The sequence below is a fragment of the Cucumis melo genome, chromosome 5 (assembly GCF_025177605.1).
Source record: "Cucumis melo cultivar AY chromosome 5, USDA_Cmelo_AY_1.0, whole genome shotgun sequence".
Classification (NCBI taxonomy): domain Eukaryota; kingdom Viridiplantae; phylum Streptophyta; class Magnoliopsida; order Cucurbitales; family Cucurbitaceae; genus Cucumis; species Cucumis melo.
Window position 1 is genome coordinate 7,106,398 of NC_066861.1, and position 72,089 is coordinate 7,178,486.

The following is a 72,089-nucleotide window of genomic DNA, read 5'->3' on the forward strand; positions in this document are numbered from 1 at the left end:
CTCTTCTCTTCTCCAACCCTAATTTCTTCGGAACTTCTTCTTCCTCTCTCAACTTCTTCTCCTTGAAAACCCTCCAACAAATTGGTGAAGAATGGTAAAGAAATGGTCTAGGTGGTGGACTTAAGTACAATACAAAAAAAAAATTAAACAAATAATTAACTCCACTTTCTCTTTTATTCCCTTTTTTTTACTTTTCATTTTCCTTTGTTTTTCTCTCTTTCTTTATTTTCTTAGTCATTTTTCTTTACGATAATTAAACAATAACAACTTTAACCCAATGATTAAATGAACAAAAGATCAAGGAAAAGTCTAGGATTTATAGTGGTACTTTTTACAACCTCTGCACAAAGGTTCGTTACAGTACTTGCATTAGACTCTTAACCTAATCATAATATTGTGGTAGACTTAGCTTGCTAGCTGTTAACTTTTTGCCTTTGTCTCAAATATGCACTTCTTGAACTCATTCCCCTCGAATTCTATCCACTAGAGTGTGTCTTGAAATCTCTCCTCCTAGATACCTCAGAAGTACAACACCCCTAGTCTCACCTCTTCTGACCACTAATAGAAAAAGCTTGTCTCCACTCTTTATCTGGCTTATTCTCCTCTAGGCTTTGCTCAACTCGTTGGGTTGCCTCAACTAGTTGGAAAAAGTTAGTCCATTTTACTATAGCTATCACAGGAGGGAGGATCTTCCTGAACAAACCCCTGTCAAACCTTCTACACCTATCACTTTCAGAGGCCACAATCGTATTAGGATACTTCGTAACTCGATACACTTTCTCTCATATTCTACTATTGTTATAATACCCTGTACCAACTTTAGGAAGTCGTCTCTTTTTGCCACAAAGTACTAAGGTAGTTCTTGTCTTCAAAGAACTGTCTAAAAGTTCCTCAATTTAATGTACGTGTATCACTTCATCGACTTTAATAGATTTCCACCAACCCTCTGTCTCTTTCTACAATAAAAATGTCATAAGTGTCACCTTCATTTCTTCAAGACAGTTCATAACTTTGAATCATTTCTCTATCAAGGTTAACCATGCTTTTGCCTCACAGTAAGTACTAGGAGTTGTGGATTAATGCTTGAGGACAAGCATTATTCTAAATATGGGGTGTAATCAATTGTAGAAATACAAGTTACTATAGTCTTTTAAGTAGAATAATGAAGACTTAATGCATAAAATTTGAAGAAAACATTAAGGAAATTAAGGAAATTGACTCAGTGGTGCAGTACGGATTACAAAAGAGTTGTATGCCTATTATCGCATTTTAGTGTTTTATTATAGCCTTTTAGATACGATGAAGAACAGCCCGATAATATAATGTTAGGTGAGAATGATATATGCAAACCAACCTAGCTATCATTGTGGATGTATGCAAACCAACCTAGTCGTCACTGTGGCTAGACTAGGAGAGATAAAGCACTTGCAAACAAAAGTGGTCAGCATGAAAACGTGCCACATGCGTGAATATTTGCAAATCTGATAAATAATCTCTGTGGCGCCGACTCAACTTTATCATAATTAATTAAAGCTTATACGGCCTGCTCCAATACCATCCTGTCACATCACTTTCTGCCTATAAATAAGAGGTTTTTTCTTCATTAGACGTATGCGAATTTTGGCAAAGTTTGTTGCAGAGAGCAAGAACACTTTTTCCCTCCATTTTAGTCTCTGTTTTAGGTGAGATTCCTAAAGAAAGAGGGAGATTCACCCTTCCATTTCTCCTCCGTGTAAAGGCAAAAACCTAGTGCGAAAAGACTATGAACACTCATTCTTTGTGACTTGCTTCACTTTTCTGTGTTCCAATTTTGTATTTTATAACATCGGTTTGTAATATGGACTCCATGACCGAGAGGCCTAAAGCTCTATTTATGATATTGATGTTGTCTTTCTATCATTCTCCGATATTTTTGTATCTCTCCAATCATTGCATGTTAAGTTAATCATTTGCATAATGTAGGTTTCTTTAACATTAGAGATTCTACTTGAATGCATTATAACTCGTGCTTAGCCACATACAACCTTCAATATCTTGTCTTCTTCGAGAGAAAAGATAATGTATCACTTGACGCGTGATGACAAGTATTTTGCTAACCATACGGCAAGGAGACTAAAGCAATATAATCTTGTCACCAAATTTGTTTCTTGCATATATCTTAGGGATGAACGATATGTGTGGCAAAAGAATCGAGAGGTTGCTTACCTTAATAAGAGAAAATTACTTATAATACAAACAAACGGAAAAGATACAAATCATAGGTTAACTTCAAGTATTTGGATCTGGAGAGGTGAGCAAGTATAGTGAAAGCATCAAGAGGTTGCTCGCCATAATTCTGAAGTTAATAGATGCTTTGTATCATCGTAAAATGTTAACTCTAAGGTTTTGCATACGATTAGATAAAAATTTCCTTCATTTCAATGCCAAATCACTAAGTTCATGTTTCATCACATTTCACCACCATATTCGCCTTGTTGCTCTTATTCGCACCATTAGTGTAAATAGCTAGAAAAACACACTTTGTACATTTGATACAATATACTTATCGCATAAGACTGTGACGCGAGATAAATTCATTTTAGAAAACTAATTCCCTATGTTTGATCCTAAATTACTAAGAAACCTCTTTCGTCACTTGCACTTGAGAGAGAAAGAGAAAAACTTGTGATAACTTTCAACATCATGCATGTAGCAATGAAGAGGTAGGATGAGCACCTTTTATATTATAGTACTAGCCTAGACACCATGATAAGTTGCATTATTAGATCTTTGCATGACATATTCATGAATGATTCTTTTATAATGCAGATCAAAACTACAATGAAGTAGCCAGGTTTTGGCGCTGTTGTCGGAGAATTAGTAATTTTTTCCTTTTTAGATTTAATTGGTGCGCTCAATCTTTTTTTTTTTTAATGAAGAGGTATGGACATTTCTCATATTTTGGTTGACTCAAAGATGAATAATGAAGACTTACGTTTGGCAGATAGTGCAACTACGTACACAATACTTAAAAGTAAAAATTATTTTTCTACATTGACAATGCTTGAAGCAAATGTCAATACAATATCAGGTTCTACAAACTTGATTGAAGGTTTCGGTAAAGCAAACCTTATTTTTCCTAGAGGAACAAAATGCAAATTAGTAATGTTTTATTCTCTAGTAAGTCAAAAAGAAACTTATTGAGTTTCAAAGATATACGTCAAAATGGTTATCATGTTGAAACTAACAATAAAAATAATACAGAATATCTTTATATTACATTTATTGTTTCACATGAGAAGTGTATATTGGAAACATTGTCTGCCTTTTCTTCTAGATATACGAGTATTGAAACATATTCAACCATGAACCCAAAGTTCATTTAAATATGTTTACTATTTAGCATGATCAATTGGGTCATCCTAAGTCAATAATAATGAGAAGAATTATTAAAAAAAAATTATAGACATCCACTAAAGAACCAGAAGATTCTTCAATCCAATTAATTATCATGTATTGCTTGCTCTCAAGGAAAATTAATTATTAGGCCATCACCAGCCAGAGTGGGAGTTGAGTCACTTACATTTTTTGAACGAACTCATGGTGACATATGTGGACCCATCAATTCACCAACTGGACCATTTAGATACTTCATGGTTTTAATTGACGCATCAAGTAGATGGTCACATGTGTCTTTATTATCAAGTCGAAACCTTGCATTTACAAGATTACTTGCTCAAATAATCAAATTAAGAGCACAGTTTCCTGATTACACAATAAAAAATAGTCAACTTGATAATGCTGGTGAATTTACATCCCAAGCATTTAATAATTATTGCATGTCAATTGGGATAAATATTGAACATCAACTCATGTTTATACACAAAATGGTTTAGCAGAATCATTTATCAAGCGTTTACAATTGATTGCCAGACCATTACTTATGAGAGCAAAACTTCCATTATCTACATAGGGTCATGCTATTATGCATGCAACGTCGCTTATACGCATAAGACCGACATCTCTAATACAATTAGCAATGGCCAGGAGCCAAATATTTCTCATTTGCGAATTTTTGGTTGTGTAGTATATATTTCAATTTCCTCACCACAACATACTAAAATGGGACCTCATAAAAGGTTAAGAATATATGTCGGATTTGAATCCTCATCCATTATTATATATCTTGAACCCCTGACAGGGCATGTATTTATTGCACGTTCGCTCATTCACATTTTAATAAGACAATTTTTCCAACATTAGGGGGAGGAATTAAGAAAATGGAAAATGAAATTGCTTGAAATGTATTGTTATTGTCTCATTTAGATCCTCGTACAAAGCAATGTGAACTAGAAGTTTAAAAGATAATTCATTTACAAAGTGTAGCAAACCAAATGTCAGATGCATTTACAGATACTAAGAAAGTGACCACACTACTAGAAAAAGAGTCTTTCTTGACAGTTGTATTTTTAATTTCTTGATGGTTTTTGAAAAAAAAACGTCAAGAAAGGGGAGATTTAAAAGAAACACCATCAAGAATTTTTATGAAAAGGTGAAGGATAGTCAATTTTCAGCTTTTTGGCGATTTTAAACCGTCAAGTAATATGCACTTTTCCCTAAAATCGTCAAGTATTATCTATTAAATTCTTGACGTTTTTAAAATGTCAAGAATTTTTATAAAGTCGACATTCTTGACGTTTTTTAAAACGTCAAGTAAGATAGTTTTCCTTGACGTTTAAAAAACGTCAAGAATTACTAAATAAGGGGAAAAAATAAAAACATAATTTCTTTTTTTAAAAAACCTAATTTCTTTTTACTTTTTAAATAAAATCCTAATTTCCTTTTTAAAAAAACCCTAAACCCCCAATTTTCCATCTCACAACCCATGACGATCGTAGCCACCACACTCCCATCCGATCGTCGTAGAACGCAACTCACCCATCCAACCGCCGAGGAATGTCAAAGAACGTCAAAGAACATTGAAAAACGCCGAAGAACGCCATCGAACACCGCCAAACGCCGTCGAATCTGTTACCTTTGGAAAGCCGACGAACGTGTTGCCATTAGAACGCCGCTGAATGCCATTTGAAACACCGCCAAACGCTTGCGAATGTTGTAGCTACCTCCCGAACATCGTCGGATTCTGGTAATTTATCATTGAAACTTCTTGTTGATTGTTTAGGATTGATTATTTAAGATCGAATCGAGAACTAAATATTTGTAAGATTATTGAGATTCTTGAATTTAAAATTAGAGAGTTTGAAATACAAAAGTTAAAATTGAATATTGTACTTTGTATTTTATTTGATGTAGTCTTGTATTTTTTAATTATCTAATTCTAGTTTTGTACTTTCAACAAATTCTAAGGTTAATCTTATAATGAAATTTGTCAGTAACAATATTTACATATATATTAAAATTTGAGAAAGATGGGTCCTTGAGCTGTGAATCGAAGCATCACAACTCACATGTAAGCTTTTCATTTATTTGATAATGAAAACACTAATTAACCTTGCCCTTTGTTCTTCTGCCCTTAAAGGCTCATCTGTCACTTCCTATTGAGATTGATACTTTGATGTGTTGTTTAATTTTTCAAATGTTGTGGATGGGGCATGGCCGAGAAATTTTTCCATCAACAATTGAAGTCTAATTTAGGGAAAGAATATATACTAGTGCTTAACCATTGCGTTTGGTAATAATCTCTTGTGCTTTCTATGGATGTTCTTTTGAGACAATTTTTGTTAAATGAATAAATTTTTGTTACCACAATTATGTATATAGATTATTTACATAGGAAAAACAAATTACAAAGTAATAGTTAGAGAACATAATTTATAAATTGACACGATAGTTTAGGGACATAGGAGTAGAGCAAAGTATGAGGTGGCCCCTAAAGACACTGTAATCTTATTTATAAATAGTTTTAAGTTCATTATTTGGTTAGTTGGGTGGAAATTTAGTCTTATTAAGCGAATGTTTGTTCAATCTTCATATTTCTTTTCTCTTTTAATTATCTCAACAAGACTTTTAAAACTAATTTAATTTACTTTATTTGTCAATAGATTTACAATTATGGATAAATCATGGATGCACAAAAGTATATTATCCAAAGAATATGAGTTGGGTGTGGAAAATTTCATCAAATTTGGATTTTGAATACAAGTACCTCTTACATTCGTTGTCCTTGTTTGAAATGTGGGAATTGTGAAAAGCATAGTAGAAAGGGTGTTAGAGATCATTTATATGTTAATGGTATTGATGAAAGTTATAAAATTTGGTTTTGGCATGGTGAAGAACTTCCTAACTCATCTTTCTATAGAGAATCTTGAAAGTGTGACACATACATGTAAAGAGAATGATGTTGGAAGTGTAAAAGAAATGATTGAAGTTGCTCACGAGGAGTATTCAAAAGACCCAAATGGATTTGAGAAGTTGCTTATTGATGCTGAAAAACCATTGTACGAAGGATGCAAAAAGTATATCAAGTTAAATTGTATAATTTAAAAGTTAGATATGGATGGAACCAGTTTTTCAGAATTACTTAAAACTTTGAAGGAAATTCTGTCAACTACCAATGAACTCCCAAATTCATTGTACGAAGCAAAGAAAACACTAGGTGCATTAGGAATGGAATATGAAAAGATTCATGCATGTCCTAATAATTGTTGTCTCTATAGTAAAGAATTTGCTAATGCAACTAAATGTCCTGAATGTGGTCAATTGAGGTGGAAAAATGTTGAGAGTAGAAATAAAGAGAGAGAAAATTCCCTCAAAAGTGATATGGTACTTCCCACCCATTCCACGATTCAAAAGACTATTTAGAAGTATTGAATGTGTTGAAAACCTGACTTGGCATGCTAGTGAAAGAATTGAGGACGAGAAGTTACGACATCCAGCTGACTCTCGAGCATGGAAGTTAGTAGACTTTAAATGACAAGACTTTGGTTCTGAACCTAGAAATCTTCGTTTAGCATTGTCAACCGATGGAGTAAATCCTCATGGTGACATGAGTTCTAAATACAGTTGTTGGCTGATAGTGATGGTTATTTATAATCTTCCACCATGGTTGTGTATGAAAAGAAAGTACATGATGCTATCAATGGTAATTTTAGGACCAAAACAACCGGGGGATGATATAGCCACATACTTAGCACCACTAATTGAAGACTTAAAACGTTTATGGGAAAATGGTGTTGAATGTTATGATGCTTATCGAGAAGAAGTATTCAAATTAAGGTCGATTTTGTTATGGACAATTAATGATTTTCCTGCATATGGTAACCTCAGTGGATGTTGTGTTAAACGGTATAAGGCATGCCCAATTTGTGGAGATAATAAAAATTCTACAAGGTTACGACATAGCAAGAAAATAGCATACCTAGGACATCGAAGATTTCTAGCACGCGATCATTCGTACCGATGATAAAAAAAGTCATTCAACGGTAAAAAAGAACTTGGTACAATTCCAGAACCACTTTCTAGGGAGGATGTGTACTTAAAATTGAAAGATCTTGAATTTTCTAAAGGAAAGAAGATCCATAAGAACCTATCGATGAACAGAAGTGAATAGATTTATTGGAATAGGTTATCTTCCTTTTTTGAGTTGTCATACTGGAAAGATCTTCATGTTAGACATTATTTAAATGTGATGCATATCGAAAAAAATGTTTGCATGAATATCTTAGGTACGCTTCTTGATATTCCTGGTAAAAGTATGGATGAGTTGAATGCTAGACGTGATTTAGTTTATCTAAAACTTCGACTGGAGCTTGCCCCTATTAGTAGTGAGAAGAAAATATTCATTCCTCCTGCGTGTTATACTCTTACAAAGGAAGAAAAACGATGTATTTTGAAGAATTTGTCAAGAATAAAGGTTTTCGAAGGTTGCTCTTCCAATATTAGAAACCTTGTGTCAATGACAGATTTAAAACTTAATAGTTTAAAATCTCATGATTGTCATGTGCTCATACAACAGTTGTTTCCCATTGCGATAAGATCGATGCTACCGAAACATGTTCCTTATGCTATAACTAGGTTGTGCATCTTTTTCAATTCTGTATGCAACAAGGTGTTAGATGTGCAACAATTAGACAAGTTGGAAGAAGATATTGTGGTAACATTGTGTTTATTTGAAAAGTATTTTTCTCCTTCATTCTTCACAATCATGATTCATCTCACAGTACACAAAGTTAGGGAAGTCAAACTTTGTGGTCCTATATATCTTCGATGGATGTATCCCTTTGAAAGATTCATGAAAGTCATCAAAAACTCTGTGAGGAATAGATATCGTCCAGAAGGTTGTATTGCTGAAAGTTATTTAATAGAAGAAGCTATTGAATTTTGTTTTGATTTATTATATGGAGTAGATCACATTGGGCTTGAGACTCTCAAGTCACAAGACCATTTAGACACTTCAAACATTGGTAGGCCGTTGTCCATGGGCGTTCCATTCAGACCTGAACAAGAACTTCTACGTCAAGCTCATCGATATGTCTTAAAAAATACAATTGATATTCAACCATATATGGAGTAAGTTTATTCATTGTTTTCTTCATTATTTCATTGACTTTTATATAATTAATCTAACTATATTACAATGTTTTAATGATGACTACAAAGAAAACATATGAAGGCTTTGCAACTACAATATCAGAATAAGTCTAAAAATCAGAAATGGCTTCAAGAGGAACATAATAAAACTTTTATACATTGGCTACAAGAAGAGGTATAGTGTTGAAGCTTGTAATTTAGTTATACATGTTATGTGTTTAACTTGAAATAAGAATTCTTGTGGTAGGTAACAACTGAGCTTGAAGTTGGAAATAGTGGAGTTTCAGATAACTTAAGGTGGATTGCTCATGGCCCTCATCCTTTTGTTATTACATATAGTGGTTATGCAATAAACAGATGTCGCTATCACACAAAATCTTGTGAGAAGGATCGAAGTGTACAAAACAGTGGAGTTAGCTTAGTTGCAAAAACAATGCAAGTGTCTAGTTGTAAAGATAAAAAGTCCGTCATTGGAGACATGTCATTCTATGGGGTGATACAAGAGATATGAGAACTCAATTATAATAGTTTAATGTTTCGGTGTTTAAATGCGATTGGGTTCAGAATAGTGGTGGTGTTGGGATCGATGCCTTGGTTATATTTTAGTTGATTTAAATAGAGTAGGACACAAGTCATACTCATTTATACTAGCAAGCCAAGCAAAGCAAGTGTTTTATGTTGAGGACCAAGGGATGTTAGATGATCAGTTGTACTCACTCCACGACAAAGAGACTTTGAAGATAGATATAATAACGACGAACTTGGTGATACAATATTTCGTGTGAAGGAATACCCAATGATATGCTAGATGTCGATTTAAACAATGACTTGGATGACAATATCTCAACGTACGTAAGATCAGATTGTGAAGGCACATGGATACCTACATAATATTATAATAGTGTGCTTTCACAATTTCAAACAACGAGACCATAAGTTTATTATGTTCATTTATCTCATTTTATTATTTATTGTTTAACATTTGTATATCATGCTAATTGTTTCTTCATTTTGATTGACAGCCTTTGCATAATATAATATGGACGATCTTAATGAAGAACTTGGTGTCGGTGAGTTGAATGCAACAGTTGAAGAGATTGATACTGAAATCCCAAAAGAGTTGAAGCGACGACGAGGACCTACTATTATGTTTGATATAACTCGCATTAGAATTTTGGGAGACAAGAAAGTGGTGACGTACAATGAAGATGGAGCACCTACTAGTGATAATGGAGCCAAGTTAAAGTCTTTCATAAGGTCTGCAACCCATTATCATGTCCCTATCACATATACGTCTTGGAAAAGTGTGCCTACAGAACTAAAAGATAAGATATTTACTATAGTTGAGGTATATATAACTTTAATGTGCTTATTATATTGATAATGTTCTTGCTGTATGGACACTTGATTAAGTACTTTTAATTATTTAGGCTGCATTCATCATTGATCCAAGATATAGGAAAAATGTTCTTCAAACTGTAGGTATTTCATTTCGTCAGTTTAAGAACTGGCTAACAACGAAATACATCATGCCGCATAAAGATGAACCACAACTGCTTCAAGTTCCACCTGAAAAGTATTCCATCATTGAGCAAAATCACTAGGAAGAGTTTGTAAGGTCAAGGTTATCCGAGACCTTTCAGCTATGAATAACTTTTATACATGAAAATCATTCAGAAGAATATTTGCTACTTTCTTATTAACAAATACATTTGGATATAGGAAAAAAGACAATTACAACAAGATAGACGATCGAAGAACAAATACAATCATAGAATCTCAAGGAAAGGGTATGCCAATCTTAAGGAGAAAATGGTAAGATGTTTAGATGTTTAAGGAGGAAACTCTCATTTTTGTAGTTTGTTCTTTCTTTGTTGCCGAAGAAACCTTATAGAATTTGTTTTAGACCATATCATAAGGGATTAGATTTTTGGGATATCTATTTAAAATTATTTCCTTCTTCTTCGGTTTGATATCTTGTGTAATGCTCCTATTTGCTTGCGTGGTGGTGGGGGGGAGGGGGGGTTGTTTGTTTGTTATAAGGCTTTGCCATTTAGGGTAAGTTCAGTTAGGGTATCGGTTGCATTGACAATAAAATGGTACTTACATTTTTGTATAATTAGGGGTCATTGGGCACTGCTTGCCATAAATGTGTATGAGGATACAGTGTTTTACCTTGACTCGCTAAGGACGACATCCAAAGCAACTACAAGATATGTAACCGACTTGTAAGTTTAATCTTCTATATCATGTAGTGCTATTAATTCTAATGCATGTACAATATTCTAAGATATGTGCAATCTTATCTTGGCAAAACAGAGCAATAACGATATTTCACACGTAAAAGAACATTACTAAAAGCAAGAAACAAACTTTATGGCGAACAGTAAAGGCAAGTATAAATATTTAAATTCATTGTATTTTGTAGATTACTAGCAATTAAGATTAGTTTGTTATTCTAATTTGTTGTTTTCATAGTGTCCACTACAAATCGGGAGCACTGCGTGTGGATACTATGTCATGAAGTATATGAGAGAAATTATAAATAGGGGAAGCATTGTCATCTCGGATTCGGTATGTTATATATCAAACTATTTCTTTTGTGGGTATAATAATTTTCATGAACACTAATTCATTTATTTTGCATGTCTACAGATTGATACACAAAAATCATACTTACAGGTCAAATTAGATGAGGTGTGGGTTGAGTTGGCTAAGTTTTTGGGTTCGTACATATGGTCTAGGACTTATTTGTCATATCTAAAATAGGAAACTTTATTTTCTGTGGCTGATTTTTTGAAATGTTCATATAGAGAAGGAGGGGGAGGGGGTTGATTGATATACTTTTGAGACTTTGTTGAGGTTTAGCGTTTAGGTGAATTGTTCATATGTAGGGGGTTGTCATTATGAAACTTTATGTATTGGGGATGATATACTTTTGGGCTAGGTTAGTAAATTAGATGATGTTTATTTCAATTCTTGGAAATCTGTTGAAATTGTTTATATATATATATTGGATTTGTAAATGATATATGAATATGATGCAAAGTTTTGGAAATGATATGAATAGATGATGTTGAGTTTCCATTTGATGAATATTTGTCGTTTATATGTAGTTGAATTCTTGGACCAATGGAAGCATAATACAGGAACAATAATATAAATCAATTACAATTAAAAAATAGAAAATTGCTTGACGGTTCTGAAATGTCATTGAACAATAAATTTCTTGATGGTTCGCAAATGTCATAAACAACGAAATTCTTGACGGTTCCAAAATGTCATTAAAAAGCATACTCTTGACGCTTCCCAAATGTCATGAAAAAGAATACTCTTGGCGAGTAGAAAATGTCATAAACAATCACTTTCTTGAAAGTTAATAAATGTCATGAAAAAATGCACTCTTGACGGTTTTAAAATGTCATGAATATTCGTATCGTTGACGGTTTTTGTCATTCATATTCACATTCTTGACGATTCTAAATTGTCATTAAAACTTATACTCTTGACGGTTCTAAATTGTCATGAAAAATTGAATACTTGACGACTATAAACTGTCAACGTTCACAATTCTTGACGTTTTTTACAACTGTCAAGAAAATTGCCTTTCTTGACACTGGATTCAATGACTATTTTAAAATCGTCAAGAATAATCATTCTTGACAGTTTAAAACCATCAAGAGAGTCAGTTTCTATAGTAGTGCCAAGTCATATATTCCGGCTGCAAATGCTTCATCTAAAAGTGAAATCCCAACTCAGCAAGTTGATACAATTAATAAATCAACGTTGCACCAAAAGCGTGGTAGACCGACAAGTTCAAAGGATAAAAATCCTCGAAAAAGAAAAGTGACCAATAGTTTAAATGACTTAATTGACAATAGAAACATTCAAAAAAAAGTCCTGGACACAACTAATGGTAAAAATGTTGAAGAGACTCAAGTATATAAAGATAACAATGAGATCTCGATAAATTATACTATGACATGAAAAAGATGGAATAGAACTAATGTAGTTGTGGACAACATTTTTGCGTATAATGTTGCACATAATATTATTCATGAAAATGAGGATTACGAACCTAAATCTGCTGACGAATGTCGTAATAAAAAGGATTGGCCCAAGTGGAAAGAAGTCATCCAAGCATAATTAAACTTACTTACGAAACATGAAGTTTTTGGACCTGTAGTTCATACACCTAAAGGTGTGAAACTTGTAAGATTTAAATGGGTATTCGTGCGTAAACAAAATGAAAATAATGAGCTCACTAATATAAAGCACGATTGCACAAGGATTTTCTCAAAGACCAGGCATTGATTATGAGGAAACATATTCTCTTGTGGTGGATGCTATTACATTAAGATATTTAATTAGTCTGACTGTATGTAAAAATCTTAATATGCATCTTAGGGATGTAGTTATAGCATCATTGTATGGATCTTTGGAAAATGAAATATATATGAAAAACCCTGAAGGATTTAAGATACCTGAATCATGTAATTCAAACTCTAGAAAATTATGTCCAATCAAATTACAAAGATCGTTATATAGATTGAAACAATCAGGACAAATGCGGTACAATCGCTTAAGTGAATAGTTATTGAAATAAGGTTATCAAAATAATCCAATTTGTCCATGAGTTTTTATTAAGAAATCACAATTAGGATTTGTGATTATAGTTGTATATGTTCATGCTTTAAATGTAATTGGAACTCCTGAAGAGCTTTCAAAGACAATAGAATATCTCAAAAAGAAATTTGAAATGAAAGATCTTTGCAAATCAAGCATTTATTCGATGGAATTTCTATTCATCAATCGACATATACAGAAAATATTTTAAAAAGATTCTACATGGATAAAGCAGACCCATTGAACATTCCAATGGTAGTTTGATGACTAGATATAAAAAAAATGATATCTTTCGACCTCGAGAAGATAATGAAGAATTACTTGGTACTGAAGTACCATACCTTAGTGCTATAGGTGCACTAATGTATCTTGCTAATAACATGAGACCAGATATAGCATTTTCAATAAATTTATTAGCAAGGTATAGTTGTTCTCCAACAAAAAGACATTCGAATGGAATTAAACATGTACTTCGTTATCTTCGAGGGACAATTGATATGGGTTTGTTTTATTCAAATAAGTCAAAATTTGATCTAGTTAGTTATGCGGATGCTGGATATTTATCCGACCCACACAAAGCAAGATCTCAAACAGGTTATCTGTTTACATGTGGAGGAACTGTTTTATCTTGGTGGTCTGAAAAGAAAACCATTACAGCCACATTATCGAATCATACAGAAATTCTTGCAATTCATGAAGCTAGTAGAGAATGTGTATGGTTGAGGTCAATGACTCATCATATTCGAGAAACATGTGGTTTGTCTTTCGGTAAAAATTTACCAACAATATTATTTGAAGATAATACCGCATATATAGCATAAATCAAAGGAAGGTATATAAAAGGAGATAGAACAAAGTATATCTTACCAAAACTCTTCTATATATACATGACTTTGAAGAAAACGGTGACATCAGTATTCAACAAATTTCTTCAAAAGAAAACTTAGCAGACTTATTCACAAAGTCATTACCCACATCAATGTTTAAAAAGCTTGTGCACAACATTGGAATGCGACAACTCAGAGAACTCAAGTGTAAACTTCCAACGAGTTAACAAATGATTCACAAATGAAGATGCCCTTACTGATTTTGGAAACCAATTGAAATATATTAATGAGGAAGAAAGAGAAAGAACGAGAAAGTACAAAAAAAATTGATGACTAGAGCTTAAAAAAAAAGTGGGAGAAGAAACACCTTGAAGAATATTTTGAAAATAATAACAGATTTAAGATGAAAAGTATTAGGAAACTTACATAAATGTAGCAAAATTGTAAGCTATTTACGGCCCGTATAACAAAGTCCATAAAGTTAGCCATTTTTAAATATTTCAGGTTTGCCCTTCCATCTTTCTTTTCTTCCTCGCGAATCGTCTTCTTCCTGTTTTTCGTCTTCTCCGTCTTCCCCTGCGATTTCGTCTTTCTTCTTTTCTGTGGTTTTTTCTATCATCTTTCTTATTTTTCAATTCTTTATTTATGTCGTTTAACGTTTTTCTTCTTTTCCTCTTCATTTTTTTCCACTTCGATTTCTTTCTATCGTCTTTCTACTTTCCCTCTTTTTTTCGTTGAAATTTCTTTCCATCATCTTTCTTCATTTCTTTTTTTTACGCATTTACATTTGGGTAACCAAATCTAAACGACTGTATACAACAAAATAGCAAAATCTAAAAGATCGTGTATAAAGAATCTTAAAAAAAATCATTTATATTGGAGTAGCCAAATGTAAACGATCGTGTGGAAAAAAATAAAAGATTGTGTATAAAGAATCTTGAAAAAAAATCATTTAGATTGAAGTAACCAAATGTAAACGTTCATTTAAAAAAGTAAACAATCGTGTAAAAAAAATAAAAGATCATGTATAAAAAATCTTGAAAAAAATCTTTAAAAAATTCTTGAAAAAAATCTTGAAAAAAAATCATTTGGATTGGAGTAGCCAACAATCGTGTGAAAAAAAGTAAATGATCATGTAAATAAATCTAAATGATCTTGTAAAGAAATCTAAACAATCGTGTACCAAAAGAATTTTAAAAAATCGTGTACCAAATTTTTTAAAAAAATTAGATTTAGGTTCCCAAATTTAAACGATCGTGTAACAAAATTAAACGATAAAATTGAAAAGATAAATTGTACCCATATCTAAACGATCGCGTATAAATTGTAGTCATATCTAAACGATCGCATATAAATTGTAGTTATATCTAAACAATCACATTGTAGTTATATCTAAATGATCGCGTATAAATTATAGTCATATCTAAACGATAGCTTTGTAGCCATATCTAATCGATTGCGTATAAATTGTAGTCATATCTAAACGATCAATAACCAAATTTAAACAATCGTAAATATATTAGGCACGCATTGTTGACGGCGTGGTTGATGGGGCATTTTTGGTATTTTACACGGTGGGCCTCTGAGCTTTTTCTGTTTTCGGAATTGTTCTATAGAGTGTAAATATTTTGCCGCTTTTTTATATTTTTGAAAAGACCCCAAAAGTTTTTGTAAAATTCTAAAACTGTGTGTCATGTTTGTACTATTCTAAAAAAACTATCCAATACAATTTTCATTCGAAAAGTGGAAGAAAAAATACATTATCGAAGGATTGTTTGGGAATAATAACAAATTTAAGAAGAAAAATACTTTAATAAATGAGAGTTGTCATATTTATAAAATTCTAAAGCCATGTGTTATATTCTAGACCACTACAACTCCCCTAAACTAAAAGCCTAGAAGTATACCTAACTCCACCTTAATATATCTTTCTATATATCCAATACCAGGAAAAAAAAACAGAAAAAGTAAAGCAATATTAAAGCATAAAGAACAAAATAATGCAAATACAATATATAAGAAAAAGTATTCAACTTTGCCTCAAATCTATGAAATTCTTAATCCAGAACACAAACAAAAAACGCACACACATTCACAATAGAAAAAACCTCACGGCGGTAAATTCATACATAATACATAAACTATTGCTCAAGGAAATGGCACAACGCCACCACCTACGCCACCGACGCCACCAACTCCGGCTCCGAAGCCACCGTGACCAAATCCAAAGCCCCCACCAATTCCTCCGTACTTGCCGATTGTCCCAACCCCACCAAGATGTGGAAACAACCCTCCAATGTAGCCTCCCATGCCTGTAAAACCCCCAACCCCGCCGAAGATGTTCTTTTGGTCGTCAACGCCGCCTCTGCATGGTGGTTCTGCCACCGGTGAAGCTGCCCGTTCTAGGGTTTGGTACTCCCCCTGCCTACTAGCACCTTCTATGTGAAGAATATGTTAGCAAAACAACATTTGACTTGATTTTAGCTGGTGTTTAATATAATCCTTTCAAATTAAAGTTGGAGAGAGACCATGCCTATAGTCCTTGTTCATCTTAGATAAAATAATTGAAGTATTCGATTTGATCTTGTGAATCATAGCTCATTGATTAAAGCATGAGCTATACTATATTTTAAAGATTGATTTACAATCTTGGATTTTTTCATGGTTTGAACTATAAAAATTTGTCCATGCACTTTGCATGGTGTCGAACTAATATAATTTAATTTTCTTTTAGTTTTCTTTCTTTCTTTTTTTGGAGAACCGGAGTTCATATAATTTTCTCCCTTTTATTATTTGATAATCAATGTGCATTATGTTAATTTTTAATGGCATAAGTTAGTGACTTAGATATACTTTTACTCTTTTATTTAAGAAAAAAAACAATGACTTAAATCTCTACCGCACATTTGTATATGATAATTTTATATTAATATGAATAGAACAAATGTTAATAGCTTCAAAGTTCTTTTACAATTATTTGGTTTTTATTTTACATTTAAAAATAAATAAGTATGTAAACACTACCACCATCTATAAATGCTTTTATCTACTTTTTTTATAATTATTTTCAGAATTTAAAGCAATGGTTTGAATTTTCTTAAAAAAAAAAAAAAAAAAAAAAGAGTAGTTTCTTAAGGGTTGCTTTTGTTTTTGGAATAATTCAACTGAAAATTCAATTGTTTCTAAAAAAATCAATGAAATCCATGGTAAGAAAGCAAACACAATATTTAAAAAGAAAACCAAAAAAAATTTGTTTAGTCATCAAATTAAGTTCCGAATTAGTGGATGCTGCCAAAGGGAGTGCCGATGCCATACGTAAAACACATATCTAAATACATTGTAATCAATCCAATTAAGTGTTTAAGTTTAGTGATGGTTTAACGATATTTACCCGGAACTTTACGGCCATCCACATTCATGATGAAGAAAACAAATGCAACCAGAACAACAATTGTTTTTGCCATTTTCATCTCTTTCAACTCTCTAGACTTGTTGGAGTCACCTAAAGTTCCCGTGCATGAGGATGGAGGCTTTATAGAGCAAATTTGAGAGGGAGGAGACAGTTGAGCGTAATAAATTAAAGGAACCTGTAGTAAATGCTTTATTTTGTAACATATTTATTTCTCTAATACAACAAAACCTCGAACAGAGAAATTTCTTTAAATTTGGTTTCTCTGAGTTGGTTGCAAACAGTAAGATATTTAAACAAGAGAGACATAATTGATGTACAAATTGTTAAGGCCATATGCAATGTGTTGCAATGCATGCAGTTCTCTGTGAACTCTATTTTTTATGAGGATTAGCAAGGGCACGTGAGCCTCACATGACTTTAATCATCTTTTTGTTATCAATTCAATTGACGTTGGCAAGATAAAATTAAGGAGGCCTTCATTATTGAATGTAAAGCATAAAGATATCTTACCATTCTCAAGCGTTTATGTGAATGCGTTGGCCTTTCTATGTTAGTTACCACACAAACTCCAGAGGCAAGAAGTAAAAAAATATTATAGAAACAGCAATAAGATGTGGTAGAATTAAAAATCTTTTTTATTGAGAGAAGTTAGAGAGATGTTTTTCTCTCTCAAGTTAATACTCTCTTGTGACCTTTCCTTTCTCTTGTGACCTTTCCTTTCCCGGGAGACAATCAAGTTAATCACATTGGCAACAAAATGGCGGCCCATACAATCAGGTTGTGGATAACTGAAATGAGGGCCCATAAATCCTTTTCGATCCTTTTCTCTGTGGATTCTCTGAACTGGCTGAAAAACACAATGGAAACACTCATAGAAACACCCAAACAAAACAAATTCTTCATAGAAAAAAGTTTTCAAGATTTCTAGTATTGGGTAAGGAAAGCAAGGAACAGAAGTTGAAACACCGCACAGAGGTTTTCAACATTGATCAACAGGGTACGAAATGTTGCATCTTAGTACCTGAGGGAGCACCAACCAGTGGTTGGGTTTCTTTTCTCTCGATGAAGGAAATCGTACAAAATAAGGAAAGAAGGAGTCCAATAGGCCAAAAATGGTAGAGAGATGGATGGAAAAGAGGAATGAATTTATTCCTAACAATGATAAGGAAAAAAATGATAAGGAGCGCTTCAATGGAAGTATTAGATGAGGAAGATAATGAATCTTCCGGGGGGGGGGGGGCAAAAGAAAAGTTTGTTTTTTCAAAAAAATAAAACTATTTTCTACAATCCCAAGCTTGCTCCAACTAAGCAGACAGATGGCGCTAAATCATCAAGGAAAACCAAATGTCATCCTAAAGGAGAAGGACAACATGGAAAGAAAGCGCCAAAGAACATCATTCCAAGTTTAATCATAAAACCAATACAGATGGTTTTTGGGGAATCCGTGGAAATAGCAAATATGAGGATAGAAAAAAGAAAAATAGTAAACTGTTATATTACTTTGATTTATGGCAAAACTAATTGCCATAAATATTTTTCCCATATTTTTTGCCTCAAGTATCCCTCCACGGATGACAATTGTCCATATACAAATACTGTGTATTTGTTGAGATCAAAAAATCAAACAAAATATCACAAATCACGAATACAGTGTATTTGTAAACACACCTACTTATGATAATTATTAACTAAATCAAAGAAAATATTATATTGTTTCAACAATCACTAAACATATGTCATTAGTTATATCATCCCCTAATTATCACGACAAAAATTAACAAATTAACGAAAAATAACTTCAAATATTCAATTTTTTATTTTTCGAAGTATAGATTCAAAATTGAATCTCTCCCTAAAATCATGCCAAAGATAATGCAATAATTAATTATTAGGATAAACATTAAGAAATAAACGAAAAAGAATTTCAAAGATTCAATTTTTTACGAACATCGTACCAATCCCTCCCTAAAATCATGCCAGATATAATGCAAATAATTATCATAAATTAGTTAAATTTAAATTCAAAATTCAATCCCTCCCTAATATCATGCCAAATACAATGCAATAATTAATTATTAGGATAAAAATTAACTAAATAAGTAAAACTAAATTAAAAGATTCAATTGGTAGCAACGGTGGAATGTGATCTTAACAATCAACCGAAACAGAGGAAAGAATAGAGATGGCCGCACGAACGAATAGGAGACAAATTCAAAGAATAACTCATCGATTTGAAAATGAACAGAAGGTTGAAGAACGAACATAAGGTTGAAAACGATCAGAAGGTTGAATACCTGAATGAAGGCTGGTGGAAAGCGAACTTAAAAGACACTGAAACAGAGGAAAGAACGGAGATGGTCGCGCGAACGAATGTTTGAAGCAACGGAGATGCTAATCGAATATTTGAAGCAACAAAGATGCTAAAAGAACATAGATATGAAGGAAATGAGATGGCACAAAAGCATTCTAGGGTTTTCAAAACTGGAGAAGTAAATGCAGAAGATGTGAAGTTTTTGCATGCAGAAGATGTGATATGTTGTAGAAGATGTTTATTTTCTTTGGGGGGAGGGAGGAATTAGAATATTCAAGTGTGGGTGCATAGTGCATAGTGCATAATTTGTACTAATTATAGGGTATTTGTGATCTTTGTTACAATTGTATTTTGAAATCACATTTATCAATTAGGTAGGGGCATTTAAGACATTGTTCTTTCATTTATTATTTAAAAATTAACTATTTTGCTATTTTGTCAATTTAAAAATAAAATTGTCATTTATCCAAAGTAAACCTCTAATTTTGCTATTCTTCTTGTTAGCACATGGTTTTTTATAAGAAAAACATAGTGGAGGAGAACTCACACTAGATTTAGGCCACCTCTCTCCCATCAACTCTCAAGGAAAAGATCAAGAAGAAGAAATCACCTATTCTAGTCCTGATGTGGTCAAAGAAACTTCTGAACTCGTCCTAAGAAAGGCTTTTGCACCAAAAGAAAATAAGCAACTTATTGTTAAAAAAAAAAAAAGAAAGCAGTAATGGAAGAGATGCACACAAAGAAAAGATGGGATGTGATGGAAAAAGAGAAGAAGATGAAGATGTCTTCAAGAAAAAACTGATCATATGGCTCAAGGAGAACAATCTGAAACTTGCTGCATCTAACATGGGTGATCTAGAACCTCCACATGTAAACGAATAAACTAAACAGGATGATTATGGGGGAAATAGTAGCAAGGAACAACCAGGTTTTGACTATTTTAAATGAAAGTGATCACTTGGAATGTAAGGGGTTTGTGCTCACCCCTCAAAAGAGTGCATATAAATAAAGTTATTTCGTACTATGATCCTGATTTTGTTATCCTTACTGAAACTAAGATGCAATTTGTAAAGAAATCTATCATCAAATCCATATAGAAACTAAAAATCACAAATTATATCTTCAAATGTTCTAAAGGGAATTCAAGAGGTATTATAATATTATGGAATGACATGAAACATAAGTTGGAGAATTATACTGAAGGCAGTTTCACTCTGACAGCAAACTTCTCAAATCATCCTAACTTCTCGTGGTGGTTAATAGCTATTTATGGCCCGACTAAAAGAAGAGACAGGAACCACCTTTAGGATGAATTACAAGATCCTTACTCTATCTGTTCAACTGATTGACTTATTAGTGGTGATTTCAACGTAGTCAGGTCGAGAGAAAAACTAGTGCAGCTAATCCAGCAACATACAACATAAAAAGATTCAATAACTTTATCCTAAAAAAACAACCTCATAGATTCCCCTTTGATTAACAACTGGTCTAATTTGAGGATCGATTCAATTCTATCAAGATTGGATTGTTTCTTACACTATCCCTCTTAGGAGCAATCTTTCAAAACTCATTATTCCAAGATCCTCACAAGGACAACCTCGAATCATTTCCCTTTAGTCCTTGAAACCTCTGATATCAGTTGAGGTCCCACCCCTTTTCCTATCAACAATATCCATCTTAGTAATATAAATTTCAAGAAAAATATCAAGCCTTGGTGGGATAGCACAAGTTAAGAAGGTTACCCTTTGTTTTGTCTTTATGAAATGACTAAAACAACAAACAATAAGTGTTCATCAAAGTTTGGCAAAACAACAAACAATAAGTGTTCTCTAGAACACATAAGAAAAGCTTCGCTGATGGAATCGACCTTATTGACGAGCTAGAAGCTCAGAATATGATAAGCAACACAGAAAGTGAAAAAAGAGCAGCTCTAAAAGCTGATCTAACTGAGCTGGAAAAGAAGGAAAGCACTTTACTAGTCCCAACGTGCAAAAAAAATTATGGATTAAAGAAGGAGATGAAAATTCAGCATTCTTACATAGAATATGCTCTGTTCAACTAAAAAGGAACACCATCACCAAAATTATTGACGAGAAAGGGTTTGAGAATAACTTCAAGGCCACCATTGTACAAAACATTTCTCAAGCATTTCAAAAATATCTATATGGAAAACACAAATCCAAGTTTCCACATTGACAATCTTGATTGGAGGCCTATCAACCGTATATACCACCTTCCACTGTGTGTTGCTTTCGAGGAAAAAGAAATTAAAAAGGTCATATTCTCCTTTAATAATTATAAAGCTCTCGGTCCGGATGGCTTCACAATGATGTTCTTAAAAAAAGTTGGGATCTCCTGAAGGGCAACCTCTACGTCTGTAGCGAATCCCATTCTAAGGCAAACATAAACAAAAATGTCAACAACAATTTCATCACTATCGTAGCCAAAAGAAACTTGTTGTGAAACACTCGCTAACTACAGGTCAATTAGTCTAACGACTTTATTATACAAAATTATTGCTAAAACAATGGCTGAAAGATTGAAGTGTTCTCTCCATAATACAATCTCAAAAAGTTAGCTTGCTTTTGTGAAAGACAGACAAATAAAAGATGCTATACTCATGGCAAATGAAATGGTGGACTATTGGAAAAAGAGTAAGACAAAAGGTTTTATTCTAAAACTTGATGTCAAAAATGCTTTCGACACAATCAGCTGGAATTTCATAGATTTTATGCTGAGGAAAAAGAACTACCCAACATAAATGGAGAGAGTGGATTGAAGCCAGCATCAAAAGTATTCAATACTTAGTGTCGATCAATGGGAAACCTTATGGAAGAATCAAACCCAATAGAGGAATAAGACAAGGTGACCCAATATCTCCTTCATCTTCATTATTGCCATGGACTATTTAAGTAGCCTCTTAAATTTTCTTCAATAGAAAAAGGCAACTAAAAGGGTAGTCATAAACGGAAAGTGTCTTACAAACCACATCCTTTTAGCTAACGACATTCTCATCTTCATGGAGGATGATGATATCTCTATAAAAAATCTCCAAATGGCCATTTTCCTTTTTAAAAAAGCCTCGGGCCTCACCATTAACTGTTTAAAATCAACTTTAACTCCCATTAATGTGACAATGGAAAAGGCAAACATAATTACAAAGACTTGGAACATCTCGTCTCAATTCTTCCCCATCAAATACCTAGAAGTCCCGTTGGGCGGAAAGCCATTCGTAAAAGGATTTTTACAGAACATAAAAGAAAAAATTCTCAAAAAGCTAAATAGCTGGAAATATCAACATGTCTCCAAAGGACGTAAGCTCACTCTCTTTAAAGCCTCGCTAACAAGCCTACCAACCTATCAGCTCTCTGTTTTCAAAGCACCGACATCCATTTACAAAGAGTTCGAAAGACACTCGAGAAATTTTCTATGTTGAAGCAAAAAAAAATCTTGTGCAACACACTTGATTAAATGGTCAGTCATTACTAGACCAAAGGATAAAGGGGGTCTTGGCATTGCAAGCATAAAGGACACCAATTTTGCTTTTCTGAGTAAATGCATGGCTTTGGTGCTTCCAAACCAGCCTCATGCTCTTTCGAGAAAAGTTATCTCAGGAAAATATAAAGCTTCCTATGCTGGAGAAATCCCCTATAAAAGTAAACACAACAGCTCTAGAGCTCCTTGGTTCTCCATAAAAAAGGGACTGAACTGGTTCAAGAGGAACTACAAGTGGGAGGTCAACAATGGCGAAAATCTATGCTTCTTGTATAAAAATTGGACTAACAGGGACCCACTTTTCAAAGCTTTTCCTAAAACGTTTGCCTTAGCCATTGACAAAAATGCAACCATAAAAGATAGATGGGATTATGCTCGTAAGGCGTGGACTTTGGACTTCATAAGAACTTTGAATGAAAGGGAAACAAACACATGGAACTACATTAAAGGTGATTCAATTTTCTCTACCAGAAAAAGGATGCAGCAAGCCAATATGGAATCTCAACAGTGATCAAACTTTCACTATATCCTCTATCAAACGCACCTTAGCTTTAAGTCTTCACAAAACATATAACATGTTGATGGACATACCTTCTCAAACCTATGAAAATCTTCTTTGCCTATGAAATGCAAATTCTTCCATTGGTCCTTTCTTCATCGGAAAATCAGCACAACGGACGTCTTACAAAAGAAGCTCCACAACTCCTACTTAAATCCAAGCTACTGTGTTTTATGTATGGAGAAAGGTGAAGATTTGGATCATCTCTTTCTTAACTGCAAGGTAACAAGCTCTCTTTGGAACAAACTATGTTCAAATTTCGGTGACTTTCCAAACAGAAGTAACATCCAACCCATAGGCGCATCTATATGCTCTCTCAAGCTCACAAGTGAGGAAAATATCATTCAACTCAATGGTGGAGCCACACTTTTATAGTCAATATGGAAGGAGAGAAACAGCAGAATCTTTAGGAAAAAAAATTTGACTGTTAACATATGGGAAGATATTTATAATTTTATCGGATTGTGGTCTTGTAGAAAAAAAACTACTCTCAAACTACAATCCGATTACAATCTCCCTAAATCTACAAGCTTTCATTAAATAATTTGTTTGTATTGGCCTTCCCTCTGGCACTTCACATCCTTCTATATGACACTTTCTATATTAATATATATTTGGAGTTCTTAGTGCGCGTCTCCTCGAAAACTGATCTACACTTTGATCTGTGTCGTTTCTTGCTATAAAAAAAAAAAAAAAAAAAAAAGCAATGCAACAAGTTCATTGTTATTGGAAAATAAGTGTTGTCCTAGTCTTTGTTTATTCAAGGGAGAGAAATTTCTTCTTGTGCCCTCTTCCTATCCTGTTTAATCAACGATTCTCTTTTTTCATATTTTATTATTTTAACTTTTTTCTTTTCATTTATAATGATAAATAAACATAGCTCAAATCGATCAATTGTACACAAAACATAGTTCAATTCGAAGTTCCAATCCAAGTACTACCAAATTGTTTTTCCAAAAAAGAAAAAAAAATAGATGAATGTCAACAAATACACTGCATAATTGCCAGCATTTATGATAGAATTCAATACATTGAAATCCTATTCTTATTTGTTTGTGAATATGAAATATTACGTTACAATTACCCTCCATGTATGCAGGTATAAAAGTGAAATAAACCCATCACAAACATCCTCAAATAAGGCTTAAAAGTCTCTCTTTTTTCTCGATAAAATCTCGAAAAAATGAATTCATTTTCAACGTTTGGACTATCTTTGTTTATATCGTTGATTTTTGTTACCATTTTCACTATCGATGGAAAAGTCTTCCAATCTCAACCGGTTACGGTCAATATAACAAATGCTCTAAAAGGTGTGAATAATCAACTCACTATTCATTGCAAATCTGGTGATGATGACTTGGGAGTCCACCAACTATCACATTTGGCTAGTTATGCCTTCAATTTTCGACCAAATTTTTGGGGCACAACCTTGTTTTATTGTAACTTCCAATGGACTGGTTTTTCACATTACTTTGATATCTACAAGGATATAAGAGATAGAGAAAAGTGTAACTATACTCTGTGTTTGTGGATTGTGGGTGAACAAGGTATTTGTATGTTCGATTATAAAACCAAAGCATATGATATATGCTATTCGTGGTTTCCTTAATAAATATAAAAAAATCGATATATCCATAAATAATTGGAAAGTTTGAGTCTGATATTAATAATACACTGGTATTTCTAACATGTTGAGTGTGTATGCGTTTTTTCTTTGTTGATATGTCAACATTTTCTTAAATACTTTTACATTCCCATAGATTTCATATTGACATGAGATATTTCCAATACATTAAGAAAACCTAAGCATGAAAATGTCTACTAAATTAAATATAATATCACGAACTAAACATTTTAAATTTGTATAATGTTTTGTGATAAACTATTTGTGAAAAACTTTAATATGGAACCAAAGGACTCAAAATGGTAATAATATTTTCCCAAATTTGAAAATTGCTACAACGAATATATACCAAAGGATCAATAGATGGTTAGGGTGAAAGTAGAGCTTTTAATTTTTGGAACATAAAGCTTGAGAAATGGGAGTCTATTTATGTCGTCGTGGACATATTTATATGACTGCCAATTAATCAATTTGGCTGTGATACCAGTTGTTAGAACAACAAACCCCCCGAATATCTCCACAATGGTATGATATTGTCCACTTTGGATATACACCCTCTTGGCTTTGCTTTTGGTATCATCCCAAAAGGTCATATACCAATGGAAATAGTTGCCCTTATTCATACACCTAAGATCACCCCCTTATCTAACCGATGTGGGATTTTGGTCGGATTCACAATCCTCCCCTCGAACAAGTCCCCGCATTACAATCCTCCCCTCAAACAAATTACCATGATCCTCCCTTCAAATAGTCATCCATCCACCAAGCTCTATCTGATCTAACTTCTCTTCTCGAAGCACCTTGTCCATCCGATAGAGTCAACCACGAATCTCATCATGACCTCTTTTTTAGGCTTTTGAGGCTCTACTAGAGGGCTATAGAGCACGTCTGTTGGCTTTTTTGTTCAAAAATTTTGAGTAAGAACATTAAGACAATTTAGAGTAATGTTGTAGAAGGAAGTATTTTCAAAAGAGTTATAGATTTAAAGATATAAGCGTTTAAAGTCGAGTCATGCTTATGGATTAAAAACTAACTATGGGTAGTGTCAAGTAGGACTAGATGTTCTGGGTGTGATTTTATTTTATGGAAGTTATATTGACATGTTTTGGGACATGTGACATAGTCATGGTATAGCCAAGCGGCAAGACATGTGCTTAGGCTATACACATGACTTGCGAAAATATGTTTAACATATATATAAATGAAAATGTTAACATGTGAACAACACAAATAAATTATAGAAAACATTCATTTTATTATTAATATGAAACTGGTCAAAGTTTCCAATATATGGATATATGGACTTTTTTATATATTCATTTAGCCAACCACCTATAGCAAATATCATATGCTTTTGTTTCATAGTTGAACATACAGATGGCTTCTTCAAACACAATCCACAAACACAGAGTCCTATTGCACTTGATTCTATCTCTCACATCCTTATAGGTATCGAAGTAATGAAAAAAACCGAGCCATTCATAGGTACAATAAAACAAGGTAGTGCCCCAAAAGTTTGGTCGAAAAGAGAAGGCGTAACTAGCCAAGTGTGGCAATTGGTGGAATCCCAAGTCATCATCGCCCGATCTGCAATGAATAGTAAGTTGATTATTTATACCTTTTAGAGCATTTGTTATGTTGACTGTTACTTGTTTGTTTTGGAAGATCGATCCTTCAATAATGATTAAGTCAGCAAAAAACAACGATATCAACAAAGAAAATACAAGTGTTGAAAATGAACTCATTTTGTTCCAATGATAATAACAACAGAGAAAAAAAAGAGACGATGTTTTGTATGTATAAGACTTGTGCTTTCTTTGTTTTACTTTTATACTTGCTATTGAGTGTAAATGCACGTAACGCTGATAGATGAGGATGATGATTCAATGTTTTGTATTCTTGCCATAAATGAGGTCGAGCACAATTATGGCATTGTTATAACTTCTTCTCACTCGTTATTTTTTTTTATTTTTTTACTTTTAGTACAATAGTTTGAAATATGGAGATTTACATAAAAGGATGGGGTCTTTTAAAAAATATAACAAAGCGACGAAATATTTACACTGTATAGAAATAATTTCAAAAACGAAAAAAATCCACAGACCCACGATAGAAAATGTAAAAAATACTCAGTCAACGACGTCGTCAATAACACGCGTAATATATTTGGTACACGATCGTTTATATTTGGCCATTTAAATTTTCATACCCAAATCGAAATGATTTATTTTTTTTCAATTCTATCATTTAATTTGGTTACACGATAGTTTAGATTTGGTTACATGATCGTTTAGATTTTGCTACCCAAATCTAAATGATTTTTTTCTTGAAAATTTGGTACACGGTCGGTTAGATTTGGCTAAACGATTTTTTAAAATTCTTTTGGTACACGATCTTTTAGACAAATCTAAACGATCGTTTGTTTTTTTTTTTTTTTTTTTTACATGATCGTTTAGATTTGACTATCCCAAAATAAACAATTATTTTCAAGACTTTTTATACATGATCCTTTAGATTTTGCTATTTTTTTACACGATTGTTTAGATTTGGTTGCCCAAATCTAAACGACGTTTTTTTCAAGTATACACGATTTTGGACAACCAAATAACAATTTGGAAAAAAAGAAGATGAAAAGAAAAAAGACGATGCAAAGAAATCGCAGCGAAGAAGAAAAGAAAGACGAAAGGTTAACTTGGAATATTCAAAAATAGCTAACTTTATAGGTTTTGTTACACGGGTAAATATTTTAGTGGTTTTTTGTATTTATGAAAATTTACCTTTTTATAAACATTTTCAACCATTATGTCATTTAAAACAATTTTTCTTTAATTTAATTAACAAAATAAACAAAAACAACAAATAAATACGAGAAAAATGTCAGATATAAATATAATCAATGGTCCTAAATGAAATCTAAAGGGGATTTTTTCATAAATAGAAAAAACTGACAAAATATTTACACTCTATAAACAACTATTAAAAAGACAAAATTTATTACACTTTATTTTTCTATAGAACGTAAATATTTTGTGAAATATTTTATTTTTGACAATTTCTCTTAAAAAATATAATAATTTTTCATTTTTTATCATGATAAACTACACTAGATTTAGATATACATTCATAAGTGTGTCATCACTTCAATGATAAATGTTCGTCTGAATCTATTATGGTCATCTATCAAATACAAATTAATGTGAAATCTTTCTCCATTTACAAATAAGTTAATTAGCTTATTTTTCAATACTTGAAAACATCGCTAAATTAAATATCTAAAACTTTTATGCAATATTTATTTTTAGATCAAAATTACTATAAATTTTGCAATTTCCTTGTATTTTGATTAAATAAATAAAAAAAATGGCATTCTCAACCAGAAACTTAGGCCTTGTTTGACTTGATGCCTATAATCTCCATATATTGTTATCATAAAATATGGAAGACATGTTTTCACTTTTCAAAAATAATAATTAAAATTAAATCCATACTCTTTCTAAGCCTATGTTTCTTTTAACTATCACTGTTAAATAAACTTGAATTTAAAACGGAAAAAAGAATAATTATTTTACAATTTAATTTTAGAATACCGGTAAAAATAGCAAAAAAGTTTGTGATAATAAGGTCCATGTACTATATTTTTTAAATTGTAAAAATAGCAAATTTAAAAGTGGATAATTTTATGATAATCCTTCAATAATCGTACGATATTATCAATTATTTATTATATTTTTTATATTATTAAAAGAGGTATTATTGAATGTTTTTTCTAAATTTTTTATCATATATTGCAATTTCTCTTTAATTTTTTTGATAGACACGTTTTATGGAAGTTTAGTTATGGTTGTTTAATTCTTTTTGTTCTTATTTAATTATCGGTCATATATAGGGCGCAATAATAATTAATTAAATATTTAGACTTGGAAAATGTTATAGAAGGAAATCATTGGTACAAACATACCATATAAATGTTATTTTAAATTAAAATATACGATGTAAAGATATTATACATGGTAATTAATATAATGTTAGTAAATGGGCTTAAACAAGGTCTTTTATTAATCAACCTATAATTTGTTATCTTACCATAAATAATAAATTGCGAAATGCCTTTTATATGGTATATTCCCACCCTGCCCTTCTCTTTTATCTCATTTCTAAATAAAAATATTTAAATTATTATCTTACCATAAATGACAAGATTGCAAAATGTTCTTGTAAAGTATCATAGCTTGGTTCTAAACTTTCTTTACATATATATATATATATATGCACTATTTTCATAAGAAAATGGATTTGAGGTAAGGTTACAACCTGAACGATGATCGTTTAAGTTTTTCTAAATTAAACTTTAGATTGAAAGATAACTTTAAATATTTGTTTTTTAATACAATAACATAGATGAGAAACTAGAGATTGCACCTATATATATATATATATAATAACTAATAGAACTGGGTTGTGGGTGATTCGGGTGGAACAGGTATGGGTAAAAGTATTCTCCATTTTAGTCCCTGTTTATTTAAGCGAGAGAAATTTCTTCTCGCACCCTCTCCCTTATCTATTTAATCAATGATTCTCTTTCTTCATATTTTATTACTTTAATTTTGTTTCTTTTCCTTTATAATGATAAAACATAAGCATAGCTCAATCCATTAACTATATATACAAAATATATATTTATGGTTCAATTCATCAATTGTACAAAAAAAAAATATGACCATAAACATGAGATTAGAAGTTCCGATCTCATTAGAACCAAATTGTTTTAGTAAAAAAAGGCAAACAATAAATAATAGACGAATGTTACCAAATAATGCACAATTGCCATCATTTATAACAAAGAATTCAATACATTGACATCTTATCCTTGTTTGTTTATGAATTTGAAATTTTAAGTTACATTTACCTTCTATGTATCTGGCTATAAAAAGTGAAAGAAATCAACCTCAAGCATTTTCAAAATGAGGCTTAATGTCTCTCTTGCTCTCTTCTAATTTTAAAAAAATGAGTTCATTCTCAACGTTTGGATTATCTCTATTTATATATTTAATTTTTGCTACAATTTTCACTGTTGAAGGAAAACCCTTCCAATCTACACCGGTTACTGTCAACATAACAAATGCTCTAAAAGATGTGAATAATCAACTCACTATTCACTGCAAATCTGGTGATGATGACTTGGGAGTCCACCACCTGTCACATTTGGCTAGTTACGCCTTCAATTTTCGACTAAACTTCTGGGACTCAACCTTGTTTTATTGTAACTTCCAATGGACTGGTTTTTCACATTACTTCGATATCTACAAGGATATAAGAGATAGAGCAAAGTGTAACGACACCCTGTGTTTGTGGATCGTGGGTGAAAACAAGGTATTTGTATGTTCAACTATACAACCAAAGCATATGATATATGCTATTCTTGGTTTCTTCAATAAGTATACGAAATTGATATATCCATAAATAATTTTGAAAGTTTGAGTCTAATATTAATAATATGTTTGTATTTCTAACGTGTCGACTGTGTGTACGTTTTTTTGCTGGTTGATATGTCAAACATTTTCCTTCCTACTTTTACGTACGGGAATCTCATCAACCCATAAACAGGAAGAAGAAGAATTAAAAGCAAATTTTGCCAAACTCATGGGCCACCCTATTACAATCCCTTTTAGCAAAACCAAAGCCCACAACGTTAGAGAAGCCCAATAAATGAGACACCTCTGCAGAGATAACACCATAGGGTATAAGCCCAAAGATAAACTTTGCAATTTATGAACAATCACATTTGCATCAGACTCCACCATCATATCTCTACCATCCTGCCGCTCCAAAAGCTTCAAACCTTGGAGAAGGGAAAGATCTCGCCTGCCTCCGCAAAATTAATCACACACACATCGAGACCTAATAAGTATTATATTAACTTCAACACCATTTACTTATTTAGAAATACTTTACAAATAAGAGAATAAAGTGTCTCGTTTCAAACTTTGACTACCAAAAAGCATATTTTACCTTTCTTTTATATATACAATTCTGGGTAGGAGAATTTGAATATAAACCTTATCACCCCCATCAACTTTAAATATGTTGATTGAGTTGTATCACTAGTAGAAAAATGGCATACGATGACAGTTAAATGCTGTCATTAAAAGCTTTCGTGACAGTTTTTTGTAATTGTTGATGCAGCAATAATGGAAGGTATATATAGAGTGGAAGTGGGGACATCCTATGTAAATAGTTTACATAAGACTGTGTTAGGGTTTTGTCAAAAAGATTTTATGAGATTATTTTGTATTATGAGTTATTTAATTTAAAAAAGATAAAAGATCTTCCTTTATTTTAATAATCTTGTATCAATATCTAATTGAAATTATTATTGAAGATATATATATATATATATATATATATATATATATATATATATATATATATATATATATATATATATATATATATATATATATATATATACACACTACGGAACTTGTGGGTTTTGGTACGGCTAATATCGCAGAAAGTATTCACAAAAGATTAGTCGAGTTTATTGTCGCCAAAGCGAAAAGCGAAAAGAAGGTAGTGTGATTTATTATCTATAGTATCAACATGTTGATCTGTGATGAATTTAATGATGAGTTGTAACACCCAAAAAATTAAGATAATTTTGTAGTTAATTATCTTAATTTTTTTAATTAGATTTAATTTATTGGGCGTTATTTTAAATTCATTTAATGATAATTATTAGATTTATGTGGGAATTGAAATTAATTAAGTATATATATATATATATATATATATATATATATATATATATATATATTTAATTAATAATTTGGAAAAGTGAAGTTAATTATATGATTAATATAATTATATTTGTTTGAAAAATAAGATAATCCATGAGGAGAGAGATGGTTGATTTGATTGGATGAAAAAATATATATTTATTTAAAAGAGAGAATGATGATTTAAATAAATATATATGTTTATTGTAGATTTTGGTGAGAGAAAAATAATAATAATAATAAAGAAGTATTATTATTATTATTAATGGTTATAAATGCCTAAGATTTTGTGCATTTAAGGCATTTATTTAGGAAAGATAATGGAAATAAAAATATATGTATATATTTGGTATTATATATATATATATATCCTAAAGAGAAAAGGAAATAATAATAATAAATATTATTGTTATTACTTGGGTTTATAAATAGCATTGGAATGCTTAAGTTAGAAAGTAAAAAAAAAAAGTTATTAATCTTCTTCTCTAATATAACCTTATGTCGCTGTCGCTTTTTAGTTATGATTGGTCTCTTTGACAAAGCTTGAAGAATTAATGAATTTTCTCATCAAGGTTTAGATAATTTTTCAACCTCCATTTGGTCAAGTTTGGTAAGCCAATGTAATTAAATTAATAATTTGTTAATTCAATTTTGGATCTAATTGGGGTTTTTTTAAAGGTTCAACTGACTAATTTTTTTATTTAATCTTGGATTTTTCCCAATCAAGGTTGAATTGGTTTCAACTTAAACTTTGGATAAGTTAAATTGGGAAATTTTAGTTACTAGCCATTGGTAAATTTTATTAATCAAGTTATTGATTTTCCCTTACTAATAGGATCTGCTTTAATTGGGAATTACTGTCAGCAAAAAAATACTTTTTAGCTAATCTCCAAGTAAGAGATTCTACTACTGGACCTTCGAACTGAATTTAAAAGACTGCATGTATTTACGATTATGCATTGATGGTAGCTAAGATGCATAATGCAATGCTATAGATGATGATTGATCTTGTGTTGATGATGACTGATATTATGATCGACGATGATAACTGTTATGTTTATGATGTTTATGATACATGATATATTAATCACATGAATAAGGACGTTATGATTAATATTCATGTCATATTATGATGTTTATGATGACATTACATGCTTGGGATTGTGGTGTGTCTGTTAACTTTGTCTGTTAAGCTTTTTACTCCACCTGTATTGTGGTCCTATCTATGGGGTCACTCGCACGACTAGGGGTGTTCCGACGGGACCACTGCACGATTAGGGGTGTACCTACGTATTACATATATGTTTATGGAGTGTGTACCTACGATCACTCGTACGACTAGAGGTGTTCCTTCGGGATCACTCGCACGATTTAGGGGTGTTCGTAAGGTCTCACTCACTTAGGTGTGCTCCATTGAACACACAACGTTATAATTATGTTTCTAACGAAAAGTTAACAGATCACCTAGCGGGACTAGTAGTGGGTCCCTTACTGAGTATATTTATATACTCACTCTTTTCTATGTTTAATATTTCAGGCTAAGTTAAAGAATTTAAGAAGCTGGCGAGCAACAGCGAGGGATCTGTGGCATGCCATATGGGGACACAGTTCGGCTTCCGCACTCATTTATATGTCTTTCAATATTTTTAAATTTTAACCATTTTACTTAAAGATTTTATTCTATTTATTTGTTTTTAGTTCATTAAACTTGTTAGAACCCGTGGGTCACGTTTTCAAGTTATTTTTGTTAATTTTGAAAATCTTATGTTTTTCGTGAACGTTTTGATATTAATTTTATAAAGATTTTAGTTATCCTCTTTCCAAAAATGTGTCTTTTGATGTTTATCTTTTTAGTAATGACCTTAACTTAGTTTAAAAGTTCAGGTCGTTACATGAGTAATGTGAAACATGAAGTAGTCATCAAGAGGTTACCTTAAACTCAGAGGGAGCATGAAGACATCCTCGAGTAGATTCACTTATATGTTCAGGGGAGCCTGAATTCTTAAGTTATTAAGTATATTAAGATAGTCATATATTTGAGCAGAAACCACTTGCTATATTGATGTATATTGACTATTGTGAATCTTAATAATATTACTCATCTGAGCTATTCGCAGCTCCCCAAATGTAGACGATATTTGTCGAACTGGTTTGCCAAAGTTCTTTGCGTTATTTTCTTCAGCTGTCCCTCTAGCTATTACAACAATTAAATACTTTAGAATGAACTAAAGGTTTATTAGATTATCTCATAACTTTTTCACACTGAAACCATGAAATAGTCGCTTGTAAGTAATAACACCATCGACTGTATAAACTCACTATTTCAACTATGATAACTTAGGTAACTTAATCTTAATCATGAGCTATTTATGAACTTCTATTCAAAAGATATTATCCTTATATTTGTAGTTCTTCCTTCTAAATAATTGGCATATCAATGATATTATTTGTTCCCATGAGTGCTAACTTTGGAATTTGGATAATGAGACCTTTGATAACAATTAGTATCATATAGAAACCGAAAAACAATGAATATCACAATGGTAGTGTATAAGATAGTAATCAGATAAAAATATGTATCATTAGAATTCAGTGTCAAATTGTAAGTTAATATTTAATACTTTCATAGATTATTGCAATACAATTGTGGAACATTATGCTTCTAATTGTTATCATGCCTTGATTCTTATTGATTGATCCTCAATGAATGTTAGGTTAGATATTACTTTGATGGGATGTATGTTTAACCAGAACTATAGCAGTGAATCGTTGCTAACCTCTCAAGAAAATAGTTAGGTTAATGATGAAAGTTGTTTACGACTTTGCTTAAGGTCATTATTAATTATAGTTCTTAAAGTTGATTTTAAGAAATTAATAATCATCTAATTCGATAAAAAAATATTGTTTTCTATAGAAAATAATTAGGACATTATATCCTAGACCGAAGAACATTGTTTATACATACAAGATTCCTTGAAAAGCCCAAACATTATGACTTAAGGAACGTATTTAATGGATTACATTCGACACCCAGAAACGTTTTATCTATTGAATTTTCACACTTGTCTTTATTTTCAATGATTATTTACAAAATTACAATTCAAAGTTGGCTTTTTAATCTTTAGATAAATCGACAAAATTCTGAAATAGCTAAACAAAACTATGACATTTAATCTTTGAGGACGATACTCGGTACTCCAGAATCATTTTACTATATTACACTTAACATGTACTAAATTAGAAAAAGGGTTGAATTGAAAACTTGAGAACATATAATAAGTTTTTTATTACAAATCAGACCCGAAAATGTTTAATCCAAACATAAATTTTAAATTAGAATACATACACGTTTGCTTCGATTTCTACCTAAGAAGAATCCAGTATTAATAAGGAAAAGAAAAAGGACATATTTTCCACTAACAATGCCAAATAATTATAATGTTTAATTTCATCAAGTCATTTGGGAGTATGATTACATGAATGGCATTAAATTGAAACAAAAAAAAAAAAAAGAAAAAAAAAGAAAAAGAAAAGTTAATTAGATGAGATATTTTATGTTGAATATGTTTTATCCAATTCTAGAAGGCTTTCTGCCACTATGACTATAAAGCTATGTGTCAGTTTATTAGACCACTCTTAAATTTTTATTATTTGACTTTATTAAGTGGACTTTCTACTATGGTTGCTTGGATAAATTATATAAATAAGACAGCACACTCAAAAAAGTTTGATATTCAAAACTAATTTTTAAACTCTCCCCATTTTTTTCCATTAAAAAGTTTGTTTTGTTATCCATAGATATTTTAGAAAGCCCAAAAAGAATCTTTTGCCACTTTTTGCACTCTAAATAATTTGGATATTGAAAACCATTTAAGCTTTTATATATATATATATATTTATATATAGGTAAAAGATAATGCATAGTTATTGTGTCTAAAGTTAGAAATTTTGAACTCTAAGCAGAAAAACTTCACGGCAATATATTTTAAAATTTTCTAATTACAATATGAGTAAGAAAATTGAATTATATACACAACTAAATTATGAACGTGTCCATATATCAATTGGGTTATTTTAGTTTTTGCACAATTTGACATCATACTCGTAAAGATATTATTTGTTATTGACAATAAAATGATAATCTTGTAAAATATTTAAATTATTTTATTGATTAAAAAATAGGAGGGGAATAATTGTTTCAAAAGAGCATAAAATATATAGATCTTTATTGGTATGTTATAAAAGGAAAGAAAAAAAAACCCCTCGTAGGACTAAATAATACACCAATGATGCTACATGAGTTTTATTTACGGTCTTAGAAAAGTTGCACTAAAACTTTGACTAACCTAACTTAAGAAATAAATATGTTGAGGTATGTTGAAGTTAATCGAGGGGTTCATATAGATACATTTTAAAAACATTTCATGTCTCAAGAAATAAGTCGGTCCAATAAATGGATATATAAGGCAAACACAAATGTCATAGACAAGATATGAGATAGAAAGCTAATAGAAAAAACAGAAGAATGAATACACTACAATCGATAACCTAGTTTTTCGGTGTAACCACACCTACGCCTGGAGGTAGTGCGCTGATAAAAAAAAAATCACTAATAGAGCTAAATGATTACAATGAAATACTTATACGATGGTACACGCTACCGAAACTCTTAAAGAGCTCACTCCCGTTGAGACTCTTCTTCTCTTCATAGCACCTTCACATGGAAGCTACCCCTAAAACTTGACACTCCTCTTGAAGCTTCACTATTCTTTTCATCTCGAGTGTTTGATAAAACGTTGATTAAACAAGTTTACTTGGGCCCTTCCTAAATTTTGGTACTATTCTTCACTAACTTCTATATCATACAACTGAGTAATCGTGAATAACGTAACCATTCATCACTTTTATACTAAGTAATCGCAAGGAAGAAAACTCTCAAACAATCGAAATAGAAAGTTAAGTAACCCTTGCAACTAAGAGAGTGCATACGCGCCTCTTTCTTTTTTCTCTCTCTTTTGTTGGCTATGTATTTCAGAAAAGCATTATAACCCTAACCTCAGTCGAGCTATTTCATAACCTCCGGACTCTCAACTTCTCGCAAATTCCATACAAATCGAATATATATAAGGGAGACAAAAAAAAAAAAAAGAAAAGACAAAAAATAGAAAGCTTCTACAAAATATTTCAAATGTTCACCGTATCATAAAATATAGTTGGAACAACAAGTCTTTGACAAGGGTAATGACATGACAAGAAGGTTAACGAAATGTCTAAAGAATTCTAAATGAACATATCCAAACAACCCAAACATCGTATTGATATTAAATAAAAGAGAATCGAAAAAGAAAGGGTTAATAGAATGAATGATGTTTGAGAACCCTAATTGATTTTTCAATCAACTTTTTGTATTAAGTAATAAAGATTCAAGATGAAAATGAATAAGAAGCACAAATTGAGAACAAAAACATATAATTTAAAACATTACTTTTCCGTCGTTTTGGATCTGTCCATCCAGTTGTCCTCTTCAATCACTGAAGCATTTATCAACACTTGTTCAAAGCCAAATAGAAACTCACATGAAAAAAGCAAAAGAATGAGGGACACAAACCTTATTTGCCCACCACAACATACCAAAATGAAAAAAAATTGAGGTAAAATAATAGAAGAACAAAGGAAAGACAAATAAAGGTCGAATTGTCCCATGTTTTTGTACAATATGATGTCAGAAATTCCCATCATGTCCCCCCTCCCCCCATTCCCAAAATGTACAAAAAAGAATATGGAATATATTAATATTATCTCACCATTATTGGTGGTTTTTGTGTTATCTTTTTCTTTTTCCCCATTCATCTTCAAGTGAAAGTCCCACAACACACACACACACACCTACACTTCTTTCATTCTCATCTGTTTATAATGTCTATTCTTTTCCAAAATGCCTTTGCTTTTTCTTGTCTAAGCATCCCTTTCTTTTGTTTCACACATATGATAATGTGGAGCAACCTATTGTTTCTAGTCAAACAGCTAATTCATACCACAAAAGTACTTTCAAGTATTTATATAGTGATATTATTAGGGGTTGTACAACTTTTTTTATCTATTTCCAACTGTTATTGTATTGGCAACTTCATTGGATAATCTTTTATTTGCTAGTTAGAGAAGAGTGTATCTTCGACCTTGTAGACCTAGGATTGTTACTGTTGCAAAAAGAGAGACAAGTTTGATTTGGAGTCATTTGTATACACACATCAACCACCATCTTGTGGCCACAACTATTTGCAAACAACAGACGAGGTCTAATTATTGACGATAAAATTACTATGTACATATATCCTTTATGACAACTATATTAGATTTGAACCACGAAAATATTTTTAAGTCTTTTCATCCAAAATACTAAAAAAAGATATGATTGAATGAAAAGTTAGCCAAATAAGCAAAACAATAATAATAATAACGTATAGTTCTCTCTAAAGAACTTGAAGAGTTAATAACAAAATGATGTTATCGTCAAAATTATAGGTTCTATAATCAATTTAATTAAAAAATACAAAATATTAAACCAAAATCAAAACACTTTTCTATAACCAATCAACTACTTTTCCATCGCATTTAATTGTCGAATAAATTTAAATTTTCTTTCTATCATTTCAACTAACTACAAATAAAAGTAGAAAGAAGACAAATTTTTAACCAAATTAATTTGATTGATAGAACAATCTAACCAGTTTGAACTATTACATAATTTGAATATACTTTTAGAATGTGATAATTAAATATTACATAATTATCTTTTTACAATTATTATAAACAAAAAGAATAAAAAAGTATCTCGTGAGTCATGACTTACTTTAGTACTATTTATAGTATAAAAGCACATTCATACTTTCATTCATACTTAAAAATTTAAAAAAAAAAAAAAGGTAAGTGACGTTTAAAAGATACAATCATTTTAGTTTTTATTTCTTTTTTATTTTTTCTTTTACAACTTCTTTTATCGTATGATAATGTTCATTTAGTCGTAGAATAAGATATAAACTTTTAGTGATTGGATTGATGATAGATAAATGACCCTAATCTTCAACTTGCACAAAATTAGAGGAATCGAATATTATTGCTATCGTCTTTTGGGTTATATGGAATGATTATGAGCTTACTTTGACGTATTCAAGATGTCCTTATCTAATAAAAGTCAAATGTCTCGCCGTTCCAATGTTTATTTTCTTATATAAATCTATACTATAAAGGTTATGGGGAGACTTTACTTTTCTCTTTTTTCCTCTTTTTTTTTCCCTTGTTACTATTTTCACACTAAATCTAAACTTTTCAAAAAAAAATTATATAATTTAATTAATGGTAAATGATAAAACATTTTTAAAATATCTTATTCTATCTAATGATTTTGATTTAATCAAATAGTTTCTCTTTTCTTTAATCTAGGAAATCATTTTATTTTAATTATAAAGGTTTAGATAATCCTGTTTTAAATCTAAGATGTTCTCTTTTATTTAATTATTATAGAGACATATGAGATAATTTTATTTTAATTATAAAGATTAAATCCTCTCTTTGATTTCAAATAGATATTTTATTCTTTTTTAATATTTTTTTACGTATTAAAGTTTCTCTTTTTTAATTTAATTTGTTTCTATCTCACCAATTCAAAATATTTTATTTCAAATAAAATCCAAATATCCAATTAGTATTTGAAATCAAAGTTCTAAAAAGAATAGTATAAAATAATTTTGTTTATATTTATTTTATATTTGATAGATTTTTATATTTACATAGATTTTTATATTTCAATTCTTTTTTAGAAAAATATTGTGCAATATTTACAATTTTAATTAGTACTAGTTAATAATAATAAAAAAAAAAAAAAAAAAAAAAAAGACAATTTCTTTATTGATATACAGAACGTGCATGTCAAAAAAAATAGAAATATCAAGTACTAGCTTTATGAAAATTTAAAAATATTGTAAAATGTTATTTAAAAAACATAAAAAGTATTAATAATTTAAATTAATAAATTATTTAATTTTACGGTTTTGACAAGTTAAAATGTGTATTATTTATATATTATGTTTAATATTAGTAACACTTGATAAGTTTTGCTTTTTAGGTAAATACAACAAAAATATATTCATCACGTTGAACTCATATAAAAAAAAGTGGGAAAATGGACTTGATGGAGGATCAAAGAAGAAATCATATTAGAAAAATATTAAAAAGTTCTTAACTAAACTTAAATTGATACCACGGGTAGACTTAAATTCTAAGTAAGACAAGTTTTGAATAGCTGTGAAAAAATTAGGAGAAAACACCAACATTAATTTCGAAAACAGCTTCTGAAGCCTAAACTAATCCTTTTTTTTTTATTTTTTCTTTTAACATGTTGTATTTTCTTGAATTAATGTAGGTGGACCAAAATGTGTGTTGTAACCTATATTTTATAAGTGAATAAATAGAAATTTTCCTTCCAATTTGCTTGTATCCGTCAAATATATGTACTCCTTAAGTAGATATTAGTATTAGATAAGTTATATCCACAATAGTTACATCTCAAAAACCACTAATTATCACAAACCTAACCACCACCACCCAAAATTAATAATCTACAAACCCATTAATTTACACAAAAACAAGCACAATAAGGGCCTAAATAATTTTTAATTGCGAGCTTGCCCATTCAACTCTTCTTCACTAACAAATGTGCCGTGAAATCCGTACGGAACCCTCACAGGCAGCCTCACCGCCGCCACTTCCTCCATCTCCGCCGCCTTCACCACCACCACTTCAGACCGCTCCCGCTTCTCGTCCCTCACAAACCCTACAATAAACCCTCCGTCCTCGTTCTCATTATCTCCCCCACAATTCCCATTTTCCGACACGTAAAACGGTTCCCCGCCATACCGACCTTCACCGTATAGAAACTTCTTCACCTTCCCGGTTTCCAAATCCACCTTCGCAATGCCAGAACATTTGGGCCAAGGCTCCGCTATCGCCATATAAACGAACCGAGTTTTCCGCCCAACAAACCTTCGGTTCATTTGACCCGCTTCCAAATTCATCCCTGAACCGAACACCCGCCGGGTCACTTTCCGGTTCTTCACATCCATCCGAATTTCCGTCAGCTCGATCCTTAATGGCTGGTCCCGGTCGTTGAAAATCGAATCAGGCGGGTTCATACACGACCCGATAACAACGATACTTTTCTCGTCATTGCCACCAGTTTCCTCCCATGCATTCCACAAATGGAAGCAAAAGCAATTGGGCACCTCAATCCAAACAATCCCCTTCTCGTCAACTCCGGATTTCGGTAATATACCGAACCGAGAAGTTTTCTTGGGGTCAAACACCACGGGTGATCCACCCCGAACCATTTCGAATAACTTGAAAACCACTTGATGGTCCGGTATCACGACGTGGTTTTCCGTTATTGCGAAATCGTGTATCATCGTCGGCTCACGAAGGGTGATGTCCACGTCACGAGATTTCTTCCCGAACATGTCGAACCGTAAGTATTTCAAATAAGGTTTTTTAATCATGTTGTAACTCAACCCGTGAAGATCTCCCGAAATGGGGTCCACTTTAGGATGAGCAATCATGGGACAGTTAATCTGTCCGTTGAAGTCGAACCGTCCGATCGTTTCAAGATCTCCGTCGTCCTTGATTTGTACGTGATACGGAAGATCATCTTCTGATAGAGCTAACAATCGACCATTGAAATAAACCAGACCGGCGTTGGCGACACCTGTACCTTTCGAGCCGTCGATTATCCCGATCCCGGCTCGAGCCAAAAAGATAGCTAGGCGAGCCAGTCCTTGGTGACCATGAAGCTCGCCGATCGGCTTGGGGAAAACAGGTCGGCCTAAAGCGGCTTCGTACTGGAGCCGGTTTGTACGAGTGAACCGACAGCTGTAACTAGCTTTGTTACCGCTGTGAAATGTAACGGCGTGGATCATTCCGTCACCGTCAAACAAGTGGTGCCCACCAGTGGGTGCATGCATGGGATTAGCGCCGTTTCGGAAATAAACGCCACGTAAGCATGCAGGTAAATTTCCGATGATTTCAAGGTCGTGGCGGACTGAGCATTCCGGAACCGGAGAGAAATTACCCGAAATTTGAACCGCCGGGTCAACCGTTTTCGGCAATTTATCGACGAACAGTGAGGACTCGACGGCGTCCAGTAGCGATGCCGCAAAATTCTGTAATGGGTTAAGCTGACGCAGCGGCGGCGACACCTTTTTTGGCAGGGACAGTGGTGGGTGTGGCGGAGTGATTACTTTGAGCTTCCTAATTGGGGGGGTTTCAATGGTGGAGGAGCTCCGGCAAGGTGTCAGCGGCGGGGTCGGCGATAGTAAACTGATTTGCATGACTATAATTGTAAAATTGTATGATGAAGAAGAAGAGGGAAAATGGTGAGTTGAAAGATTTGGAACGTGGAATTTATATAAGAAACGAAAATGGAGTTTTAGGGGGGGGGGGGGGGGGGGGATATTTGAAGGAGGCACGTGGAAGAATTGACACGTGGGAGATCAGAATGGGGATCATAATTGGGGCACACAAAGCAATCCATATTTTTACCACTACTTCCCACTCCTCCAACTTTCAGTCGTATCCACACTATTAAATTCTCGTTAATATTTTCACGTTTTATGGATTTAATATCGCCTCAGGGGTAAATCAACTATTTCCATTGCATCCTATCAAAATCTTAAATTTAAATAAATACGAAAAAGCCACTAATATAAATAATTGAAAAAAAAAATCATTAATTTAATGATTTTTTTTCATTTTTGTTTATTCCATTTACTATTACATAAAATATATATCTAGTTTAAAAAAATTCATAAGATAAATTGTGATCAATTAGTTTAAAATATAAAATAGACATCTTTTAGTATTTCTTTTACATTACAGAATTATCTTTATAAATATTCTCAAACATCACTTTAATTGTATTTATAAATGTAAATTATTCTTATTAAGAGTAAAATCTTTTGTTGCCTTATTTACATGTACTAAACTTGTATTTATTCTCTAATTCCCTAAATGGAAAGATACACAGAATATTTATCAATAAAATATTCCTCTATATGGTATCGTAGCTTAAAACCCTAACTTAGATTATTCAGCCACTGCCGCTCCTTTCCGCCGGCAACGATATTGTCTGGTCATTCGCGTGTTCCTCTCGAAAAACTCACTAGCAATGACGTCATCGCCCTCTGTTCATTCGCGCGTGCCTCTCCACCGCAAAACTCCAGATCCGTCGCAGCCTCCAAATCTTTTTCCAGATCCATTGCAACCTCCAGATGTCTCTATTTGCTTGCATGTCATAAGACCACCACGTCTTTAGGTATTTGCTTGTTGGAAACCGCTATGACCCTCTGTTTGCTCATGTGTCGTAAGACCACTGCGTCTCTAGGTGTTTGCTTGTCGAAAACTACTCTGGCCCTTTGTTTGTGTCCAACCAGTCCGTTCGCATCTCTCTGTTTGCTCTGTAGTTGATTCTGTTCATTCACTCGTGTCTTCAAATTCGTCTTATTCATCTCTGTTTATCCAGATTTGTCTGTTTATCTCTCCTCGTCTTCTCAAATCTGTACCATTTTTGGCCAAGTTCCACGGTTGTTCAATGGAAAAAGACCATATTATTCGACCTATTAGCACAATTCTTAATGAAACCAATTATCTCACTTGAGCAAATCAAATGAAAAGTTTTCTAATTGAAAAAAAACTATAAAGTATTGTCACAGTCAATATTATGGAACTAACTAAACAGGACAAGGAAGATGACAATAAATTTATTGAGCGCCTCGAAGATTAGGACAGTAAAAATTATCAGATTATCATTGGCTTGGTAACAGTTCTATTCCTTCTATGCATGCACAACTTGATGCTTTTGAGGATGCTAAAACTTTATGGGATTTTTTGTCTACACGCTTTAAATCTATCGGATTAGCTCATTATTATCAATTGCACAATACACTTGTGAATCTCAATCAAGATGTTGGTCAATCTGTTAATGAATATCTGACAGTTCTTCAACCTATCTAGACTTAGCTTGATCAGATCATCTTTGGCTTATTAAGGTCCTCATGGGATTACGTCTAGAATATGAGTTTGTTAGAGTTGCCATGCTACACCGCAACCCATTGCCCTCATTGGATTCAACTATCCAAGAGATTTTGTTTGAAGAAAAACATCTTAGCATCAATCCCTCCAAACAATCTGATGTTGTCCTTGTAGCACTTATCCACCCAATTGAGCATCGAACATTTTTTGTAAGAATTATTGTAAGCTCTCTGGTCATAAGTTTATTGATTGTCCTAAAATAGAGTGCAGGTACTACCATAAGCGTGGTCATATTTTGGATAATAGTCCCACAAGACCACCTCGACCTCCTAGTTCTTCTGCAAAAGCAAAGAACTTTACTAAATTTGGTACTTCCTTTGCTGTTGTCGCTGCCTCTGATGATTCCACCTTCATCCAACTTCAGATAATTTATCTTCAGAGCTTATTAAATCAGTTAATTTCATCATTTTCCTCTGCTCTTGCTATCTCACCAGATATTGCAACCATATGACATCTGATTTTTCTTTTATGTCTATACCTCATATTTATGTTGTTGATGGTAATTGTATGAACAGATCTCATATTGGCACCATTGATACTCCCAATCTGAGTCTTCTCCACACTTACCGTGTCCCAAACTTAACCTTTAATCTAGTGTCAGTTGGTAAATTATGTGATCTTGGCTTATCTTGGACATATATTGAGTTTCCTAACATAATTCACACGCAATTTTCTTGTCTTGTCAAAACCATTCGCACTGATAATGCCTTAGAGTATAAAGACTCCACTCTTATTTCATTTCTCTTCTAGCAGGGCACTCTTATTTAGTGTTCTTGTCCTCATACCTCTCAACAAAATAGACGTGCTGAGCGTGAATATCACCACATTTTGACTCAATACATGCCCTCCTTCTTTCAGCCTCCTATCTTAAGAAATTTTGGGGTGAAGCTACTCTTATATCCGTCTATACCATCAACCGTCTTCCTTCTTCTGTTCTTCAAAACATGCATCTCTCTATTCGAAAGACTGTATGGTACTCCTCCCAACTACTCTAACCTTAAAGTTTTTTTATTGTGCCTGCTTTGTTCTTTTACATCCTCACGAACACACTAAACTTGAACCTCGTGCTAGCCTCTGTTTCTTTCTAGGTTATGGCACCGAACATAAAGATCCCTCTTTGCAATAGACTTCATATTTTTTGACATTTTACCTTCTAGAAGCATACTATTTTCTTTCGTTTGTCCTCCTTTCACCTTTTTAAGTCCTCATCCTTTCTTCACTAATACATATGTTGAACTTTTTCCTCTTTTTGAGTCTACTCCTAATACTGAGCTTGCTCAATCTGCACCTGCTCCTGCAAACCCGGACCAGTCGCCTGTCTCCAATGATGTTTCTGTACCTACTTCAGATACTTCTCTTCGTCGTTCTACTTGGGTAAGGGAACCTCATACTCATCTCCATGATTATCACTATTTTTTCACTATTTTTTTCCTTGTTGATCCCACCTCTTATCAAAAGGCCAGTACTGACCCTTTATGGCAGAAAGCAACAAATGATCAAATTGCAGGCTCTTGAAAAGACACACACAAGACTATGTTGATTTACCTTTCGGTAAAAAACTCGAGCTGCAATTGGATTTACAAAATCTAGACTCACTCAGATGGTACTATTGAGCGTTATAAGGCTTGTCTTGTTGCAAAAGGATACTCACAAGAATATGATATTGACTATGAAGAAACATTTACTCTGGCTCGAATCACGTTTGTTCGAAGTCTGTTAGTTGTTGTTGCTGAGAAACAGTGGCCTCTTCTTCAGATGGATCTAAAAAAATGCTTTCCTTAATGGGACCCTTTCTGAAGAAGTCTACATGAAGCCACCTCCTGGTACTTCTCCTCCTCCTTACAAGGTGTGCCTCCTACGTAGTTATATGGTCTCAAACAAGCTTCTCGCGCTTGGTTTGCCACCTTTAGCTCTACCATTGCTCAACTTAGATTTTTCTTTAGCCCTCATGACACTGCGCTCTTTACTCGTCAAACACCCCAGAGTATTGTTCTTCTTCTTCTCTATGTTGATGATATGATTATTACTGGTAATGATCCACAAGCCATATTCGATCTCCAACATTATCTTGGTTAACATTTTAAGATGAAAGGCCTTGGATCCCTCAACTACTTTCTAGGCCTTGAAGTCTCTCGATGCTCAGACGGGTATCTATTGTCTCAAGCCAATTATGCTTTTGATCTTTTAGCCCGCTAGGAATCACTAACTCCAACACAGCTTCGACGCCATTAGATCCTAATGTCCATTTGACCCCTTTTGATGGTGTTCCTCTTGAATATGTGATTTTGTATCATCAACTTGTTGGCAGTCTCATCTATCTAACAGTGACTCATTCGGACATTGCATATACTGTTCATATTGTCAGTTAATTTATGGTTGCTCCTCGAACCATCCATTTTACTACGGTTTTACACATCCTTCACTATTTCAAGGGAACTTTAGGGCATGGACTTCAATTTTCTTCTCAATCTTCCCTCGTGTTATATGACTACTCTAATACAGATTGGGCTAGGGATCATATCGATCGACATTCTACTATAGGTTACTGTTTCTACCAAGGAGATCCTCTCATTTCTTGGCGTAGTAAGAAACAAAGTGTTGTCTCTCGTTTCAGTACTGAATCAGAATATCATGCTCTTGCTGATGCTATCGCTGAACTCTTATGGCTTCATTGGCTCCTTGCTGATATGGGTGTCCCTCAACAAGGTCTTACCCTACTTCATTGGGACAATCGTAGTGCCATCCAAATTACTTACAATGGTGTCTTCCATGAGCATACGAAGCACATCGAAAATGACATTAACTTCGTTCATCATCATCTCTTGAGAAATACACTCTTTTTACGCTCTGTCTCCACCACTGAGCAATTGACAGATATCTTCACCAAAGCTTTACCGTCTAACCGCATCAGTCAATTATTTACCAAACTCAAGCTAACAACTACTCTACCGTCTTGAGTTTGATGGAGGGTATAAATGTAAATTATTCTTAGTTAAAGTAAAGTCTTTTGTTACCTTATTTATATGTATTTAACTCGTATTTATTCTCTGATTCCTTTGATGTAAAGATGGACAGAATATTTATCAATAAAATATTCCTCTACAGTATTAATGAACTCTATGCGATAAATTACTTTATCACGTGATGAGTTTACGGTTATGTAGAAAAGTGGCATATTTTGGTGTTGAAAAATTGGTGGAATACTTTTGGTTGGAAATATATGATTTGGACATGTGTATAAGGGGATTAGAAATTGATCAATAGAAACTCCATTAGTAATACCTACAAAATGAATCCCATTAACTTCATCATTAACTTATCACAAATGCGTATAGTTGCTTACCACATTACAACTCTATGTCTAAGAATAAAATTGCCAACGTGTGATCACCTATAATGTGACAAAGTTTGTCTTTTCTTTTTTAAAGTAGAATCTATTTGTCATTTCTTGGGCGCACGATACAAAGTTGAAAATTGACTCGATATTGATTGAAATTAAATTGAGTCGGTGTAAGTAAACTTGTTTATAAAGATGCACGTTGATATTCATTTTATTATTCTTCTAAAAATTGTTGGTCGATCAGTTAGTTCATCCAGATAAATGAAATCGATTGACAAATGCTACATTTGTTAGACCATTTTATCGTATATAACCAATGTCTACTATTGTTCTATTTCGTCCCTTGTTATTATTGTTTTATTTTAAGTTATAAAAGTGTTGACTTATTTTATTATTATTTGTTTTGCTAATGTTGTTGGGGTTGGAATGATCATGGGATGATGGAAATTATTGAAGACTTGATATGGATTTTTATTTTGAGGTCTAAAAAGTCATCAATTGAATTAGTGAAGGGGTTACCTATACTTGGAGAATATTTAATAAGTATTTAGATTTTTCATCAATACTTTTTAACATATTGAATTTAAAATGTTATTTCTTAAAATATTTATTTATAATTGAATAAAGAACAACTTTCTGACTTAATAATTTAATTTATAGGTAAGTAAGAATTTCGAAGTTAAATAAATGGATATATAACCCAATTATTCATTCTACACGCCAAATAAATTAAACAGATACATAATTCTACATGACATTAATTATCAATTTAGATGTTTTAACTTAATAAAATTATTAGATTTTTCTTATATATTTAAGAACTAAAATAGTTTTAAGAACATATTTGATAAGGATTAAAAAAAAAAAAAAAGAGTTTTGAAAAAGAAATATACTAGTAGAATAAAATAAACTAAAAAGAACATTTGACAATAAATATATACTAATAGAATAAAATAAACTAAAAAGAAGATTTGACAATAAATATATACTAATAGAATAAAATAAACTAAAAAGAAGATTTGAAAAGAAATATATACTAATAGAATAAAATAAAATTAAAAAAATAGTTGAAAATATACGCTATAAAAAAGGGTCGAAAAATTAAAAAATATAAAAAATTGACCGACTATTTACACTATGTAACTTTGTGTGTTTTGTCTTTAAAATTTATGTCTATAAACAATCCACCCTCCCTAGACTTTTTTATTTGTTATAGATTTTTTATTAATGTTTTAAAAACAAACAAAAATTTAGAAGAAATAAAAAAATTATTTTTATTTTTAAAATTTGATTAAGTATGTGATTAAAAAAATAGGTAAATCAGGTGAAAATAGATTTGATATTTAAAAAACTAAAATGAATGATTAACAGAGACTGAACTTAAAAACATTAGATTGGGAGAGAAAGAATTAAAAGAGCTATAAAAGACAACTATTTAAAAAAAAAAAAAAAAAACGTAGAATAAAATAAATGAATAAAACTTATCTATAAAGTCCAGGAATAGAAATTTATATAAATTTATTGTTGTAAGTTATGGGGTTGATATATATAAAACATCATAACACTTGTGTGTTAGCATTAATTAATTAGTCTACCTTCCAAAAGTCCTATCATGATAGTTTAGCTTTAAATAAAAGATAATAATTAGATGTATCTCATTTCTCTTCCATTACTTTATCCTACCTATAAAAGTGAGATTAGAAAATAAATTTTAAAAAGTAATTTCTAATTTTATTCGTGTGGACTAATACATTCAAAGTTTTCCTTAAATATATTTGTTTTTTAAGGAAAAATGTAAAAACATTTAAGAATATTTGAATAATCATACTTATTTTGGTAGATTTCTTAAATGAGAACGTCAAAAAGTAATATATTGTTCCAACTACTATTCTCTTCTAAGATAATTCGTGTAGATTAATGCATTAAAATTTTTTCCTAAATATATTTGTTTTTCAAGAAGGATCGTAAAAATGTTTAAGAATATTTGAATAATCATACTTATTATTTTTTTTTTTTTTTTTTTGTAGATTTTCTAGATGGAAATGTCAACAAAGTAATATATTGTTCTAGCTATTGTTGTTCTGAATCTAAGATAATTTATATATTAGTTCAATATAATTAAATTTATATAATATAGTAATTTTAATAATTTAATAATTTGTATAAAGTCCCTTTATATTAATTTACATTTTTTGTAAAACAATTTTTTTCTTTGAAATTTTTCTAAAATGAAATGAGATTAATATAAATTTTTATACTTGGAAATTGGTTTATAAGAAGACAAACAAGTAGACAATTATATGATTGATAGTATTTATTTTAATAAATTAATACTTGTACATTATCAAAACGTAAAAATAAAAAAACAATGATTAATGACAGAGAAAGATATGGATTTTTGAATTTTTATCTTAAATATGGGATGATCGGTGCTTAAGAATTAGAATAAATATAAAATTTCACTATAGATTTTAATTGAAAATAAGTTAGTTATATATTATAGTATTTAAACAGAGGTTATTGATTAGATATGTAAAAGGAGACATAAATATAGCTATTATTTGAGTTGTTTATAACTAAATAAATATATTGATTTGTTTTAATTATATGGATAGTGAAGATAAAAAGAAGTGCAAAAGGTTCAAAAGAAGTTACATGAAAACCTAGAAACTCCCTTTCTAACTCTTCAAATATCTCTTAGAACACCATTCTAGAATATCTACAAAAAGTGTGTCCAAAGCAAATATATTATATGGTAATTGTATTGTCGATTGCTTCCTAAAGTTAACTGCTTCCTTATTTTGATGTGCACTTCTCGAAACAAGGTAGAAAGATAGAATACGTAATAAAAGTTACCACTTTTTTCTCGCAAGGTAATTACCCGTATCCACCCACCTGCCCGAACAACGACGTGCATGTGGTGACAAGGTTATATGGGACAAGGAAAGATAACTTTGCTCTTGGGCTTAGGACCCACATGTTATTTCTAACATAATACACATGCTATGAATTTTTAAACGTTTGAACATCTTATATAATGACAAATTGAACGAAGCAATCAGAATGTCAATTTCATGAATTAATATCTTAAATTTCCACAAAAACAACCTAATTACACCTTGAAATTACAATATAGCTTTTACCTAAAACGAACTAATTAAACATTTAGGTTAAAAAAACATTTTTAATCCATAAACTTTATTTAGTCTCTGAAGATTAGTTTGAAATGATTTAATCCTTATATTTTGAAATTTTGTACGCATGAATATAAATCTTAGTATATAAAAATTAGATCCTTACATTTCATTTTCGTAACAATAAACGAACTTACGTAACTAAGTCATTGACAAACCAAAGTTCATAAATTAAATTGTTATTTTTATTAAAGCTAAAAAAAAAAAAAAAGGAATTCTAACAAAACAATTCATTGAAACGATGAAAAGTAGGAATCAAAACTGTTGTTTGTGAATATATGCATAGTTGAGAAAGGGAGAAGTAAACAAAAATCCCTCCAAGTTGTCAAGTATTGGTAATTGAGGATAAAAGAATCAACATTGTTTTTAGTAAAAAGGAAAGCAGTGGGAAGAAAAAAAACAAATTAAAAGAGGTAGAGAGGATCAAGTACCAACAACACATATTAAGTTTTTCTTTTTTTCTCTTCTTCAAATGGAAGAGGGAAATGCCATAGCTTTGGAAAATGAGACTCAGTCTTGTGACCAAAGTTTCCTAAATATCTCATTTCACATTAAATTAAATATTGCTTTTTCCTTTTGTTTTCCTTCTATTTTTCAAATAATATCACATCATTGGTTTTTTAAAATTAATACTAAAAGTTTCGAATCAATCAATTTTGTTATATTTTATAAATAGTTTCAAGAATTGAGGTAAGAATTGAATAAATTTAAAAAAAAAAAAAAAGGAAAATTTTAAAAAAAGGGTAGAATCTCGATCTAATTATCTACCACTATAAAACCCAAAACAATCGTATTAAAATTTTAGATGGTGTAACCTAGAAAAACAGTTTCGCAAGATTTAAAAAAGACGTATTAGTGTTGAAAATGAAAAGGAAGAGTGTTATATTTTGAGGAATTTATCCTAAAAATTGGATTTAATTTATATCGTATTGAAAAATGAAAATGAAAAGCAAACAAAAAAGTAGATTATAGTTGTGGTGGTCATTGAAAGAAGTGGTGACAGAAGCAGAACATAAAGCGCCGAATTTTGATGTCTCAATTCTCAATAACCCCCGAAATAATGGCATGTAAAATGAGAGTGTGAACAACCACGTGGGGACCCTTTAGTTCATTATATGTCAACGTGGATCCCGCCATAGGACACACGTAAGCAGCTCGGGCAGCCCTTTGACCCTTTTGAAATTAAAATCCCTGCCCCAACTTCCCGTCTTTTGACTTCAGTAACATCAGGTGGGGGTCATGAGGGTTGGCTGTTATTCCATTCCAACACGTGCCAATAACGCCAATTCCCTTCCTACGTGTCACTCTCCATATCCTCTCTCCCACGTGCACTTCCATACCCCCACATTCCCCATTCCCCATTCCCCATTCCCCATTCCCTCCCCCAAACCTTTTTTTTCCCCTCCGGCCCCCACTAACCAACAACCTTTCTTCTCTTGTCCCTATTAACGTTATCACATTTCTCATTTTCCTACTTTCATTACCTCATCATTTTTACCTATTTAAATTACATTTCTTTTTTCTTTCACCCCGCCTCTTCTTACTCCCTTCCCTATGTTATGTTTCATCCCTTTTCTTTTCTTTTTTTTTTATCTTTAATAATAATAATATATCACCTTTCTTTTTGGTTCAATCATCGTGGGTTCTTTCTGACCCTACGTAGCTTGATTCCAGAGTTCATTGATTGGGCCCTCAAATTCAAACCGAACTATTTTCAGTAATGGGCTTTTCTTTCTGGGCTTTTTGTACCATTTCATGCCTTCGGTCTTTACTTAAGTGCGGCCCATAATCCGTTTGGAAATGTTGGGACTTGTCAAAATGAGACTTGAGATGTTTGCTCCTTTTTTTTCTTTCTTTCTTTTTGTACCATTTCATGCCTTTGAACTTATCAATTGTAACACCCCATAAATTTAAGGAACTTATTATGGGTATTACATTAAGTGGAATTGGAAGTTAAGGAATGTATTCGGTTGTTTTGTGTTGGATTAATTGAATATGTATACATTGGTGTGTATTTTTAATTAAAGATTATGGAGTTTGGTATAATTTGTTATTAATTAAGACGTGAGAGCCAAGTATCCCAAGTTGTTCAAAGATTAGAACTTTCGAGGACGAAAGTTGTTAAAGGAGGGAAGATTGTAACGCCCCAAAAATTTAGATAATTTATTGGGCTTATTTTGAATCCATTTAATGAGAATTATTTGATTTATGTGGGAATTGAAATTAATTAAATATTTCTTGGATGAATATTTAATTAATTAGAGGTTTTAGCATGTGTTGTTTGTTGAGATTTTGATTAAATGGTAAGTTAAGAGAATTAAGTAAAGTTGTGGATTTTTAGTGTTGTTGAAGTTGAATTTAATTAAATAATTATGGATGTTATTTAATTAAATTGTCGGGTGGAAAGTTTGTTGGAGATTCAATAATTATATGTATATGTGGAAATATATATATAATTATTATGTTAAAGGAAAAGATAATTATATTTGTTGAAATATAATTATTTAAGGAAAAGAGAGTTGTATTTTGGGGAAAGAATATTTATTAAAGGAGAAAAAGTAAAATAATTATATTTTGGGAAAATATAATTATTTGTAAAAGGATAATTAATTACTTTGGAGAAAGATAAACAATAATTAATTATTGTGGAAGATAATTAATTACTTTGGAGAAAGATAAACAATAATTAATTATTGTGGGAGATAATTAATTATTTTGGAGAAAGATAAATAATAGTTAATTATTGTGGAAGATAATTAATTACTTTGGAGAAAGATAAATAATAATTAATTATTGTGGAAGATAATTAATTGTTTTGAAGAAAGATAAATAATAATTAGTTATTGTGGAAGATAATTAATTATTATGTAGAAAGATAAATATTGTTTATGGAGTGAAGTTGTTATGGTTGAGTTAAGATAATTCATGTTGGAAGTTATAAGTGATTTATTGGAAAAGATTTGATTGATTAAATTAATTGAGGATTTAAGTTAATTTGAGATTTTGGAGGGAAAAGTTAGTTTTGGTGGAATTGTAATTAATTGAGTATATATATATGGATATATATATTTAATTAATAATTTGGAAAAGTGTAGTTAATTATATTATGGAATATAATTATATTTATTTGGAAAAGAAAATAATCCATGAAGAGAGAGATGGTTGATTTTGATTGGACGAAAAAGATATATATTTATAAGAGAGAATAATGGTTTAAATAAATATATATTTATTGTAGATTTTGGTGAGAGAAAAATAATAATAATAAAGAAGTATTATTATTATTATTAATGGTTATAAATGCCTAAGATTAAGGCATTTATTTAGGAAAGATAATGGGAATAAAGATATATGTATATTTTTTTGGTATTATATATATATATATATATCCTAAAAGGAAAAGGAAATAATAATAATAATTATTATTGTTATTATTTGGGTCTATAAATAGCATTGGAATGCTTAAGATGTAAATAAAGGAAAAAGAAAAATGTTCTTTATCTTCTTCTCTAAGATGGCTCTGCTGTCGCCGCCTCAGTTGAAGTTAAGATTGGTCTCTTTGGAAGCTTGAGGATGTTGAAGTTAAGATTGGTCTCTTTGGAAGCTTGAGGATTTAAAGTGATGAATTTTTCATCAAGGATAAGAGGATTTTCCAACCTCCATCTGAGTAATTTTGGTAAGCCAATAAAATTAAATTAATATTTTATTAATTTAATTTTGGATCTATTTGGGTTTTCTGTAAAAGGTTCAATTGGCTAAACTTTTTAAGATCTAAATCTTAGATTTTTCCCAATCAAGGTTGAATTGGTTTCAACCCCAATTTTTAGAAAGTTAATTAATTTGGGAGGATTTTTGGATGTTAGCCAATTGCTAATTTCATTAATTAAGATACTAAGTGTTCCTTTTATGATTAGATCAAGTTAATTGGAGAATTTTACTGTCAACTAGGGAGTACCTTTGTTTGGCTAAAATCTCCAGGTAAGAGATTCTCCTACTAGACCTTCGAACTGAATTCAAGAGACTGCATGTAATTATGATTATGCATTGATGGTAGCTAAAATGCATAACTTGATGCTACTGATAATGACTGTCATTGTATTGATGTTGGTGATGATGACTGAGATTATTATGTTGATGATTGATGATGATGACTGATGTTATGTTAATGACTGGTAGATTGATGTTGATGATTGTTAATGCATGATATATTAATCACATGATTAAGGACGTTAAGATTAATACTCATGCCATGTTATGATGTTATGTTATGCTACATGCTATGGATAGGGTGTTCTGTTAACTTTGTCTATTAGAGTCGTACCTGCATGGGTGTCCTTCGGGATCACCACCTATTTAAGACTGCGTCGTCTGACGGGACCGCCAGTCTAGCATGGATATTGATATGATTCGAGTGATTCGACGGGGTCCTCGCATCCCGATCGTCTTAGTGTTACCCCCGGGTTCATTACAGACCAGCATGTCCTAAGTGCTCCCCAGGACACCGAAGACCAGATTTTCGTTCCTACGGGAGCGCATGTTGCACGTGTTCGGGAACGTGCCAGAGATTGGGTACCATTTTCAGGACTCTAATGGGAAGTTAACAGACACCTAGCGGGACTAGTAGTAGGTCCCTTACTGAGTATATGTTTATACTCACTCTTTCTATGTTTAACATTTCAGGCGAAGGTAAAGGTAGAGGAAAGCTGGCGAGCGACAAAGAAGGATCCGTGACATGCCATATGGGGACTCAGTTTTGCTTCCGCGTTTATGTTTCAGTGTTTTAATATTCCGTTTTTAATGAAAATTTGTTTTTCCCTCGTTTCAAAAAGTGTCTCTTGTCATTGTTTCTTTTTAGTAACGACCTCAGCTTAGTATAAAGAGTTGGGTCGTTACATCAAGCAATTGCATTAATCAAAATCATAAAATTTTCACAATAAATTAATTAAATATCTCTGTTAAGATTTCATTTTAAAGTTTTTCAAATGTGTATAAAACTATTTTAAAGGAAGGAACCAAGGTATAGTAGAGATAAATATTGACTTCAGATGAGCAGTAGAGGCTTCTCATTCATTCGAGTAGTCCAAATTCTATTTCTTCTATTTATTTAGGAAGAATTCATTGGTAGTGGTGGATCCAAAGTATTTGTTGATGGGCATGTATAAAGAATAGTAATACATACATACATATATACACGAAGAATGACACTTGAATCTAAGTCTAGAGTGATCTAGAGGTTAAATTATATACATTTTATAGAAAAAAGATTAAAATTCTTAATTAGGATTTTGAAAGTAAATTGAAACATCAAATGATATCGTGGTAATCTAAAATGACGAGGATCTAAAATTTATTTTACCGCGACTTAATATATATTACCAAAGTAATAAATTGAATCGCCTAACTATTGATATATATCATAACCATATGAATTTAATCCAGTCAAATTACACCCCATTTGTCACATGAATATACAAAAGAAAAGAAGTTAAAATAGGTAATGTTTGAATAATTGTGATTAAGATAATGAATAATGAGAGAGGGGTTTATGTGTTTGTTCCATTAGTAATTTTCACGTGCATCATTATTATTGAGCATTGACTATGAAAATTGACTAAAATGAAGGAGTATTCAATTGCAGTTTCATTATTGAGATGATTTTAATGAACACACCACCACCTTTAATTTTACTCATAATTGCACTTAAAAATCTTAATTTCCAAGTAATTAAAGGTTAATTAGTTGTTAGTCTGGACTTAATTTCTAGATCAAAAGTCATTCCTCTCTCTAATACTTAATAATGATAAATTTAAATATATAGATAATATTATTTTAGCATTAGATAATCTTCTATTCATTTGATAATTAGTTTGAATTTGATTAAAAAAAATTTGCAATTTAGATTATAATATTTGTTAGTTAGTTTTAAGTTTGGAAGTCATCGGTGTAATGACTAGATTGGTTGATTTTATTATTCTCTTTTGCTTTACAATTTGTATTTGGGTAATTATATTAGCCATGTATCGTAAAGTTTTAATGCTAAGCAGAAAATAAAGGAAAATAAGGGGGGTTAGTTAAGTGGGTAAAATGTGATGCAAAATACCTTTAATATCTGGGAACTTTAATGCACCATTGACTCCAATTTTGCTTTGTTCATTGCAAAAAAAAAGCCTCAGTACTAGATTGGCATCAAAATGGTTTTATTTATTTATTTATTTATTTTAACCTATCCATCTAGTCTTGAACTTTTATGAGTTGTACCTTCAAAATATTTGGTTTAGCCAAATTGTAAAAATCAAACTGAAACTACTTTTAATATCCCACCATTCAAAATACTCCAAATTAATTCTTATCAATTAAATTCTAACTTTTTCAAAACTATAAATTATAAACGAAGTTTGCAAACTTAGTTGCATTTGATCGAAAAAATAATTATAATAATAAAGATTGAAACAATCAGCATGGATCCAAATGTAAATTTGGATGTATTGGTTGGGAAAGTGGCCATGTAAGGTCTTTGTGACACTAATATCAAAAGTATAAAGGTATAATTTGTAATTAAGAATTCTATCTTATAAAATGAGGTTTTAATAATAATAAAAAAAAAAAAAAAAAGTGGGTGAGATGAGAACAAATTAAGGAAGGGTGAAATTAGAGAAGAATATTATTAAATAGTGAATGAGGAATGAGATCAAAATGGTATATTTAAAGTAAGATAAAAAAAAAAGAATAGTATTTATATAATGAAGAAATTAGAGAGAGGAGATGAGAAGGAATTAGTATAAGATAAGAGTTTTAAAGTAAATAAAGGAATAGTTTTGACTTGTTTTTCCATAAAAATATACACTCAAACTTTGCTTCTCAAACTTTTAGTTAAACAAAACCTTATACTTTGTCAAGTCATAACCCTAACTTACCTATTAAATATTTTTACTAAAATTAATTCCAACTGCTTGATAGGTTTAATTTTCTATTAATGTATTAAATTAAATAAATAAATAATAATTTTCTTCGATATAATAAAATACTAAAATATTTACCATCTAACAAAATTAAAAAGCTCACGAAGACGTTCATAAACTCCATATTTAATTTGATATTGCGGACAATTCGTCACTTCTTTTTTTTTTTCTTCTTTGCAATTTATTCATCTTCTCTTCTAGATTTCTTCAATTCCTATTCTAGATTTTCTTTCTTCTATTTTTATTCCTCTTCTTTTTCTTCTTTTTTTCTTTCTTTCTTCATCTTCTCTTTCTTTCTTATGGCGTGCTCCTCTTCAAGAATATCAAAACCGTTCAAATATCACTTTGATATGATATAAACGATCGCTTATCTAGTCAATACGATCATTCAGTCTGGTCACACACAATCGTTTAAATTTGAAGACATTCCTATCGTTTAAAAAGAACTACATGATCATGTGGATATGATCTAAATGATTGCTTACCATAGTAAACATGATGGTTATTTGAGATAAGAAATCTAGATTTAAGGTATACGTATTTGATGTAGCAATATGAATTGAACTTGAAAAAAGAGTACGTGAAGAGAAGGAACATATAAAGAAAGGTGTTTGAAGCAATATTAAGATCTACCTATAAATGTTTTAACAATCGAGAGATTTTCCATAACGATTATTGTACTAAAAAAAGATACTAGTCTTTCTCTACTCCTTAGCTAACTCAAAATCTACACAAACTTGTTATTAATATGGAACGGAGGTATGATATTAAATTTTTCATCGAGAAAGATTGTATAAAAGAAAAGAAAAAAAATGAAGTGGAGATGAATTAATAAATTGAAATGGTTGAAGAGAATATAGGGCATGAATTAAAAAAAGATTAGTTAATGAAATCAATATACTATGATCACATGCATTCTTATCTTTAACAAAAAAGAATGAGTGGGTACAAACAAAATGAATTTATCACCAAAAGAAAACAAGAATATTCTTTCCGTTAGATTAATTCCGTTGCTACGGCGGGGGCCCACTTGTTGCCACGTCGTCATTCTCTCCCTAAGAAATCGTTACAATTTGGATTTTAGCTAACGGCTATGACAATCATTACGAAACTTCCGTTACTTGGTACTGTGTATTTAGTATGTCGCTCCACAGCCTAAAAATATTCTTTTGCACTGTAACTTTTTTTTACCCAAAGAGTTGATAAAATGACTTTTTTTTCAAAAACAAAATTTAGATAAACTATTTACGTTTTATAAAACAAATTCATTAAAACATAATATTTATTATAGTTGATGGGTAAATAATTTGTCAAATATTCTATTTTCTATCATTTTTTTTAATAATAAAAATCATTAAATACAGATATATTTTGTTTTTTAAATTTAATTTTTTAAAAAGCAAATTCATTTAGTAATCAATTTGGTAATAATTCTTTTTTTTAAAAAAAAAAACCATAAACTTACTTTTAATACTATCTAAAAAGTTTGAAAATATATATAAAAAAAGTTTTCAAAAATGAAAAAACAAAATCAATTACCAAACATTTTTTTAAAAAGACTTATCCTTCTTTGTAAGATAATAAAATGATATTTTCATTTAAAAAAACTATTTAAAACATAAAAAATAAGTAACAAAATGTTATTAATATTATTATGATATAAATTATGCTTGAAAAATTAAATCAAACCCACTTTAAATAATTAGTTTGGCAAGAAAATAATTTGAGAAAAAAAGAAAGCTTAGGTCATATATGATAAAAGTAGTTATGTCTATTTTGCTGTAATAATCATTTCTTCATGTTATTGCTTTTTCATGGTCTTTGAAGAGAGAGATTAGGTAATTATAATTTTATCTAAAATGAATGGGAAATAAATTATTAAAAAATTTATCATATGATTAGATTAGATTAGATAATTTTATGAGTAATTATAATGTATTATGAAAATAAACACAAAGTAGTAATTTTCTTTTTGTACAACTTAGAAGGGGAATTATTTGTCTTAGAAATGTTTGGTAGGGAGTGAGAGACAAACATGCTTAAAAAATCAATTCAAAACACATGCCATTATTTTTAATACCTAACTTAATTTTCTAACAAAACCATATGAGTACAATCTTGCTCTAAATGTTACCAAATGTTTTTATCAAACAGACACCTAGCTATAACAACACACATACATTTGCACACAAATAAAAATCCCATCTAACAACTATAACATATGCGTTCACAAACATTCACACATCCATCCACTATAATTAAGTTTTACAACTCGATAAGCTTTCACACACATGTACACACACGATTGTTGTACTAAAAAAATTTAAAGATGATTGACACATTACACAATTGTTGTACTAAAAAAAGTTTGGAGAGGACAGATTTTGAAATAATTAAATAACATTTGCCTTAAAAACACGTTCACTCATTCTTACCACTGTTGTACTAAAAAAAGTTTGGAAGTGGTTTTAGGGTGGTTAAAAAAATCTCTTAAAAACAAACATAACTTATAATATTCAAAATCATTTTAGGGTATAAAAAGTGTGATTAAAAGTGTAAAAGCATTTTGAATTACTAGAAAGATGTGTTTTTCAGGGATGTTAGACATGACAAACACATATTTTTAATCATTTCAAAATGACTATGAGTAAATACGATCTTATTCTATTTGATTTTTAATACTGATAGGTAGCTTAGTAGTTACTTTGTTTGTTTACTCATCTTTTAACCTATGTTTAAATCTTGCCTATGTAATTCCAAATTACAATCCTTCGATTTCCATCCAAGAAATAAAATCTTTGTCAAAAAATTATGTAAATTCGTCACTGATGATCATACACATATTTTGAATAATGTAATGTAATTTTTGGTATAGAGTTTAAACTAAACTAAAATTGACAACAATATACTTAAAAGCTTATATGAGGAAAAATAAAAATGTAAACCCTAGCGATCATAAAGTACATTGAAGAAGTTCAAAGAAGAAATGAAATTGGAGGATACAGTTGAATTGGGGAGGTGAGAAGAAAGAAAAAAGGCGCAATTATCATATGGAGGGAGTAAAGTTCAATACATCTTTTGAAAGGGTTTGAATTTCTTTGTTTTATTCAAAACTAGGGTTATTAAAATGAAACATTATAACAAAACTTTAGTCTTACCTTTTTGGCTTGAAATTAAAGAAACCATGTTCCAATCAAATTGTTGAATATAAATGACTTTGACTTGAATTAGAATTGATTGAGAGCACCAACTTAATTATTTGATTTTTTTTTTTTTTTTTTTTATAGATAATTAGGTCCTCCGGTGATGTTTCACGGTGGCCAACGGTGGCCCAGGGTGGTCCAATAATTAAAGGAAACTTGTAGAGGACATAAGGTGTTTGGCTTTTGGTCAAAGGGAAGTAAAAAAGTAATGGTGAGTAATTTCCTCTCCTCCCACTTTTTTCCGGCAAAAGAAACTTATGAAGGGATGGAAATTTAGACTTACACACCCGCCAAAATTTTCGGTTACTAAGCTTTGCCCCTACAAAATGCATCCTTTCCCTTTTTTCTTCTTTTTTCTTCCATTAATTACCTCTTACATATTTACCCTCCATTCCCTATTTTTAAGTCGAAGAAGGATTGATTCTTATACTAAAATTTTGGATTTTCACAAAATATTAGGAGAATATTTGTTCTATATCTAAAATATCTAAGAAACTTACCTGCCATCCAAACACTATATAAAAAAGTTTATATCTTTGATTTTGAAGCATTTTAAGGGAGTACTCTTTTAATTGGAGTAAGAATGAATTATTGGATGATTATAATAATTTTAAACATTAAGTTTTAGAAAGAAAAAAGATAAATAAATTCTAACTACATCAATAGTTATGAGTGACACAACCAAATTACATTAATAATTATGATCGTTTTCTCTCCTACATAATTTAAGCGATGAATTTTTTGAGATGGTAGAATTCAATTCTAATTGTATTGAAGAAGAGCGACAACCAAATTGAATAATAATTGTTAAATTTGGTTACAAAGATTAAGTTGTCCATGTTACATTTTTTAGGGTAAGTTTTTAGAATATTTATGGAGTAGTAGATGTAATAAATTAAATGATGTGTGTGGCCTTGAAATAATAATGCATTTGAAAGAAATGATCGCTTTTGTTCTTTATAACTTAAAAGACACATTGTTCACTTGAATAACTTAAAGATGGTAAGGCACATAGACAAAAAGTGAAAAAAAGAGATCATTAAGCATAGTATTAATGTCTTATAAAGGGGAAAAATTAATAGAAGGAAGGTACTAAAAATGTTTCTTAGTTCTAAAATTTAATTATGATTATTTATTTAACATGTTTGCTTTAATTTCTTTAATTTAGTGCATCTTTGCTTAATTTTTCTACCTATTAGCAACATTTGAAAACCTTATAAACCCAAATTATACTATAAACAAGTACATCCCTATAACTATTTTATTCTCTTTTTTTTTTTTAATTAGTATTATCATTAAAGATTGGTTATGGAAATAGACTATATATAAACGGCTAATTATAAGTTTGATTGTAAAGTAATTTGATAGGTTATGTTGTTCTTGAAAATTTGAATAAAATTTCTAAAAATATTATAGAACTTCAATTCTAATGTCTTTAAACCATTTGAAAAAAAAAACAAATAGATTAGAAATCTTTAAATTTTATATTTAACAGGGTATTTCAATATTTGATTTTTGATTTGCATTTAAAATATTTTTTTATCCATGAGACAGCTTTTTACTTGGGACACAATTCTCGAAAATAAAGCCATGAAAAGCTAATTTGCAATTAATCCGATATTCATATTCATAAACAAATATATAACTTATAAAATGTTAAAATATTACATTAAATATTACTTCTATTTTATTGGAGTGTCAACTTAAGTTAAATCATTTTTAATTTAAATTAAAAAGAAAAATACGATGATAGAAATTTAAAATGTGATGTTTTTGGATTACATGTTTTGGTATAAAACAACTAAAACTAGTGAGTAAAAGTAAATCTAATTTTGTTGTGGGTATTTTTGATAAATAGTTTTATTGATGTGAGAAAAAGGAATTAGAATAGAGAAAGATAGGCATAAAATGAGTTGAAATGAGAGTAAATTATAAGAATAATAATAATAAAAAAAAAACAAGAATAATAAGAAGAGGAGGAGAAGCGTAAGGAAAAAATACAAGTGTGAGGTTGAGAAATAGAGATGACAATCTTTGTGTGTCCCCAACATTCTCCAATCCTTCTCCGTTGCTTATGCATCAAGCCATTTCAAACAAAAACAAAATTGATTGACAACTAGAAGCCACCCTCTGCTGCTGCGGCTATGGCACACTTGGACAAGAAACTTTGGGCCGTCCGATTAGATGACCCAGATCGGATGACCAGGAAATGTTGTGAGGTGGGACCCAGAGAAATCAAAAGGTCGGAGAGACGCAGCGGATGGATGATGTTTGGTGGAGCTTTCTGTAGATGATCATGAGGGTAAAATTGTAAATAAAGGTGAAGAGTGAGAAACATTGTTGGTTAATGGGATTTATAAGGGAGGCGTGAGAATATTGTTATGATTGGAGCCACTTTGTTGTTGCATGGGAACATTATCGTCCTCAACCAAAAAACAAAAACAATTAATAGCAAAATATAAAATAGAAATAAGTTTTACCAAACATATAACAAACTATTCAAATATTTACACTATATAAAACAATTTCAAAAACCAAATAAATAATATACAATCATATAGGAAATAATACACGATCCTGTAGGTAGTATCAACATCAACCACACGCACGCGTGTAGTTCCTCTTCCAAACAATCGTGAGCCAACATCGTTTAGATATTGGTATACGATCCTTGGTACATGATCTAGCTAAATGATCGTGTACAAAATCTAAAACGATATTTGTTCAAGACCGTGTATCAAGATATTTTATATTTGGTAAACAATCTTGTACCAATACCATTTAGATTTTGTACACAATCGAGTACCAAAAGTTAGACGATCGTGTAGAAAGATCTAAACGATTTTTGTTCAAGATCGTCTACCAAGATAGATCTTTCACATTTGGTACACAATCTTGAACCAAAATCGTTAGGTTCGGTTCACGATCATTTAGATCTGAAAGAGGAAATATATGAGAAATGACGAAGATTGTTTACCAAGTAAGGATTCGAAGAAGTGAAAAAAGGAAGATATAAAAGAAAGAATAATAATAATGGTAGAACAATGCTCATGATTTCAAAAAGAATTAAAAGAAAAATTGCAGAAGAAGAAGAGAAGGAAGAAGAAAGAAATCGAAGCCGCGAAATTCAAAAGTAGCAAGGGCAAACCTGGAATATTTTTTAAAAATGGCCAGCTTCATGGGCTTTTTGATTTTCTTACATGGGTCGTAAATATTTTGGTATTTTGTTATATTTATAAAAATTAACCAAATAGAAATTCTTATAGGTAGAAATAAAAAATAAAACTATTTATAAAATATAGCAAAACGCCTGAATGGATTGCAATATGGTAGATTTTTCTATATTTTGTAAATAGTTTCAAATTTTAAAAGATGGTCAAAAGTACTAGTTATTTATTGGTTTGATAGGTTCTTCTCATAGAGTGGTGATCTGCTGCTCGCTACTTTATCTAGTAAGAGTGTAATCGTCGATTGCATGGGGTTCAACTCACTCGTCCTACTTCTATGCTTTTTCGACTTCTTGTCGATACTGTTCATGCTTGTGCTGCTTCTTGACCTAAGATAGTAGGTTTGTTCTTTTTGCCCCTATTTTTTCTCTGTCTTTGTTTGTTCTATTGGGTTCTATTGTGCTTTTACACAACTTGTTTACCCTCCATGCTCATGCTACTTCTTTACCGGAGATAGTGGGTTTGTTCTTTTTACCTTGTTTTTTCTTTGTCTTTGTTTGTTCTATTGGGTTCTATTGTGCTTTTGCACGTATTGGCTTATTCTTTGTTTTGTTTTTCATCTTAGGGTGTTCATTGAACGTTATGTTGTCACATGTTGTTTGCTTTGCTTTCCATTATGGCCTTGGAAGAGTCTTCTTTATTTTACTTTTTTAGTACAACTTGGGGGTAGGGGAATTAAAACCAGGGACCTCGTGTTCTCAGGTACATACATGTGTCAGTTAAGTTGAGCTCATGTTGATACTAAACTTTCCTTTTGTCACGTCTTGTCTCGCACGCGTCTTGAACCTTATTGTGCGGTACGTGATGTGACTTGAGCAGCCCTAACGCCTCGAGTGAAACGCCAGAACGCTCAACTTAAAGTTCTTGAACTTTAGCTTTGATCGCCTAGTTTTCATTCAATAAACTTAATACAAATTTAACATTTAGACATTAGACGATAAGAAATATACAATGCAAGATATCAATAATAAAGAACTTCTTTTATTTCTTAATAATACACGTTCCAAATATACATATTACACAATTCCTTAAGTACATAAACTATTAAATAAAATTTAAAATGCCTTTCTCAGCTTCAATGTGTGTAGCTTGCCTTACTCTCTTAATTTGGTACTAACACCTTGTAACTTGGGGAAGGGAAACTTAAGTCATAAGTCAAGTACTTTGTGAGTGATAATTTTGGAAAACCTTTGGGCACACAAAAATGTAAATCATTTTCATAATCATGGCTTTAACGCCTCATTCCGTGAAACATAAATAACACATTGGTCCATATTCCTTTCTTTTCATCAACAACATCCCTTAGAGAATTTTCTAGTACGGTTCATTTCTCGTTGGTCAGACCGCTAAACTCAATAAGCTCCTTTTACAGATTGGCCAGCTTCACTCCACCATGCAGTCCTTTTCTACACATGATTGTCTTTACTCCTTATATGCACATGATAGCTAGCTCAATAATACGAATAAGGTTAACGGTTTACTTGTAAACATGACATGCATACATCCAACATAAACTTTATATAAAGCATAACACAAAGCTTTCATTATAAATCATTATTTTCATAAATATTAACGTATGAACAACATATAATCAACAACAAATTTAGAAGAAAACTTTAAAAGTTTTAAACACTTTGAAAAATCACTTACCGACTAAATTCCCTTCTTTAGAATGCCTAGTCCCCTAAAAACCTTATTCTCGTCGGCTGTTTCTTCCTTTCAACAGAGTAGCTTTAAAAATTTCAGCATAAATATCCTTTCTACTGACTTTTCACTGTTATTTATACTATTTTCAAAATTGGATTAGCCATCCATAATTTCCCTTAAGTTCCCCAGCTCCTACTTAGGTGCCACACGTGTAATCTTAATATTTCTCATGACCATGTTTAGCTTAAGCTCTTACACGTGGCCCATTATTAAATATGATTAGGAAATTTTCTAGAATTTTCCCAACTCTCAACGCCTGGCCTTGCCTCGTGTTTGACCCTCAGAACTCCTATTGTATCTTGCATGCAATTTCCTTTCTTGTGTCGCCTTGCTTCAACGCGAACCACTCCTCAGAATGCCTCCTTCAAAAGTCCTTTATTCAAAACTCTTATTTTATAAATGATCCTTCTATTTCAATTAGGGATCTCACACCTTTATTGTTTTCTAATATGTACCACGTTTAATAAAAGCAGTTAGGATTGAAACACCGGCTATAAGCTTCCTTTTAAAGTATGGGAAACCAAAATTAAAACTTTATTCGATAATTATTGAATTTTTAAGATTTTTACCCTTCTTTTATGATTTTCATTACAAAATTTGTCTTAAATTTTAAAAACGCTCCAAAAAAAGTCAATCATTTTCCCTCCTAAAAGGGTTTTTATAAAGGTATTACATATGTGGATAAATTTTGTAGTCTCCTTCAAATTTAACTTTTTAGATGTTAAAAGTATTGGCAAATTAGGAAAAAAAAAACACTCTTAAAATTATACTTTTAAACTCGTTTAAAATTGAACCTTCAAATATACATAATTATATAAATTTTATTGATTATGTGTTTGAAGTTTCAATTTGTATTATTTATAGGTCTAATTTTTATCATTATTATTTGTTTGAAAGTCTAATTTTAATAATTTTAGAAGTTTAAGGATTTAATTATCGTTATTGAAAGTTTGAAGATATAATTAAAACTGCAACTATAATTTAGAAGTAATTTTTACAATTATCTCTTGAAAAATATTTGACATGTAACTAAAAAATGTTTTTATAAATTTAAAAAGTTGAACTTAAGGTAGATTATTAAACAACTAAAACTAGCATTCGTTTAAACATTATTTGATTTTAATGTGTTTCTAAAAATGATAATAATATATTGTCACGTTGAAATACATATTCAAAACAGTAATCGATTTTAAAAAATTGTTCAACTTAAAATAATCTTGGTTAACTTTTTTTTAAATAAATTCGAATTGTTCTTATCCGCAACTACAAGTTTTATCAAACACATGAACCATCAAGTAGCCATTGATCACACATGGACAATGATTACTATTTGCAAAATTTTCAAAATCTATTCATTTCAAATTGCCAAAAAAAGAAGAAAAAAAAAATCTTAGCTTTTGGACAAAACACTTATAATGGAACTCAACTAATTTCTCTATTATTTAAAGTTAGTCATGAAAGAAATCATTTTTGTGATTAAAATTGTCTAATAAAAATAAAAGAAAGTATTTTCAATGTTATTACAAAATCAATTATTTATTAGAGTTTACAATAATTTCCTAACAATAGTTATAAGCTAAGGCAGTCCTTCTAATTTGATAAAAATTATAAATGTTTAGTAAAATTTTTTTTAAAAAAAAAATAGAACTAGATAGACTAAATTTTAAATGTTTCTCACCGTATGTATATCCTAACCTAAATTTTTAAAATTAAGCAGTTGGTTTTCTTGAAAAAGAAAATATGTCGTAAGATATTCTGTATAAAGTTTGGAAATTATATTAACATGTAGTGCTTTTTGTTTAATGATATTTACAACTCCCTTTATTATATTATTCTTTAATAAATTCTAATGAAAAAATAATAATGAGAGAATAATGCCTCTATTTTATATTTTCTGGAATGTAGGAGACTACAATTTGGAATTTAAATGTTAAGGATAAAATAGAATAAATCTTTCAAGTGCACAAAATGAAATATATGAAATAGTATTTTAATCTATTTTAAAATTTTAATTGATATTTAAAAATTTAATAGAATTAGAACTTTGTTCCTTCTAATCTATGATTTCTTTTACATGGCTTGTACTTTTCTCATTTTTTCTTTTAAAGTTTTTTTATACTATTTGTAAACATTTAGGATGACCTTTTGGGAATCCAATATATTATTATTATTATTATTATTATTAATATTATTATCATTATTCTGTAATTTCATTAAAAATTCATAATAAAAGAAAAATCTACGTCAATCCTATATGAAAGAAGAGAATATTTAGAAACTAATTAATAAATGATGACAAAAATAGAATAATTAAGAATGTCATTTTCATCCATCCTTTTCTCAAACCTTTCCAACTCTTTTCATCTATTTGTTCTATGAATAAAATTGTAGTATTTTTTTTATTTTTTTTTGTAAAATTTGACTATCTTAGAATACTTAAAATATTTGTAATATTGCAAACGCGGCCATTCAAACATTTTTATAGAAAACGAAAGACCAAATTTAATAAGAAGTAATTAATAAATATTTGGAATGGAATAGCTAAGAACGTAAGTTTAATTAATTAATAATATTGACTAAAATAGAATGGAATAGCTAAGAATGTCATTTTCATCCATCCTTGTCTCAAAGGTTTCGACTCTTTTGATAGATTTGTTTCATGAAAGGAATTATTGGAGTAGTTTATGTTTTTGTAAGATTTGACATCTTAAAAATATTTGGAATCTTGCAAATGAGGCCATCCATAAACACTAATTTTCAAAATATATATTCTCTTACACATTTTGTTTTTAATAACATCTCTATTTAATCCAACCTTTTAAATATATTTACTTTTTTTAAAATAAGTTTAAACAATGAAAATTAATTTTATTATTATTATTATTATTATTTTAAATTAAAAATAATTATTCTAAAAACTCTCTCACCCTCTACTTTTCTTTTTCAATCTAATATTTTCCAAACCCAAAATGTTATATAATATAATTATACTATTAAATTTAGTAACTAAAAAGATGTGCTGAGACACCCTTCTTCCCTTGAGGCTAAAAAGGCAAAGAAATATAATTTTTAACACTATTGTAATTTTTAAAAACTATTTGTTTTATGAAAAGAAAGTTTAGTTAAAGAATTGTATAATTATTGTAGATAAGTGATGATAAATTTAATTATATATCTCTAACAATCTTCTAATCTATTGACTCGAAAATGAAAAAAAAAAATCTAATAAATAAGAATTAATATTAAATGAAGAAGAAATTAAGAAGGATTTGAGCAGAGGAATTCTTCAGACCGTAGTGTAAGCTAGTTGGTAAACGTAGATTTAGAAATCAATGCAAAGGTTTAAAAGCATTTCATATATCAAAATGTAATAACTTTAATAAATAAATAAATACAAATGGGATAACTCTGACAATTTTCCATATAATTTCTTTTCCCTTTTTATATTATAAGTTTGGTTTTTGTATCTCTTAAAATTTTAACCTATATTACAAAACATTAATTTAAAAAGTGGTTAGTAAATTTCCGAAATTTTAATTTTATATTTGACAAGTCCATGAAACTGTAATGATGTGTTCATTATGTTATTGACAATATATCAATTAATTCTTATTTTATTCTAATACAATGCTTATTAAAGAACCATTTCAAAATTTGAAATACCTTTACAACCAATAATTACATAGTTCACATGAATATAAATTGAAACTAAAATGTTTGTGGTTCAAATTTACTCTGTTTTATTTTATATTGAAAAAGTATCTATTAAACATTTTAAAGTATACAAAGTTTGTATACAAAAAATTGTAAATTTTTTTTGAACTTTTTAAATACCGATTTAAAATTACTAAAATCGTGTATTTCCTTTTCACAATCACTAGAACAAATTTTATTGATATAAAAATTATTTTAAAAGTATAAAAATAAATATTAAATAAATGTTTAGTTATTAAAAATTTGTTTTAAAGCAACGTTGTTGACAAGAAAAATAATGAGGGGAATTTGTCCCTTTTCAAATGTAGGAAAGAAATTAAAAGGATTTAAAATTGATTAAGTTTTTCTTTAATTACTATATCCTAAAATAGTTTGAATTGTTTTAATATATACAAGAGTTTCTAAAGGTTTTTGTAGGGACGGTGTGTTTGGAAGCGTCTTTATGCTAAAATATGATCTCTAATTATTTGGATATAGGTCATATCTCAGCATTGCGCTTTGGTAGCAACCCCAAGTGGCACTGTTGAGTTTTTCCACCAGTATTCATGGAAAGATTGAGCTCTAACAACTTACATCTCAAATTGAGGGTTATAATAATTGGAGAAATTTAGATGAATGATTAAGCTTAAAAAACACTCGGGTTTTGCAGTATCATAGGCAGATTTTAGGAAGAAGGAATTTAGAATGGAATTGAATAAGAGAAAGAAGATAGAAGAACAAGAATTAAAAAGGATAATAAGTTAAGGAGAGGTGACCCACCAAGTAGAGTGGCCAATGAAGAGGCGTGATTGGTGGCTGTGACTGTGACTCACACGTCCAAGCAACCAACCCCCCAAATTTTAATTATAAATAACAAAAATAAAAATATTTACTTTATTATATATATATATATATATATATATATATATATATATATTTACTGACCGCAAAATCAGCTGAAATCCGTGACATCGGTTTCCCCCCTCCCTATTCCGTACCTTCCATTCCACGTCTTTCATTTCCTCCCCCTCCGACCTGGCACCACCTTCTCTTATTCTCTCCACCCCTTATTATGTTCTACAGAAACATAATATTCTCTCAAAACAAAATAACACACATACTATATTATTTTTATAAAACATTATATCAATATAAATTAATTTTTTCCATCATATCTATCCCTAAACAAATTTAATAATTCATGTCAAAGTTTTCAAGAATTTCAAAATATTTTAATTTATTAAAATTTGAATTTAACTGCTAAATCAAATATCCATTTGATCACTAAACCCTAAAATGTTTAATTGGACTCAATTGAATATTAAAATTAGGTAGGTAATAGAAAATTAATAGTTAAAAAAGAGATGATGAAAATTTGTCAAAATTGAAACAAAATATTTACTCTTCTTAAATAAATTAAGTATGATGAATTCATCTTTTAATGATTTTGTTTTATAGAGTATTAGATAATTTATCGATTTTTTTTATTTTAAAAAAAAATCCCTTTTAGTTTTTTTTTCAATATTTTATTTGATTATTTTAATAATATGATATATTTTACGTATTAAGGTACATTTACAATGATAATTGATTAATTTATTTATGAACTAAAATTTATTCTAAAGTTATTATCTTCAATCAGTTTAGTTTAAATTCTCTTATAAATAAATTATACCACAAAACTCTTTTGTACTGTTTGTTTGCATGGGGTTATTGTAGTTTTTAAAACAATTGATGTTAGTTTTTTCCATATTTAAATTAGTTTTGAAATAAAATAAAATAGTGTTTGGTAAATTGCAATGTTAAATTAAGAAAACTAGTTAAGGTATAGTTAGATAAGCTACTACTAATTTAATTATACAAACTAAAATAAACATATTATTTTAATTATTTTTTAATTGATAACTTTTTTGTTAAAAAACACGTAAATATAGAATTGTAAAATTTTATATGATTCGAATTGAACGAAAATGAAAGAAAATTGACATAGTTTTAGAAAAATTGAATCTAAATGCTACTGCTTATCCGTTTTTAGGCGTTGGTTAGAATTAAAAATGTGATCCTGTTAAATTAATTAATAACTAGATTTATCAAACATTAAAAACAGCTAATCTTTTTTGAAAAAAAAAATGTTAAAAATGTTACAAAACATTAACACTTCTTACCTTCGTCAACAATGTCACGTATTCACATATTTATATATTCGACATCGAGTCATTGACATTTTCATTATTATAGTACAAAATCGATAAGAAAAAAAATTACATTTAACGTGTAACTCAAAATAGTGTCAAATATCTACCAATAAATTTGATTATATGTTTTGCTTGTTTTCTAATCGTTTTTCTAGAAATATGATCATGCATTTTAAATTAAGTTAGGTTGACCATTGACATTTTTAAATATTGATTTATATTAATGAAATGAAATCTCAAAGGAACAATTTCATCTATTTAAATTCTAAACTTTTAT

The 72,089-nt window shown here is 30.7% G+C and overlaps 2 protein-coding genes across 2 annotated transcripts; both read right to left on the minus strand.

The window, feature by feature from the left end:
* Positions 1-16,130: 16,130 nt before the first annotated feature.
* On the minus strand, positions 16,131-17,446 carry LOC103499502 (glycine-rich protein 5-like). The gene is made up of 2 exons (XM_008462518.2): positions 17,374-17,446; positions 16,131-16,420 (listed from the first exon to the last, which is right to left on the minus strand). Exons 1-2 carry the CDS (start codon positions 17,444-17,446, stop codon positions 16,131-16,133), a joined length of 363 nt encoding a protein of 120 aa, XP_008460740.2.
* A 23,221-nt stretch (positions 17,447-40,667) lies between these two features.
* On the minus strand, positions 40,668-42,609 carry LOC103499487 (9-cis-epoxycarotenoid dioxygenase NCED6, chloroplastic). The gene has a single exon (XM_008462503.3). The coding sequence runs from the start codon at positions 42,533-42,535 to the stop codon at positions 40,829-40,831; it is 1,707 nt and encodes a 568-aa protein (XP_008460725.2). The 5' UTR covers positions 42,536-42,609; the 3' UTR covers positions 40,668-40,828.
* Between the last annotated feature and the right edge of the window lie 29,480 nt (positions 42,610-72,089).

Excerpts from the sequence above, each read along its gene's own strand:
- LOC103499502 (XM_008462518.2), bottom strand. The coding sequence starts at position 17,446 with ATGGCAAAAACAATTGTTGTTCTGGTTGCATTTGTTTTCTTCATCATG. Across the intron at positions 16,421-17,373 it reads GGATGGCCGTAAAGTTCCGG|AAGGTGCTAGTAGGCAGGGG; the intron begins GTAAATATCGTT and ends TTCTTCACATAG.
- LOC103499487 (XM_008462503.3), bottom strand. The coding sequence starts at position 42,535 with ATGCAAATCAGTTTACTATCGCCGACCCCGCCGCTGACACCTTGCCGG.